This window comes from Bufo gargarizans, chromosome 2, assembly GCF_014858855.1.
Source record: "Bufo gargarizans isolate SCDJY-AF-19 chromosome 2, ASM1485885v1, whole genome shotgun sequence".
NCBI classification, from domain to species: Eukaryota; Metazoa; Chordata; class Amphibia; order Anura; family Bufonidae; genus Bufo; species Bufo gargarizans.
In genome coordinates this window covers 460,212,023-460,284,111 of record NC_058081.1, presented here as the reverse complement: position 1 = coordinate 460,284,111, position 72,089 = coordinate 460,212,023, and the positions used below count along the sequence as shown (strand labels likewise).

The window sequence follows — 72,089 nt, the reverse complement described above, 5'->3', positions numbered from 1 at the left end:
GAATTTTTTATTCCCCTAAAGTGGGGAAAATTGGCTTCTACCTCACATTTTTATTTTTTTTGCCTTCCTCTGGATCAACTTGCAGGATGACAGGCCGAACTGGATGGACAAATGTCTTTTTCCGGCCTTATGTACTATGTTACTATGTAAAGGTGATAGGGGCAGTAGTAGCAGGTTTCAGAGAATTGGGAATAACAGTAATCCCATCTCCAGGTAATATTCAACAGACTTCACTCTCTAAGATGGTTAGTCAATACAGAGAAATCCAGTATCAGACCAACCCAAGAGAAGCGATTTCTGGGGTTTATCCTGGACACCAAAACAATGACTGTGTCTCTTTCTATGGAGAGAATGAAGATTCTGCACCAGAATGTACGATTGTTGAGACAAATCAGACCGATTTCCCTTTGTCAGATGATGACGCTCAGTCTCATGACTGCTGCCAGCCAGGCAATTCCGTGGGCAAGTTGGCTCACGAGGCAGTTACAGCGGGAGTGCACACAAAAGTGAGACAGAGACAACTCTTTAGATCACATGACAATAGTCTCAAAGACGAGAGACTCCCTGAGCTGGTGGATGGCTGTGAACAATGGCAGGACATTTGCCTTTCCCGTATGGACCGAAATCACAACCGATGCTTCGGCTACAGGTTGGGGTGCTCACATGAAGGGGCAGAGGGTTAAAGGAACTTGGACCCCAGTGGAGAGACTAATGTTATCGAATCTCAGAGAGATGAGAGCGGTCTACAATGCTCTAACGCAGTTTTACTCCATAGTCCAGGATCAAACCATAAACATAAAATCAGACAACAAAACCACCGTTGCTTACCTAAATCGCCGGGGAGGTACCAGATCCTTAGCCCTCCTCAAAGAGGCGGAACGGATCTTAGGATGGGCAGAGGCCAATATCCAAAAGCTGTCAGCTGTATACATCAGAGGGAGGAGAAATGTAGTAGCCGACAGACTAAGCCGCGACTTACCCCCTCCGGGAAAATGGTCTTTGGACTAAGGAATATTTGTGCAGCTGATAAAGTGTTGGGGTCGACCCCACATAGATCTAATGGCTACTTGGAACAATGCATAGGTTCCTCTATTTTGCTCCCTATTCAAGGGGGACAACCCCTGGGCGCTGGATGTCTTCTCAGTCCAGTGGGACTTCACACTGGCCTATATATTTCCGCCCATACCTATGATCCCAAAGGTCTTGCAGAAGATCAGACAGGACCAGGTTTCAACAATCCTAATCTGTCCGTACTGGTCCAATAGGGCATGGTTTACCCCACTAGTGGTGATAAGCACTGATGTTACAGTCCAGAGCAGGCTCTACAAATTGAGCTTACCTAAGAATCAAGAAAGTCTTCAATCTTTGGTGCAGAAGAAATGGAGTACCATCTCAGTCTGATTCTATCCAGGATATTCAGAATTTCCTGCAGCAGCGGTTCGAGAAATACTTAAAGCCTGGCACGATTAAAGTCCAGATATCAGCCCTATCAGCTGCATTGAGAAGGAGACTATCACAGGAGCATCTAATTCATAGGTTTGTCAAGGCGGTAAAAAGGATTAGGCTCCATTCACACATCCGCAAATGGGTCCGCATCCGTTCCGCCATTTTGCGGAACGGGCACGGACCCATTCATTCTCTATGGGGACGGAATGGATGCGGACAGCACACAGTGTGCTGTCCGCATCTGCATTTGTGGAGCGCGGCCACCATCTTCCGGTCTGCAGCTCCGCAAAAGATAGAACATGTCCTATTCTTGTCCACAGCTGCAGACAAGAATAGGCATTTCTATAGGGGGTGCCGGCCAGGTGTGTTGCAGATCCGCAATTTGCGGGTCCGCAACACACCACGGACGTGTGAATGGAGCCTTAAGCCGCAACTCATCGACCCGATTCCAAGGTGGGACATCTGTGTGGTTCTAGATCAGCTATGCAATACTCCCTTTGAACCACTACAAGAGACAGAGAAAACCTTTTTGTCCATCAAGATCTGTTTTTTTTGTGGCAATCACGTCAGCTAAGCGGGTGAGTGAAATTCAGGCCTTGGCATGTGCGGAGCCTTACACAATTTTTCTTCAGGATAGAGTATTGCTGAGGACTTTACATTCTTTTCAACCAAAAGTTCCTTCCTTTACGAATCTAAATCAGCAGATTGAGCTGCCCATTTTATTCCCGGATCCTGCTTCGGAGGAGGAGTAAAAAATATATCAGTCACAGAATACACATAGATTAGTGTTCACATTTCGTGATCCTATGTGAGAGAGAATACCCTACAGTAACGCACCCACTCAGTGTACATAAACATACACAAACAGAAGATAAACTGAGACTAAACGGGCAAAGTAGCGACTATAAATATACTTTATTCAATAATTCATAAAAGATATGTATATGAGGGGACATGACACAATAAAAAAATAGATGGAGGACAATAAGGCAACCACAATAAGCTAGAGCATACATCAAATACATTGACATGTAAAAATATAACACATGATTGTCACAAGTATCTAAATCATATCCATTGTAATAATGCCTATCCTTGTCCGCAAACTAGAAAAAAATAGGACATGAACTATTTTTTTTGCGGGGCAACGGAACGATCATACTGATGCGGACAGCACACGAACAAAACAGAATGGACACGGAAACAAACAACGTTCGTGTGCATGTAGCATTATTCAATGAAATACTGGATCCGTCTTTCCGGTATCGTCCGGATTAACGTTATTTTATTTTTTTAATGCTAGAAAGAACTGCGCATGCGCAGAACCGGAAACTGGATCAATCGATGCGGCAATTTCCGGAACACTTGGTACATTTCAATGGAAATTAATGCTGGCAAGTGCGGTAGTGTTTCAAAATTTTGGCCGGAAAAAATCTGGTCAAATACCTACAAGGGACTGAACGGAAGACATCCTGATGCACACAACTGTTGTTTGGGTCTGCATTGGAGCAGCATTTTTTGCGGCTCAGATGCGGATCCATTCACTTCAATGGGGTCACAAAAGATGCAGACAGCACTTCCGTGGCCCTGCAAAAAAAATAATACATGTTCTATTCTTGTCCGTTTTGTGGCATTTCTATAATGTGCGGCCCGATCCACAAATGGAACGGCATCTATGTTTTGCGGATCCGCATTGTATGGACCACAAAACACGGCGCGGTCGTGTGCATGTAGCTTAAGGCTAGGTCTACACGACAATAATTTGCGTGACACATAGGACACAACTACACTGCAACATATGTCGCGCGACAATTTTTATAATGGTAGTCTATAGTGTCGTGCTGCGACTGCAACGCGACAGTCGCAGAGAAATCCATCTTGAATGAGTTTTTTGCGACTGTTGCAGCATGTCGCAGTGCGACACCATAGACTACCATTATAAAAATTGTTGTGTGACAAATGTTGTCGTGTAGACCTAGCCTAAGGGTATTGTCACATGTAGAAGATCTGATGCAGAAATAAACCAATCAGATGTATAGAACAGACTTTGTGTAACAAATCTTCCACATGTGAACATTCCCCAATGAGATGACACAAGTCTGGAGGCGGCTAATGAGATGAGACTGATTAACTGGTCAGCTGATATTTAGCATAAATAGGTCAAAGGGGCGACTTCCTGTGACAGAGACTGGTTGGAGCAGTGTTTGTGGGGTGGTTAGTCCCTGCAGGTAAAGTCCTGGTGTCTCCAGTGTAATAGGTGGTAGTCCAGGGTTCACATGACTCCTTGTATATCTGTGTAGGATATTAAGTTTGCCTAATAGTGTCCTAAGAAACCCTCTTTAAACCTGCTTAAGACATCTGTGGTTTTGGTGGCAGATCTGATGAGAAAAATGGAAGCTATCGTGCGATTTGAGAAGGAGAATGTCCTCAGCTTTTCTTCCAAGACTAATCAAGGACTGTGTAAGTTGTCGGCTCTGAGCACTGTTTTCTCCATGTTATCCAGGAGTGTGGCCTGTCCACTCCTGAATTTGGGGGTGGTATATCTCCTTAAGGAGACTTTTAGGCCATACATGTTCTTCTGGGACATAGTTGTTCATGATTCTGCTGGGAGTCATTCTAAGGGCTCATGCACCCAACTGTGTGCTGGCTGGGCTGTTCTTGGCCCATTCACTTGAAAGGGTCTGGTGTGCTGGGGCAGATTGGCCATAGACCTTATGGGGAAGTTTCCCTGGTGGGCCAATGCACAGGGGGCTGCCTGGGCCCTCCTCATGACTGGCCAGTGGAAGTTTTTAGTGTTGGACTGTGGTATCTGGCTCTGTTGGGGTGGCATAACTACAAACTGGGGCCACATCTAGTGTATATATAGTGTGTTGTGTTTTTTTTTGTGTTGATGGATCACGTTCCCTTTCAGGTCAAATGGCTGTCTGTGGAATCTACAGATCTTACCTGTGCGTTGCGGAAGTGTGCATGAGCCCTTACTGTCAGACATCACAAAGGGAGTGCGCAATAGCTTAAAATAAAAGACAGCCCTTAAAGGGTTGTCCAAGTTACATTCATTCATGACCTATCCTCAGGATAGGTCATCAATATCAGATCAGCTGTTTGAAGAGAAGGTGCGTGCCGTGCCAGCGCTGCCCCCTCTTTGTTTACCTGCTTCGCCGTTGCATCTGCAGCAGTGAACAGGTGTAATTACACCCAAGCTGTCCCATTCATTTCAATGCAACGGCAAGCAGGTAAACAATGAAGGAGGCAGCACTGGCATGGTGCCACACTTCTTCAAACAGCTTATTGGTGGGGGTGCCAGGTGTCGGACCCCAGCCTATCTGATATTGATGACCTAGCCTGAGGATAGGTCAACAATAACTATAACTTGGACAACCCCTTTAACTGCTCTTTTTGTAAAGAGACTTTCAGTCGGTATTTGTAAGACCCTGCAGAGAATAATGGAGGGATGTGTACCTCTTCTGTGTCTTGGACCCAGTTTTGGCTTACAAATACTGATGGTGTGAGGCCAGGGACATGTGTGGTGGAAAAATCTGCTACAGATTTTGGTGCATTTCTGCAGCAGAATCCTTGTGCATTAGATGCAGTTTTTGCTGTGGCAAAACCAGCGGACTTCACCCTCTCCATTGAGCAGGTCAGCTGCGGATTTCAAACCGCCGATACTGCAGCTGGTCTGCTTCTTGTGGGGTGTTTTTATGCAGTCTGGATCAGAATTCTCTTCTGTATTGTATAACTGCAGACTTGCTGCACTAAAATCTGCAGTGGATTTGTCATGTGTCACCCCAGTCTAAGGGGTTATTTAGACTATGGCACAGGAACTGACCAGCCAGAAATGGAGCTCTGCACGGTGAAGGTGCCTCAGTGGTCCTCTGCTGTCCCTCTATAGCCAACACTGTAATGGAGCTTCTCACAGCAGTAATATTGCCCCTCTTGTACTCCAAATAGTAATCTGACAGGCCATCAGTATTAAAGTACTGCAGAATCTTACTGGATGTGTCGCTGCCTTCTGGAGAAGCAGTTCAGTATTCTAGAAGCATTAGAGCCAAGTGTGAAGACTTGTTGGGAATGCCGGGATCATATCCTTCAGGCTTAATGAGTTGATGTGGCCCTGGATGACACTGCTGATCTGTACCTACTTTCTTGCAGTTGCACAGACTAAACTGTCATTAAAAGGGCCTAATGGAAAAAACCTCACTGTGCCCAAACCTCAAGCACTTAGGAAGGTTCTGGGGAACCTTAACAAACAGGTGGAACCCAAGAAATCTGCAGCAGCAAAGGTAGGTGGAGCAGATACCAAGACGGTGAGGGAGACTTGTGAATACGTATGCCGCAGATTTCAGTGGGTAACGCCCGGACTGCACCTTGCCTTGGCTATAGGCACATGTGATGTTTGTAAATCTGTGCCAAGTCTGTCTAAACTGGGCCACTTGAGGTTTCTACACTTCCTGACATGCTCCACAAGGTGGTGGGGTCTCGGTGACTGCAATTCACTATTCTAACATGGGTTTAAGGTCTTGTACTGGGTCTGTATCCCCCACACACCTAGTGGGTCACTTGGCAAATCTGCTACACTAGTGTTTTGGTATAAGTTGCAAGTGATTCCTGAGACGTTGTGAGCCTTTACTTTTAGAAGTGGAGTGATCAGGATTTCAGGTTACCACACTTGTATCATTGACGTGACAGCCCCCTGGCCTGTTTTAGACATGGGTGTACACTGCATTTGTCCAAATATATTACTGTGCGCCACTTCAGAAGCTTGTCAGTAGATCTGTACCTATGACACTGGCTGACCTGTTGTATGTGCACTTGGCAGCTGAACTCGTCTGTGTAGGTCCCATATTAATGTGCCCACATTGCTGGAAAAACGTTTAACATGTGCAACAGGGACGTTGCTGTTACACCTACAGGTTTGATAACTGCTGCATCCTCTCCGCGTTGACAGGATGAAGCAGTGGAAACATCATGCGTGGTCCTGTCCGAGAGCAGAGCCTCTAGAAGTAAAGGCAACGCAGGCACATGGACATGGTACCTTCAGCTGCCAAGTGCACACGTAACATGGCAGCCAGTTTCATAGCTACAGATGGCATTGGTGAAATTGACATTTGCTCTATGCCAGTAAGAAGATTTAAGGGGGTTGTCTCATCTCAAACAATGGGGGCATATTGCTTGAATATGCTTTCATTGTCTTGTAGATGTGGGTCCCACTATTTGGCTCTCTCCTAAACGGGGTCCTATGAAGTGGTGGCTGGAGGAGTCTAGTCTGGACACAAAGCGTTCTCCCCATAGAAGTGACCAGGAGCGCACTGCATGACCATCCACTGCTTCCATTCATGGGCACTTGGCTATTAGCAGCTCCATGTAAATGGCAGCTGTGCACTTTCAGGGCTCCAGTCTTGCTATAGGTGCCCCTTTCGGACAATGGGGGCATATCCTAGCGATGTGCTCCCATTGTCTGAGATGAGACAATCCCTTTAAAACCTCCCACTGTTCTCGGCTCTGTTCCCCTTCCTCTGTGCATACAGTACAGGGCTTAAATGGCGGTGTACTGTAGCTGCAACCAATCACTGCCTTCAGCAGTCTTGTGCCATATATCGCTGAGGACGGTGACTACTGAGAACATTAGGGGAGAAACAGGCAAGTTATAGGAGGTTTTTCATCTTATAACACTTACTGGTGTGTGGCACAGAGTAGGACAGACCCACTAGTGGCCAGAGGATCCTTTGGCAGGCCTCGGATACCAGTGGACCTAAAGGTCCACAATTAAAGCAACTCTTGGAGCCAATTACTTGCTACTAGGGTTTATTTGCGTAAGGATTCATGCACATAGTTGTGTCCCCCTTATTACAGCCTGTATACGGCAGGTCCGCAATACACGGGCACCGGCCCATGTGCACTCTGCATCACGAATGGGTCCGCAATCGCAGAAATGTGGAACAGAAGCACGAATTGGAAACACTACAGAGTGCTTCCGTGGTGTTTCTGGCTCATCACAAAAAAATAGAACTTGTTCTATTTTGTGGTGCGGACTCGCAACGGCCATGTGCATGGGGCCTAAAACTTGTTGGCCACTGATCTAGCAGGTGGACACAGAAGAACTTCCTATTGTGGACTCAACGGAACCCAGTAGGACATGGCTTGACCACTTCTCAGGCCTCTTTCAGACAAGCATGTCCTGTGAGGAATCGCACTATGTACAGTGCTGGAAGCAAAAGGGTTAATGTATCCCCCTGTCAAAGATCAGGAGTGCCAATATACAGTAGGCAAGTGTATACACTGATGCTGCAGTTGTATAACCCTAGGCTCCCCGTCTGAGCTTGCTCTCCTGTGTAGTTCTGAGATGTAGTTCACACTGGTTTCCCTGCATCCTGCAAGACCCATGCATTTCTATGGGGCAGCACAATGTGCTGCCCGGGTCCGCATTTCTGGTTCCAAAAAAATAGAATATGTCCAATTGCAGACAAGGTTAGACATATTCTATTATAGAAAAGATATTTAAGCAGGTGGCTCACTTTGATTTGCAACGACAGGTGCGCAGGTTCAAAAAACACCCCTTGGTTCTAGTGGATATAAATGGATTGGATAGAACCGGCACTCGAAACAATCGGATTGTACGTGGAAATAAATAAAAATTATTTATTAAACAATAACGCTCAATAAGCTTATTGAGCGTTATTGTTTAATAAATAATTTAATTTATTTCCACGTACAATCCGATTGTTTCGAGTGTCGGTTCTATCCAATCCATTTATATTCTATTATAGTGCCGGTGATGTGCAGTTTGCAAAATATGGAATGCGCATTGCCGGGGTCTGTGTTTTTTGCGGATCCGCAAAACACACAGATGTGTGAATGGACCTTAAGACTGGTCTCCCACTGGTGTTCAGGAGATCTGTCAGGGAACAGCCTGCCGTTCTCTGGGTCTGGCACTGCCAGATCCACTAACCATAATTGGGACCGGCAGAGATCTGGCTGATATGCCAAGCATTGGTTGGACAAACACTACTGCGCACAGCAGCTTGTCTGGCTGATTCTCTGAATATTTGCTGGGTTGTGGCTAGATCTCCACCAGTCCCATTAAAGGGGCTCTGGGTTCAGAGCAGAACCTGGATATAGCCCTTCTGAGTTGAGCATCAGCATTTTATGCTCGCCATTGCCCTGCACTTAAATGCACAGGACAAGGGCATTCGTCAGATCCAGTGATGTACCAGGTCTCTGATCTCATGTGTAGGGCAGAGCCAAAGCCTGCCCATTAATGCCAGTGACCTCTCCAGGAACACTGCTAGGCTGAAGCCTCTGCCTACCAGTGCATGTTTCTAAATGAGGCCCTTGCCCTGCTGATGGTCATCTCAGAGGGGCTGCCTGGGTGAAGGGGATATGTTCAGCTCTCAACCCCAACAACCCCTTTAATGAGGCTGGCTAACATCTATGTGATGCCAGATCCCAAGAGACCAGAAAGGACCAGAAAGGCTGTTCCCTGCCAGATCTCCCAAACACTAACCCGAAGGATACGGGGAGGCTGAAGCTGCATCACATAGGAGACCACGATCCTGAAGTGTTTCCGTGCCCGTTATAACTGGTCTTGCACAGGATTTGGAGTATTTCAGTGTGGTATTCTGCAGACTGGGGAAATTTAGGAAAGCCATATCTGAGGGGGAGAATGAATACAGATGGCAGACAGCCCACACTTGGCATGTGACATAAGACGTGCCTACATGAGCCTCTCAATGGCCCATTCTGCACTACAGGGGCAGAACAAATCCTCCTTGCTCTCGATATGGCAGCAAACTGATCTTCTGAAAATGGTGATGTCTAATTTGTCTTCTGTCCAGGCCAAAAAGATCAACTTGCCGAAGCAAAGTGAGGAGTATCCTGCCATTGAAACCTTTATCCCATATAACCCTTTAGGTACTATCATCTTTATTACACGCTATCATGTACTTAACAGCTATGGGGAAATGTTATGATTGCATTTGTGTTTTTGAGCTAAACTTTATTTTTATGTAAAATTGGGAAAAGGATGACTATAAAATTTAAATGTTCCCCCTAGGGGCTTGAACAGGCAACCTTCTGATTGCATGTCCTATACTGCAGTACAGTACTATTGCAGCTCCAGGCCCAGCTCTTCAGGTAGATCACTAACAGCACTGGGGGGGCCTTCAGAAGGATCCAGGGCATCCTAGCAACCAAACAGAACCACCAGATTTTCACAGGGCCCCCCCCATCTAACCCACAAACTGTTTGCCATTGACCACAGCTTGTCAGGTGTTAGACTGATCCTAGTCAGTTATCTCCAAACTGGTCACCAAGTGGGTGCCTGCTGTGTATCTGGGCACATGAGCCTGCTATACAACCCTTAACCCTGGGGATGTATGGGTGGATTTAAAGGGTTAATGGTTTTTGATAAACAATGCATGGTTTTCTTAACCCTTATGCCAGGTTCAGTTTTGAAGACCTAAACTAGGGGGGTGGGTAGTAAATCTATATAATGTAGTTACCCTACAGTATAAACTTACACTGGCGCTGGTAGGTAGTAAATCTAATTGGCCAAATCTGAACCCCTACTTGCAATAAACTAGATAAGGGTGTGTGACTACTTGCCTGCCTCGGTCTTCTCCTTAAGTGACAAATGATGCGTTGACACTTGCTGCACTGGTTAAGGTCACTCGCTGTATCTTGTGCTCCAGGTCTGTAGACCCAAATGTGATCTCGTTTGAAAATAAACTTTCTTTTAACAGATTTTGAAAGCTTTGGGGTCCCTGAAGAACATAAACTCAGTGATATCTGTCTTGCTGGTATTTCACTTTTCATTGCAAGGGATGATGCAATTAGATTTGATGCACTTACCGTTCCTGGCCTTTACCCGATGGAAAATCAAGAAATAAATTATGGCAAGTACATTGGGGGGGTCTAAGGGGGAGACTAGTATTTCTCATAGGAGACTAAGACTTTCATATGTGCTGGAGTTAGATATGAATCTTGGTAATGAGGCACATCTCTGGCATCCCATGCACCAGAAATGCCAGTCTACACCAGCTAGGGGCTGGTATAGACCGGAGCTACAATTTATGGCAGCTTTTGGAGGAAACTATAGTAATACAGCAGGGGCTCAGCCCATCCACTAAGCCTTCTCTCAGAAGGTTGGAAAAGTGAAGTGCCAATATGGCGTGCACCATGATCTAATGTTCACCACAGGTGGAGTAAAAGCCTTTAACTCTCCTAAATGCCTCATTCACATGGCAGTGATTCTGAGCCAAAACCAGGTGCAGCTCTAAACTGGAGCAGATCTTTCCCTTATGTCTGTGGGGGCTCCAATCCTGGCTTTGGCTGACGTGTGAATCGGGCTTAAAGGGAACCTGTCATCAACGTTATGCTGCCCATACTAACGGCAGAATAAAGTAGAGACAGAAGAATTGATTTCAGTGGTCTGTCATTTACCAACATCACAATCATGGCAGACTGGGCCTGGAAAGGAGTCCCAGCCACCTGAGAGCAGGAGATTATGGATTAGCTCATGAGTGACACCGATGAAATCAGCATTTGTCACTATTTTATGCTGCCCCAGTGAGATTCCCATTTAAGGCCTTTCACACCAGTGTCTCATCAGTGACCTTAAAGGGGTATTATCTTAATGATCACTGTTAAATCTGTTAATGATTTAAGTGATCACTTTCTCTAACTATATTTCATTAACAAATTCCCACCCCTTAGAAGAAAAAAAAATAAACCTATACTTACCTGACTGTCTTCAGTCTCCCCTGGTTACAGCCAGGAATTGCAGTGGCCGCGCGTGCGCAGACTACTTTTTCTTCTCCTGGCCACGCACTGTACTGAACACGCACGCCGAGTCCACGCATGTGCCCTGGTGACTTCTTCCTGGCCAGTATAGTAGACTAGCCAGGAAGAAGTCACCAGGGCACATGCGTGGACTCGGCGTGCGCATACAGTGCCCGGCAAGGAGAAAACATCAATGAAGATGGAGCCTGCCGAGTGCCGAAACCAGGAAGTGGACGGCTCGCTGGGAGCAGGTAAGTATCAAATGGTGTGTTGAGAAAACCCCTTTAATCTGTGCCTGACCCACAATCGCTGAACAGGTGCAGATCTTTCCATTAGATCTGCTGGTTTTGGCTTGAGATCGCTGATTGTGAAGAGGCATAGTACTACACACACTGCTGGTTAAATCTGGCTGATGCAGTAACTGCACGGTGTGTATCTCGTGTACACTCTGCTGCTTTCTTCCATGCAGAAACTGAACTGCTGTGCACTAAATGCGCGATTTTTATTTTTGGATGAGGATTTCACTTTTAAACCATATCAAATAGTTTCCGTGCTGCATGTTCAGACAGATGGTGTCATGTTAGACAAATATCTAATACATTTGACCTACTTGGTGCACCATCACTTTGGGCAACATACCTTAAATGAAGTGATAAGGGGGTTATCGGCCTGGTGTACCAGAAAAGTGGTGGTCCCTTGGGGGTTGTCATTTGTGTGGGTGGAGCTCTTGCAGGAAGGGGTGTGGCCAGGTATACTATAATTGATAGCAGAAAATGATCTAGCATAGCACTTTATTTCTGATACACAGCCAGCATACAATCCTCAGTGTGATAAAAGGTACATAGATTCTGGCAAGAAATGCCCAAATTGCAGAATAGTTTAAGCAAAACTGTAGAAATATGTAGTATGAGGAAACGGGGGCAACTCTATGCATAGTCTCAGGTAAAATGTCACTACTGGGGGGCATTCAATGTTAGACAAGAATGGAGCAGTTTCTATAGGCTGTGTGGCATAAGAATGAGCTGCAATACCAGACCCAACCCATGGGTAAGGGTGGTGCTGAAATTGTCTGGATAATCTGCTTAATTCAGTTTTTAACCAACACTTGTACCTTTTTTTTTTTCCCAGATTGCTTTGAGATGTCCATCCCTCTATATGAAGACATCAATGTTGACTTTCCTCTTCTGTGTGACTTTTAATTATTAATCTGTAAATGTTTGTCTTATTTAAATAAAATTTTAACCTACCTGGGCTTTTAATCCGCAGTTGTGTGTGTGTGTGTGTGTGTGTGTGTGGTTTTTTTTTTTTTTTTTTTTTTTTTTTTACCTTTACTGTTGTGAGCCAGGGCTGTAAATGAAGCTTTAAGTTGCAGGTCTAATGAAGCTTGGAATTGTATAGAGCAGTGAGTGGTCCCCAACCTTTTTTGCACCAAGGACCAGTTTTATGCAAGACAATTTTCGCATGGGTTCTGGGGTGGGGCTAGTTGGCACTGATTCACACACATAACAAAACACAAGGTGCATATAACGACTATATAAACTGACTAGGGTCTCTGCTGCACTGTACCATATTTTTCACCCTATAAGACGCACCTAGGTTTAAGCCATTTATCAGCCCCTTATATGAGCAGTCATCTCCCCCCCCCCCCCCCCCCCCCCCCCCAGGGCAAAAAAACAAACACTTGTCTCTCCTGGTCACATCTCGATCCTCTTCATCCTTCTGTCAGCTGTGTATCGTGGCGCACAGTGTGAGGTCAGAGCGACCTCACGCTGTGGGCAGCTGTGCATAGCTGAGCCAAGGACCAGGAATCAGTGAGTACAGATCCTTCACCGCTTCCTGGTCCTCCTGTACTAATGAAGCGCTTCCATAATGGAAGCGCTTCATTAGTACCACATTAAAGACTGCCCTGATCGCCGTGGCCTGGCAAACAATCTTCCGGGGACCGCTGGTATAGAGGATTAGAGTCCAATACAGTATATCTTCCATGTACTTTATTTGGCTATAATCTGCCTGACTGCATTTAGTGCACTGCCTGTGCCATTCATACTGTGTCCTGTGCTGATGAATGGCAGGAAAAGTCTAAAGCATATTGGTACCTCTGACTTTTCACAGGGTGTGAGTGCCCAGACTCCCCATCACTGCCATAGACTACAATGGGGTCTGCCCAGGATGCTGCTCCTTTAGTGGACAAAAGATTCTCGCATGCAGGACTTTTCTGTCTGGGCTTTTTCACAGAATCTGACAGTGGTCCAAACTCAGATGTGAATGGATATTAGATCAAAGTATAGCATCAGCTCCATGTTTAACACATAAATACAGCACCAGGACCATGTGCAGCACATCTATAAATCACCAGGTTTTCAAAGTTCAGTACAGATACCATTTGAGTAGTCGGGTCAGCCCTTGACATATAACCTTGTGACACTACAGCTTCCAGCACTGTGCTGTCTGAGTGTGAGCTGCAGGGAGTCACCCTCACTCCCACCCCCTGCAGCTGACAGAAGTTTATTTTTAACTTAATTTTTTCAATCACTGTTGGCTGAGGAGTAGGAGGGCTGTGGCCTACCTGGATTGGGAAGTGGCTTAGCTGGATCTAGAATTTTTTTAATTTTTTTTCTTCCAATACCTGTTGGCTGAGGGGTGGGGATTTTAAGGCCGTCTTTTTAGGGTGGTCTGAATGGCCACCCTACCTGCCCCTGAACTATGACCTCCACAGCACTCCGCTCCCTTAACAGTGTCATCCACCGCTGGTAAGCCATGGCTTTACTTCAATAGCGATTTATCCTGGTGACAGGTTTCCTTTAAAGCTGACCTACAGCAGTAACTAAAAAATGGCTGGGTTGTCATGGAAACCTGGAGTAAAACTGTATGTGGAGGCTAATCGTCTATTGGCTAATAAGGATCATGGGACCAAGCTTCTATTGGCTGATGCATTTTTTGGGAATATCTCAGGAAGGGTATGTCCTAAAGAAGTGAGATCTAAATCTTCCTGGACACGTAGTATACCTGTGTGACAAATTTCGTGATTGTAAAGGCAACTATGTGGATTCCTTTAGCAGACATACATACACTCAGCTTTATATATTAGATGCTTCATTTAGATTTGAAGTAGCAAAGATTTTACGAACTGCTACCTTTAAAAGTAAACTAAACTTTAAAAAAAAAATAAAAAATATCCTAAGTAAAATCTAGTTTTCAAAGAGCACCTGGATCTGAATACTTTTGTAATTGCATGTAATTGAAAATTTGGCAGACAGTTTTAGCGCCACTTATGTTTGACCGCTCACTGAAGGAAACATGCTTGTTCCACCCCCTCATCTGCCACCTGAGTTGTGATAGGTAGAGCATGGACACACCCCCTTAGTTGCAGCAGAAAAGACACTCCCCTTGAGCTGTCGGCTTGATGGAAATCTAGCGGGGCAATGAAGAGAGATCTCTGGATCCATGTAGGGGTACAGGGCTGGTTCTAGCTGTGTTAGAAGAGGTTGTCATGTACTATGATGTCTGGTTTCTCTTTTTACATTAGTTATGGGGTAACCCCTTTAAGTAATCTTATATTAACAGATTTGCCTTTTTGCTAAGAAATTGACACCCAAAGTCCTGGCTTCTACTGCGCTTTAAGTTCACTAGTATCACATCACTGCGCCCCCTTTTTCTGCCCCTTCGCTGTGACTGACAGCGCTTATGCAGAGAGTTCGGCAAAGCCAGCCGAATTGCCAGCTGTCAGTCACAGCGAAGAGGCAGGGAAAGGGGGCGTGGTTATCTTGACTTGAAGCAAGGAGGTCGCTACCCGCTTCACTTCAAGCATGTCTAGAGAAGCGAGCTGGCAGGGGATAAAATGTTTTCTGAGCTTTTGCCGCATCTGCCTTCAGTAAGAAAATGATTATCAGAAACACACTGCTTACTACTGGCAGGTACTGCTGGCAGCTTCAGATGGTTGTGGGAGGTGACCGGTTCCCTTTAAGGACCAATTCAGTTATGAAGTGACTGAGGGGCTTACATAATAGAAACAATCCATAAGTGACCCCGTTCTAGACAGCCCTCAAACTATTAAACTAACTTTCCAAACTATTAACCCTTTAGGTGTCCAAAAAAGGAAAATTAAATTCTATTACCCTGATTCTGCAGTTTACAGAAGTGCTGCATATGTGGTCATAAACTGCTGTAGGGGCACATGACAGGGCTCAAAAGGGAAGGAGCGCCATATGGTTTTTGGAAAGCAAATTTTGCTGGGATGGCTTCTGGGCAGTAGGTTGTCTGAGTCTCCAAGGAACTTATTGAGGGGTGTATTAAGTGCTCTGAGCCAACAGGCATTTCATACAATTTAGAAACACTTGGATGTAAAAGAAAATGTATTCCCCCCCCCCCCCCAAATAAAATGTTGCTTTTGCCTATTTATGACTTTCACAAGGGGTAATTGGAGAAAAACACCCCAAATTGTCCTTCAGGGGAAAATCCATATGTGGACATGAACTGCTGTTTGAACAAACTGGACAAACTGCAGGTTCAAACAAGGACAGAGGGTCTAAGGTTAAAATGTGTCCGGCGCCTCCCCCCCCCCCCCCCCCTCAAGAAGTGATCCTATTTTAGAAACCATAGTATTTACCAAGTGGTGTAGTGAGCATTTTGACCCAACAAATGTTTAGCAAAAATTAATTTGCAGCAGATGATGCAAAGTGAAGACCATTTCAATGCCCAGCATGTAAAGCCAGCTCTTGTGTGCTTTTTGGTTTTTTATAACATGTGGCCCTATCCTTTGCCTAGACATACAACAGAGCTCAGGAGTAGAGGAGCACAATGTGGATTTGAGGTCTAATGTGGTGGGTTATGCATCTTGTAATGACAATTAGAGATGAGCAAATTTCTGGTCATAAAATTCATTCACGCTTCGTTTACTGGTAAAAGGTGAATTGCGTTATGGATTCCATAACCACTGACCATAACGCAATTCTTTGACTAAATACATAACAGAATGCCTTTAGAGGCGTTCCGCTATTTATTCCGTCATAATAGAAGTCCATGGGATGCAAAACGGATCCGTTTCCGTTATGCAGGGGAGGACCAATATTAAAAAAGGTGTGAAAGCGACCCAGAAACCATACTGGGAAATTTAACCTATTGTAGATAAAATATTAGAAGGCTCTTGAAGTATATAAATAATGATGCAATATACTAGTATTGGCATGTGTTTATGTAGAATCAGTTCTGTCAAACCTAATTTGCCCAGCCTCGATGAGGAGATAAAGTCCAGATTGGACCAGGATAAAGCTAAGTATCTAGACTTTACTATACCACATTAAAGGTTGGTACAAAAAAGGAGAATTCTAGGATTAGGAGAGAATGTGTACATGTTAAACAACTGGTTCTGTTACTACAACGGCTCACAGCAATTCCAGAGTCTATCCTGGTGACCCAATTTCTGTTGGTACCTCTCACTGCTGCCTAGCTGGAGCAGGAGTTCTGTAACATGTCTCCCTGCCTACACACAGGTCATCAATATTGGATCAGTGTCATTCCAACTCCTAGCACAACACTGATCAACTATTCTGCAGTAGATCCAGCGCTGGAACTACACAACTGTGCAGTGGATGGAGATAGCTACTGCAGCGTGAACCCTTGCCAATTTGATATTTATGACCAATCCAAAGGAGAGGCCATCAGTGCAAAAATCCAGGAGAAGCCCTTTAAATCTTGGCTCACACTGTAGTGCTTGAATTTGGTAAATCTCCTGTGCTGACACCTGAAATTACTCTGTCAATGCTTTGCTCAAAGCACCTTAAGTGTTCTTACTTATTCACATGCATGGCACCATGAGAATAGACATGATCAACAGCAGCACCAGTGCAGCGGGGGATGTGAGAATATACACAGTTCAAGTATACATTGTTGTTACTCTGCATTCATTTTAACCCTCTATTTTCCCCGGCGCCTCCACAACGGCACTCCAGGAGGGTGTCCCTACCTCCCCAGGACAGGAAACAACGTAGAAGCTCAAGTTTAAAAGGCCCCCTTACCTGCTTCAGTTTTGTTGTTTCCTGTCCTTGGAATCCTGCTATGGCGGGGGTTCATTCCGCATGGCCTGGAGACAGGGGCGTAGTGTGGGGGGGGGGGGGGGGCAGAGGGGCCGTTGCCCCGGGCGCCAAATTGCAGGGGGCGCCAGGCAGCCGAAATTTCAATGAGGACTACAGGAGCCTATGGCTCCCCGTCCCCTCCGTTATGCCTCATAGGCTTCAGGCCTAGTGGCCTGAAGCCTATAAGGCAGTAGAGCGATGCAGGACTCGGTCACGATAACCTCACTGTGACCTCCTGCGTCGGGTCTCGCGAGATGACGCGGCGCAGGAAGGCTCAGTGAGGCATTCGTGACCGCCTGCGCCGGGGCGCCACAAGCGGGGATGGAGAGAGGTAAGTATTTTTGTTTTATGTTGCCTTACCTAATTGCAGAGGCTCTGGGGGCAGTATGGGGGGTGGGAGAGGACTAGAGCAGAAAGAGGCTATCCTATTCAATGGCATTGGCACAGTAATAAGAGGGTGGAGAGACGGCCATTATATTAATAACAAAGAGGGGGGGGGACATTATATTAATAATAAAGAGGGGGCCAATATATTATTATTAATGTAATGACCCCCTCTTTATTATTAATGTAATGGCCCCCCTTTGTTATTAATATAATGTCCCCCTCTTTGTTATTAATATAATGGCCCCCCCCTCTTTGTTATTAATATAATGGCCGTCTCTCCACCCTCTTATTACTGTGCCAATGCCATTGAATAGGATAGCCTCTTTCTGCTCCAGTCCTCTCCCACCCCCCATACTGCCCCCAGAGCCTCTGCAATTAGGTAAGGCAACATAAAAAAAAAAATACTTACCTCTCTCCATCCCTGCTTGTGGCGTCCCGGCGCAGGCGGTCACGAACGCCTCACTGAGCCTTCCTGCGCCGCGTCATCTCGCGAGACCCGACGCAGGAGGTCACAGTGAGGTTATTTTTGGCTTGCCCCGGGTGCTGGCAACCCACGCTACGCCACTGCCTGGTGATTTGCCCCATTCGGGAGGGCCATGCAGAGGTCGGGGATTGACTGACTGCCCTGTACCTTAGGCGTAAGTCCGTCTGAGAAGGCAGCCACGTGCCTACGTTCCTTAGCTTACTGCAGGAACGAGGGATCACACGCGCATGCGTGCGCACAGGCGGAAGTTAAACCTTGCCAGTCCTCGACGTCACTTCCGGTGGCATGTGACGCCAGAGGACTGGTGGATACAGAGCTGGAAGCGAGTAGTTCGGCGTCCTGCTTCACTGGGTGAGATGTCAGCTCCTGCAGAAGCTCCTGAGACCCGTAAGCCTGTGGATCCTGCCGCCCAGAGCCCGGTAAGCCTCCTTCCTGTGTGTTTTTGACCCTGTTTGGTGGGGGGGGGAGAGTGCACACCTCTATTCCCTCACTGGTGTGGTGCTGGTGGTAGAGTAGTCCTGTTACAAGCCCTAAAGAGGATTTAAATATTATCTTTCAGGGCAAGGACACCAGCACCAGAAGATCTGGGGAATCTTTGTCTAAGATAAGATGCGCAATGTGCAAAAAATCCCTACCCTCTAAATCCAAAAAATCACTGTGTCCTAAGTGTACGGACAAAATAGTGGCGGAGGAATCACCCTCTCTCCTAGAATCAATTTGTGATATGAATAAAGAGGAGGTGAAATCTGCAATTGATACTAGACTCCCTCCGTGTTCTCCTCAGCCCTCCACCTCGCAAAGATCTCAGGTGTCGGACCATCTGCCGGAGCCTGATTCTGAGGAGGGAGAGGTAGTATCCCTTGAGGAATCTGAATCCTCTGATGAGGAATCAGGAAGACCCCTTTGTAGCCCAGAAGAAACCGAAAGGCTGTTAAGGACCATTAGGGCCACAATGAAAATTGAAGAGACCAAAGAACCTCAGTCCGTGCAGGACAGAATGTTCCAGGGGCTGGGGGAGAAAAAAAGGAAAGTTTTTCCAGTCCATAGTAATATTAAGACATTAATTAAAAAAGAATGGAAAGATCCTGAGAAAAATAATTTAATATCAGCCTCCTTTAAAAGGAAATACCCATTTACTGAGGAGGATTCAGTTCGGTGGGACAAGACACCTAAAATTGATGCGTCTGTCGCCAGAATATCTAAAAAGACGTCTCTTCCCTTTGAGGACATGGGCGTGCTTAAAGATCCCATGGATAAGAAATGTGAGGGACTATTAAAGCGAGCATGGGAAACAAACACAGCCATGCTTAGGCCCAGTATAGCAGCTACATGCACATCAAGAGCCCTGTCAGTATGGCTAAACCAATTAGAAGCACACCTAGCAGTGGGGACTTCTAGGGAAGAGATCCTGGCCTCAATACCTACCCTAAAGCAGGCCTGTCATTTCTTGTCAGATGCATCGGCAGATCTGGTGAAGCTCTCGGCTAGATCTGCAGCCCTCTCCAATTCCACAAGAAGAGCTGTGTGGCTTAGATCTTGGTCCGGTGACACCAGCTCAAAGAGTAGGCTATGCGCCATTCCGTGTGAGGGGGATAAGCTGTTTGGGTCAGTCCTTGAGGACATTTTAGAGAAAGCGTCAGACAAAAAGAAAGGGTTTCCTTCAGAATCGAAATTCATTCAGCAGCGTCGGTCCTTTCGGAACCAAAGGAGAAATAGAACGGACCAGAAGAGGAAGGACAACATTAGTAAATGGCAATCCTCCAGAGGGAGAGGGAGGGGGTTTCTATTTAACCCCGAATCCACCTCTAAGCCCGGTCAATGACGCCAGGCACCAAGTAGGTGGCAGGCTAAGAATGTTTGCCAAGGCCTGGGAAAAGATCTCGTCCGCTCCTTGGATTATAAACACCATATCCATGGGGTACAAGCTAGAATTCGATACGGCTCCTCCGGAGCATTTCTCTATCAACAAACCATTAAGAAAACCGGGAAGTCAACATGCCTTAGAATTAGAGATATCATCTCTCCTAAAAAAGGGAGTAATTGTTCCAGTTCCAGGAGGTCAGGAGAGGCAGGGGTTTTATTTCCCCCATATTCCTTATCCAAAAACCCAACAAATCCTTCAGGCTAATAATCAATTTAAAAAAAACTAAACAAATACATGACCTACAAAAGATTTAAAATGGAGTCGATCAGATCCACAGTGAATCTCCTATCCCGCAATTGCTACATGGTAACCATAGACCTTGCGAACGCATATTACCATGTTCCCATACACAGAGCATACCAGAAATACCTCAGGATAGCCCTTCTTCTAAGAGGTCAGGAGTTTCACTTTCAATTCCAGGCCCTTCCCTTTGGGATATTGTCAACCCCAAGAATTTTCTCAAAAATCATGGCCGAGGTGACAGGGTTTCTACACCTTCAAGGTATCCTAGTAGTTCCATACTTAGACAACCTCCTGATAGCGGGCTCATCTCTTCAGGATCTCCAGGGGCATCTGCAGCTGGTGCAGGAGAAACTGACCGAGTTAGGCTGGCTAATAAATACCCCAAAATCCGACCTGGTTCCCAGTCAGCAGAAAAAAATTCTAGGAATATTGCTAGACTCATACAATCTCATGTCCTTTCTACCCCCAGAAAAACAGATAGGCATAAGTCAAAAAATCTCCAAATTCTGCGAAGCAAATAGAGTGACCATAAGGGACATCATGAGACTGTTAGGACATCTCACATCCACTATTCCCGCAGTGCGATGGGCCCAGCATCACACAAGAATGTTACAAAGTTTTCTCCTGGAATCCTGGGACGGAGAGCAAAGCTCCCTAAACAAGAGGGTAGAAATTCCATTAAAAGTAAAAATATCTCTCTTTTGGTGGAAGGTAAAGAGAAATCACCAAAAAGGAGTTTTTTGGCAACTGGCAAATCAGATCATTATAACAACTGACGCCAGCAGCTGAAGCTGGGGAGGCCATACAGGAAGTCAGGTAATTCAGGGCACCTGGAGCTCAGAGATGTCAGCAGCCTCTTCAAATGTAAGAGAACTGTCGGCAGTACAGGAGGTACTAACACATCTTCTTCCATACGTAAAAACCCATCATGTGAAAATACTGTCCGACAACGCTACCACCGTAGCCTACCTAAATCAACAAGAAGGTACCAGAAGCAAAGAACTACAAAAGTTGTCAGGGGAGATCTTCAGCTGGGCAGAAAAAAATATAAAGTCCCTGGTAGCGGTCCATCTGAAAGGCGAGGAAAACAGAATAGCAGACTATCTCAGCAGAGAGGTTCTAAAAGTGGGAGAATGGTCATTAGATCCCAACATGTTCAATTAAATAGCTCTCAAATGGGGGTTACCAAAAGTGGATCTCTTTGCAAATCAGAAGAACAGACAACTCGAGTTATTCGGTTCCCTCTCCAGGGATCACCCACTAATGGTGGACGCCCTGTCCTGTCCATGGCTGAAAGATCTCCTGTATGCATTTCCCCCGTACAATATAATTCCGAAGGTGCTAATAAAGGTAATAGAAGAGAAAGCACAACTAATATTAATTGCTCCATTGTGGCCAAAAAGGTCCTAGTTTCCCCTCCTCTACAATCTGTCGGCAGGTCAATACTGGTCTCTCCCGTCATGGCTACTACATCAGGGCCCGGTACTCCATCCAGAGGTAGCAAGTCTTCACTTAACCGCATGGAAAGTGAATGGGCCCATTTACAGCAAAGAGGCCTATCAGAATCCGTAATATCTACCCTACTATGCAGTAAAAAGCCCTCTACCTCACGGATCTACAAAAGAACATGGGAAACATTCCTAGGATTTGCAGGAGACAGAATATACCACAATCAGGAAGCTAATATTCCACTCATACTGGACTTTTTACAGGCAGGTCTTGACAAAGGTCTCAGGCCCAACACCATAAAGGTGCAGGTCTCAGCATTAAGTAGCTTCCTCGATGTGAAATTGGCAGACCTACCATTAATAAAGAGATTCATAAAAGGAGCATTCAGAAAATGCCTATTTATTCATTCGACCATTCCCCCTTGGGACCTGAATCTAGTATTAGAGGTTCTAATGGAAGCACCCTTTGAGCCTTTAGAGGAGATCTCTCTTAAACATTTATCCCTAAAGACTGCCTTTCTGCTGGCAATAACATCAGCCAAAAGGGAAGGTGAGATTCAGGCATTCTCCTGTAAAGCACCCTATCTCACAGTATTAGAGGACCGTATTATTCTTAGACACATCCCAATGTTTCTACCCAAGGTGGCTTCAAATTTCCACCACGAACAGGAGGTGTCACTCCCATCCGTCTGTGAAGATCCAACCTCTAACTTGGAGAGAAAATTCCATAACCTGGATGTCAGAAGATGTCTACTAACTTACCTGGAAGTCTCAGCGACATTCAGAAAATCGGACCATCTCCAGTATCAAAGCCAGCACACGGGATCAGCGGCAAGCAAGAGCACTATATCCAGATGGATCCGGAAAACCATCGAATTCTGGTACCTGTAGAGAAGCTTGACCCCTCCTAAAGGGATCAAAGCACACTCTACCAGAGCCGTGTTGGCCTCATGGACGGAAAACGCCTCTGCCTCAGTAGAACAAATATGTAGAGCAGCCACATGGAAAAATCCAAATACTTTCTTTAAACATTATAAATTAGATGTACTCAAAAATTATGAGTTGTCATATGGCAGAAAAGTCTTATCTGTAGTAGTCCCACCCTAGAGTTTATTTCTCTATTAATCCTCCTGGAGTTCCGTTGTGGAGGCGCCAGGGAAAAGAGACGATTACTCTTACTGGTAATTGGATTTTCCAATAGCCTCGACAACAGCACTGGATTCCCTACCCAAGTTGTATAATTAATGTGAGAGTATTATGTTATTTATGTTATGTCATTATATCAATACAGTTCTGGAACTAACTAACCGAGTCCTATATCATTAACTGAAGCAGCTAAGGGGAGGGGGCCTTTTAAACTTGAGCTTCTACGTTGTTTCCTGTCCTGGGGAGGCGGGGACACCCTCCTGGAGTGCCGTTGTGGAGGCTATTGGAAAATCCAATTACCGGTAAGAGTAATCGTCTCTTTTAGGGGCTGTACTTATTTTGGGGTCTGAATTTACAGAATACAGACCCCAGACCATACTCCTTAAATAAATACAACCCCCTATGCCAAAACCCCAAATTATTAGACCCCAAAATGAAAGCTTCTGACCAGTAGTTAGTAACTGCACTTTCATTTAATAGAGAAGGGTGTAACTAGCAAATTTCTAAATGAATAAATAATAAATAAATAAACTGTCAAGTCACGGCCACTAGGGGTCTCACTTCCACCTAATTTGCAGTCCACTCTCTGTTGTCAGGCAAGATCTGTCCCTAGTAACAAAGACTCGAAAGACTCCAAGGAAATAGGGGGAGTGGAAGCTAGCTGAGATATTAATCCTGTTAAAACAACAGTCTCCTTATCTGTCCTGTGAGCTCCAGAGCTGAAAACAAACATAGTGGGACATAAAGGAAAGGATGTCACATCATTACATTGCTGGCAGATTTCACAGAAAGGATACACCACCTGCTTCTTAGTATAATGAATCTAAATGTGAGGCTGAAACGGAATAATATGGCTAAAAAAGACTTTAGGGAAACCCAAAAAAGCCTCTGTTCTATCATGTAGTGGTCAGGCGAGGAAGAGACCGCAAGGCTGTATTCAAGTACAGCACAGCGGACAAGGAGACTGAAGCAAAAACCGGCTTTATTAAGGAGCAAAATGAAACTGCCGGAAAACCTGAATAACAGTACAGTACCACCACACCAGAGGCACAATGGGTCAATGACAGGAATGGGATGAACAGGTGAAAATAAATCATCAACAATGGTACAGGAATTTTGCATAGACACAGAATAAGCTAAACAGCAAACAGTAAGCTTACAAGCTACTCTCAACACTTATTTCCTATCTAGCCCTGATATCCAGGGGACGCTTCTACAGCATGCTGACTAAGTCCCTGACTCTATAACCTATCACAGAAAAGCACCGGTGTCATTCACAGTTCTGCAGATTCTCCTAGATCCAATAAGATGCAGCCTGGCTCCAGGTCCAGTCACTTGCTTGTCTGTTTTTCTCTCTCTGGTTACAGCAGATGCAGATCTTCACCTAGTTTGAGCTCTGGCAGGAAAGATCCGGCTTGTACTGGTCTCTGACACACGGTCCCACTCCTCTGGAACACACTGTGCAGTCTCTTTCTCTGGGTCACAGCTGAAGCACTTCAGTTAAGAGTCTATCTTGGCCTGTCTCAAACATAGCCAGCTTCTCAGGACTCCATCAGTCAAGCTCCTTGTCCTATCAGTAGCCTTTACTTGGCTCCTAACATGGCAGCCATCCTCACAGCTACCAGGGCACACACACGCCTCCAGCCAGGACTCAAACCCCGGGAACTTCTTACCTCTTGTGCATCTCAGAAAAAGTTCAGCTTCCTCTACTCAGAGCCAGAGCGACCTCTAATGGCTAAAATAAGTCATCACAGTCTATGTAACACCAGATAGTAGATTAAATCAACAATAAAAAAGTCAGTCCTGTATCCTCACACGGACAAATTGCTTGTGCTGCTGCTGGTTCCGGAGTAGTGTGGTAGGTGTATCACACTGGAAATGCAAGTAATGAGAGTTTTTGGAACCGCGCTGCTCTGGACTATAATCTCCGGTCAATAGTGGATGGTGCCGGGCTCCAACACCTTTCCTTTCCACCCAAAAAAGGTCCAATCTTCCACAGATGGTTTCCTCTATAGGGTTCAAGGAAATTGATACAATAGTGAAGCACCCTTTGGCTTGATGTTATTAAAAGGTTTTATTGTACTCACAAGAGTCGATCAACAAAAGGCATATATCAATAGATACAATCGTCTGGTTTCTGCAGAAACCAGACGATTGTATCTATTGATATATGCCAAAGGGTGCTTCACTATTGTATCAATTTCCTTGAACCCTATAGAGGAAACCATCTGTGGAAGATTGGACCTTTTTTGGGTGGAAAGGAAAGGTGTTGGAGCCTGGCACCATCCACTATTGACCGGAGATTATAGTCCAGAGCAGCGCGGTTCCAAAAACTCTCATCACCAGATAGTAGATATCTGTTCCAAGAACAGTATTCTAGGGGCTGACCCTTACACAAACAAGCCCAGTTTTTATACTTTCCTTGTCGTCCTTCTGCAGCAGCACCCATGGGGATTTCTAATCCTCCTGAAAACATAGGACAGGAGATGTCAATTAATCAATTTAATTCAGATCTTATAAACCTGCCTCACTTAGTCCCTCCTATTGTGTTTTTTTTCTGTCCTTCCTGGGAGAGGACATCCTTCTGGAGAAGGGGACATGTTGGGAAGTATTTATTTAATTTGAATCCCTGCGTTCAGGTTGGAGTGTGGTTAGGCACGTGCGTGCATCTTACGCGTGCGGCCTTGCAGGGGGGAGGGAGGGATAAAAAGTTGCCGGCGTCCGTCATTCACGCCGCTCTGCCGCCCTTTTGCCACACTCCTACTAGGTATGCTATCCTTACTTCGCTACGTATTGCCTTCAATGTAAAATGTTTCTTTTTCAGGTGTAGTGAAGTATTCATCTTTTTTCTATCTGCCAGTAGGCAGGTAGTCTGCTGCCATCTATTGGATATTTTATATCACTACATGCTGATACTACACTATAGAAAGAGTTCTTTATTGCAGTCTGTTTTGTTTATAACGTAATTTTTCAGCAATTACGGTCACAATGGAGCAGATTAAACAAATGCTCTCTGCTCTATTGTAGAATAATGTCTCATGGTTCTGAAGATAGAGGCTCAACTGCAGAAAGTCCGCTGGAAAGCGAAAGCATATATCCTGCAGATCGTGTAACACCCCCCTGCCAGATGGCAGTGGTTTTTACTTCTGCTTGAATTGCAGAGCAAATGACTTTCCTCTAGAGGATCAGCCTTTATCCAATAAAGACATGCTATTATGGATGAAGGACTTTGTACATGATGCGTTTAAACAGTTCAAGGATAATGAAATCGGAGCTTCGCAGGCATAGTTGAGATCGTGGGCTACTATTGAGAGAATGGATTCTTCTCCCAGAGAGTCCAAAATGTTTGAAGAATAAAAGGTCATAGATGAGATTAACTCCTCAGAATCAGAAGAGAGTAATCAGGAAATGAATTTATTTCCGTTACAGAAAATGTCAAGATTGTTTAAATCTCTTGAGTGTGTAGTATAGACTGAAATAGTCGGAGATGACGGTATCCCTAAGAAATCTAGAGCATTTACAGTTGACCCCCTGGTGAAAAAGCTTATGATCAACGAATGGAAGACGCCAGATAAGGGGCCGATATTTAACAAGAGATTCAAGTCCAGGAGGAAAGACAGTGGGGAGAGCCCCCCAAGGTTGACGTAGCTATTTCGAAATTGTTCAGACGCACATTGGTTCCAAGTGCAGATGGATCTAATTTTACAGACCCAATGGATAAGAGGATAGAGAAGCCCTACCCCGCAGTTATCCCGCAGCCTCAGGCCAGTCTAAAGCAGCACTAGCTTCCTATGCGGTCGCTAAGAACCTTAGATCATGGCTTCTCCAGATGGAGGAAGAGATAGATCAAGGTGTTCCTAGAGATGACATTTTATTATCCTTTAAGAAGATAGCTCTGGCTTCTGACTTTCTTTGTGATGTGAGAAATATATTTCAAGGACAGCGCCAATGTGCCAAGTTTTTGGAAGCGTCGCAGTCACCTGCAGTAAGACTCTTTTCCGCTGTCAATAATAGACATAAGAATACAGATGAAACGTGACCAGCGTCTTCCTTTGTGCAAGATTTATTTCCAACCAACACAGCAGACAGGCAACATTCGGCTTCACATAAGCCTTTCTCAAGCCATACTAAAATCCACAAATTGTGAGCATATATACCTCCCACAAGGGGTTGTGCCAACATTTTCATATATCATAATATAGTATTATCCCATATAATAAACCACTTTATACATGTTCTTCTCACCAACAATAGTGCATATGTGAGCTGCAGTATGGCTGCCACCGCCTGTCTCCTCAGCGTCCCTGACGATCCACTGCGCATGTCTCCGCTCATTGCGTCTCAGTATCTCCTACTGCGCATGTCACATCCCTTTTTTATGGTTTTCACACAACTTTATTGACAGGGACAGCGGCATAACAATCCCTGTTTTCACATTATATATGCTCTCATGTACACCGCAATGTGAGGGAGTCAAATATTCACTCCTTCCACAGCGATTTCACATCCGTGGATCTTGTCCATATGTAACATCCCAGAGTTATGTTACTAAACTTTTTTACCCCGCTACCACCTGTTAAGTGTATGTATATTGTCATCCTGTGTAATCTAACATTGCATCCTTCATTATGTACATTTTCTAGGCCTGTTTTATATATTTGCTGTAGTTTTCTATGTACACCAGCAGGTGGCAGCAATGTGTGACCAGGAACCTAGTGTCAGTTTAGTGTTTTTTAAACTGGAATAGTGCATTCCAGTTTAACTCCCCCCTCTGTGAGGAGGTGTGGAATGTTCCCACATCCTGCCTCATGGGGAGGAGAGGAAGTTCTAGTTAGTGTACCAGCTACCACTGCTTGGGAAAGGCTGTGTTGGTAGGAACTCCCATTTCTAGGGATACAAACCCAGGATCGTGCCTCGTCTGAGGCCAAAGATCTCCATTCCCAGTCTGAGCCTTTAGCTTCAGCTGGTTGACAAGCAGCAGCCACCTCCAGGAACAGCATTCCCTGTGAGCATAACTGTGAGTACTTATCCAGAGACCAGGAGAATCCACATTTCTCCTCAGCTAGTCAGGCCCACATCAAGCAGAAGATAGACAGAGCAGAAGATAGATTCCTGCCATATTCTCCAGGCATATGATAAGAAGCAGAAGAGATATTGATCCCTGCCACATATTGCCAATACCTGCTGGGACCCACAAGACTAATGCTGTAACTCATATGGATTTATGCTGCCTTCAGTAAAGACAAGTTGAATTATACTTCAAGTCTGGATCTCATTCATTCCTCAATCACTCCTACTAGCAACACTCAATTTATTGCAAGTGAGCCAGGATCCAGGAGTCCAGCCGTACCAAGGTAGGAGACACCGTTGACACTACACAGAGACATTACCCCACTCTGGCATTCCTCACCTGGTACGTGAGTTGCAACACCTTAAAGGGCTCTGCTACAGTACCTGCGCAAGCTGCAATTGGCGTCACGAACAAAAACTATTAACTATTACCTACACCTGACACAGTCAGTGCATATTATTGCGCCAGTGTGCATAACCCCAATCTGGCTTACTGCACATAAACTGGCTCCTATTCCATGTTTGTTCTAGTACATATCAGGATATCCATACACATCACCAACATCCTGCCCCTGTCAAAGTGTATTTGCTGTAGAGACATGCGCATATTGCCACCATTCCGCAGCTCACTACAAAACTAAAACATAACCCAATATTAGCATATATATACATTTATCATTTAGTGATTACGTTACTTAATACAATACACCATAGTACCATGTTCTAATGTTATAAAAATACATTAACATCCCCCCAGAAAATCCCATATACCCAGGACAAAACCATACAAGGATAACAGGGGCATCATAGGTGACTCACGTTGTATTCTACATTCAAACCCCTCGGCTGTAATGTCTGCAGCGTGTGAATCCATCGGAGTTCCTTCTTTGGGCTTCCCTATCCCCACCCCTACGTAATGGGGGCACGGAATTAATGACCCTAAACCTCAACTGGTTTACAGAGTGTCCTTTCTCTATAAAATGTTTCGGTATCGGTAACTCCATAATCTCCTTTCTAATCGTACTTTTATGCTGGTTGATTCCCTCCCTCACCTCCATAGTCGTTTCTCCTATATACATCAAGCTGCATGGACATGTTATTGTATATACCACATAGTCTGACCTACATGTATATCTTTCTTTAATCCTATACACCTCGCCACTCTGTGGGTGAGTACATGTATCACCCTTCACTAGATTTCCACAGTTACAACATCCCAAACAAGGGAAATTTCCTTTTCATGGTGTCATTCAGTGAATGGGGGACTGCTGAAAGGGGTTAATAACTAACTACAGTGAAGGGCCTAGCCGTCTGGGCAACCCCACAGATCATCTTAAGCTATGGTCAGCCTAATTTAAAATGAAGCAAACCCCCCAACTATAAGCTAATCACAGAAGTTGGAACCCATCAACCCCCCTTGTACTTGTTCTGCTACTTGCAGGCTGCGCGGGCATGAGTTCTGAACTTAGGACCGAAGTAACTGAAGTTCTGAACTCATGCCCGTGCAACCTGCAAGTAGCGGAACAAGTACAAGGTGGGTTGGGGGATGATCTGCGGGATTGCCCAGATGGCTAGGAATAGCCTAATAAAATAAAAATCCCACCGTTGCCGGAACTGCCTGCCTGATCTGGAAATCTGTATGCAAACGGATATCTTTTTTTTTCCGGATCAGTTAGACTTAGGCTACATGCGCATGACTGTATGTGTTTTGCGGTCCACAAATTGTGGATCCGGAAAAAAAAACGAATGACGTTCCGTATGGCATCCGTTTTATTTTACGGATCTGTTTTTTTTTCGGATCCATTGTGATAATGCCTATCCTTGTCCGCAAACTAGAAAAAAATAGGACATGCACTATTTTGTTTACGGGGCAAAGGAACGGACATACTGATGCGGACAGCACACGGTGTGCTGTCCGCGTTTTTTGCGGACCCATTGAAATGAATGGGTCCGCATACTATCCGCACAAAAGACAGAACGGACACTGAAACAAGCAACGTTCGTGTGCATGTAGCCTTATTCAATAAAATACCAGGTCCATTTTTCCGGTATCGTCCGGAATAACGGATCCGGTATTTAATTTTTTCAAAGCTAGAAAGAACTGCGCATGCGCAGACCCGGAAACCGGTTCCAGCGATGCGTCAATTTCCGGAACACTTGGTACATTTCAATGGAAATTAATTCCGGCAAGTGCAGTAGTGTTCCGGAATTTTGGCCGGAATAAAATACGCGACAAGCTGCGGTATTTTATCTGGTCAAATGCCTACAAGGAACGGAAGACATCCTGATGCATTCTGAATGGATTGCTTTCCATTCAGAATGCATTGGGACAAAACAGAAGCTTTTTTTCCAGTATTGAGACCCTTTACCGTATTTCAGTACCGGAAAAGAATAACGCTAGTGTGAAAGTCCCCCTAGAGAGGATTTTCCACAGCAGAACTGCGTGGGCAAAATCTGCAGTATTTACAGCAGCAACAAAATGTATAAGATTTTCCCAAATATAATATGCACATAAGGCCTCATATGACCGTAGTTTTGGTCTGCATCCGATCCGCTTTTTTTGAGGATCGGATGCAGGCCCATTCATTTCAAGGGGGCAACAAAAGATGCGGACAGCACACGATATGTCCATATGTCCGTTCTGTAGCCTTGCAAAAAAGACAGAACATGCCCTATTCTTGTCTGTTTTGTGGACAAGGATAGCAGTGATGGCCAGTTCACCGTGTTCACCCGCAAACACATGCAGGCTGTCATCTTAACTCACAAGTCCGGCGATGCACAGGTAAGTCCTTACCCGTGCCTGTGCACGAGCCGGTCTGAAACAAATGCGGTCACCGGGAGCAGGCAGTTCCGAGAACAGCCGCCGGGGGCCTTCATCGGGCTGTTCTCGGAACTGCCTGCTCCCGGTGACCGCATTTGTTTCAGACCGGCTCCCGATACAGGCACAGGTAAGGACTTACCTGTGCATCGCCGGACTTGTGAGTTAAGATGGCAGCCCGCATGTGTTCGCAGGCGAACGCGGTGAACTGGCCATCACTGAAGGATAGTATATTTCTACAGAAGTAAAAAAATAAATGCTGGCATGCACACGAGCAGGATATGTGTTTTGCGGATCCACGACTTGCGGACCACAAAACGGATACAGCCTCATGTACATGACTGTGCAAGCACAGATGCTGGCTGTGTGAAAGCTCACATTTTCTTTCCACCTCCTGTAGAAATTTTCTATTATTATCCGCAAAATATGTATATCTTTTTTGCGGGTCTGTGGAATAAACATACAACAAAACCTCTGTAAAGGAAAACGGGCTTAGTTGCCCATAGCAACCAATCAAATTCCACATTTTTCAAAAGGAGCTTTAAAAAATGAAAGGTGGAATCTGACTGGTTGCTAGGGGCAACTAAGCCAGTTTTATGTTACACCAGTTTTGATAAATCTCCCCCACGAGGTGTGCGCCTTGTCATAAATAAGGTTACAAAACGGATTTATCAAAACTGGTGTAAAGTAAAACTGTCTCAGGCCGGGTTTACATCACCATTATGGATTCCGTTATTGTTTTCCGTTATAACATGGTTATAACGGAAAATAGCGGAATTCATAACACGGAAGTCAAAACGGAAGCCTTTAACCCCTTAGTGACCACCCATACGCCTTTTTACGGCGGTCACTAAGGGGCCTTAGGCTGGACCACCGTAAAAAAGGTCCCTGTGCAGCGAGAACCCGGCTCTAACAGCCCGGAGCGGCAGGAGTCCCCCACTCATCTGTCTTACTTGGCATAAAAACATCCAAGTCACAAAATATTGTTGCAAGTGCGTTTAAATAGTCGCACAAATGCCCTTTGTGACTATTGTTGGCCAGACGACCCTGAAATATATGACACCCATGGACTCCCCCAGTAAGGCCTCATGCACACAACTGTTGTTTGGGTCTGCATTGGAGCAGCATTTTTTTGCGGCTCAGATGCGGATCCATACACTTCAATGGGGTCACAAAAGATGCAGACGGCACTTCCGTGGCTCTGCAAAAAAAATAATACATGTTCTATTCTTGTCCGTTTTGTTGCATTTCTATAATGGGCGGCCCCATCCACAAATGGAACGGCATCCATGTTTTGCGGATCCGCATTGTATGGACCACAAAACACGGCGCGGTCGTGTGCATGTAGCTTAAGGCTACACAACAATAATTTGCGCGACACATAGGGCACAACTACACTGCACATGTCGCGCGACAATTTTTATAATGGTAGTCTATAGTGTCGCACTGCGACTGCAACGCGACAGTCGCAGAGAAATCCATCTTGAATGAGTTTTTTGCGACTGTTGTGTCGCAGTCGCAGCATGTCGCAGTGCGACACCATAGACTACCATTATAAAAATTGTTGTGCGACATATGTCGGCGTGTAGACCTAGCCTAAGGGTATTGTCACATGTAGAAGATCTGATGCAGAAATAAGGCTACTTTCACACTAGCGTTCGTCGGTCCGCTCGTGAGCTCCGTTTGAAGGGGCTCACGAGCGGACCCGAACGCTTCCGTCCAGCCCTGATGCAGTCTGAATGGATGCGGATCCGCTCAGACTGCATCAGTCTGGCGGCGTTCAGCCTCCGCTCCGCTCGCCTCCGCACGGACAGGCGGACAGCTGAACGCTGCTTGCAGCGTTCGGGTGTCCGCCTGGCCGTGCGGAGGCGTGCGGATCTGTCCAGACTTACAATGTAAGTCAATGGGGACGGATCCGTTTGAAGATGCCACAATATGGCTCAATCTTCAAGCGGATCCGTCCCCCATTGACTTTCAATGTAAAAGTCTGGACGGATCCGCTCAGGCTAATTTCACACTTAGCTTTTTTTTTTGCAAATATAATGCAGACGGATCCGTTCTGAACGAAGCCTCCGTCTGCATTATTATGATCGGATCCGTTCAGAACGGATCCGATCGAACGCTAGTGTGAAAGTAGCCTAAACCAATCAGATGTATAGAACAGACTTTGTGTAACAAATCTTCCACATGTGAACATTCCCCAATGAGATGACACAAGTCTGGAGGCGGCTAATGAGATGAGACTGATTAACTGGTCAGCTGAGATTTAGCATAAATAGGTCAAAGGGGCGGCTTCCTGTGACAGAGACTGGTTGGAGCAGTGTTTGTGGGGTGGTTAGTCCCTGCAGGTAAAGTCCTGGTGTCTCCAGTGTAATAGTGGGTAGTCCAGGTTTCATGTGACTCCTTGTATAGCTGTGTAGGATATTAAGTGTGCCTAATCGTGTCCTAAGAAACCTGCTTAAGACATCTGTGGTTTTGGTGGCGGATCTGATGAGAAAAATGGAAGCTATCGTGCGATTTGAGAAGGAGAATGTCCTCAGCCTTTCTTCCAAGACTAATCAAGGACTGTGTAAGTTGTCTGCTCTGAGCACTGTTTTAACCATGTTATCCAGGAGTGACCTGTCCACTCCTGAATTTGGGGGTGATATATCTCCTTGAGGATACTTTTAGACCATACATGTTATTCTGGGACATAGTTGTTCATGATTCTGCTGGGAGTCATTTTAAGGTCTCATACACCCAACTGTGTGCTGGCTGGGCTGTTCTTGGACCATTCACTTGAAAGGGGAAGTTTCCCTGGTGGGCCAATGTACAGGGGGCTGCCTGGGCCCTCCTCATGGATGGCCAGTGAAAGTTTTTAGTGTTGGACTTGGGTATCTGTTGGGGTGGCATAATGTTCCACAATATAGTATCTGGGGGAACACTTAGTACTTTTTTCCAGGGCCACTTTAAGTTCCCAGTCTGCACTTGCTGGTGTGGAACAGAAGCACTACTGAGTGCTTCCGTGGGGTTCTTCCTCTGTACCTCTGCACTGCAAGAAAGTAGTGCATGCACATGTATAGATATTAGGATCATGTTCCCTTTTAAGTTGAATTGGTCTGGATCTGTCTGTGGAATCTACACAGATTTTACCTGTGCATTGGGGACTGCAAATTGAGGTCCCCCAATGCATGCAACGGCTGTGTGCATGAGCCCTTATGGTAAGACATTACAAATGGAGTGAGCAATAGCTAAAAAAAAACACCCTTTAACTGCTCTTTATGTAAGGAGACTTTCAGTCGGTATTTGTAAGACCCTGCAGAGAATAATGGAGGGATGTGTACCTCTTCTGTGTCTTGGCCCCAGTTTTGGCTTACAAATACTGATGGTGTGAGGCCAGGGACATGTGTGGTGGAAAAATCTGCTACAGATTGTGGTGCATTTCTGCAGCAGAATCCTTGTGCATTAGATGCAGCTTTTGCTGTGGCAAAACCAGCGGACTTCACCCTCTCCATTGAGCAGGTCAGCTGCGGATTTCAAACCGCCAATACTGCAGCTGGTCTGCTTCTTGTGGGGCTTTTTTATGCAGTTTGTGGATCTGAATTCTCTTCTGTATTGTATTACTGCAGACTTGCCGCACTAAAATCTGCCGCTGATGCGTCATGTGTCACCCCAGTCTAAGGGGTTATTTAGACTATGGCACAGGAACTGACCAGCCAGAAATGGAGCTCTGCACGGTGAAGGTGCCTCAGTGGTCCTCTGCTGTCCCTCTATAGCCAACACTGTAATGGAGCTTCTCACAGCAGTAATATTGCCCCTCTTGTACCCCAAATAGTAATCTGACAGGCCATCAGTATTAAAGTACTGCAGAATCTTACTGAGTGTCGATGCCTTCTGGAGAAGCAGTTCAGTATTCTAGAAGCATTAGAGCCAAGTGTGAAGACTTGTTGGGAATGCCGGGATCATATCCTTCAGGCTGAATGAGTTGATGTGGCCCTGGATGACACTGCTGATCTGTACCTACTTTCTTGCAGTTGCACAGACTAAACGGTCATTAAAAGGGCCTAATGGAAAAAACCTCACTGTGCCCAAACCTCAAGCACTTAGGAAGGTTCTGGGGAACCTTAACAAACAGGTGGAACCCAAGAAATCTGCAGCAGCAAAGGTAAGTGGAGCAGATACCAAGACGGTGAGGGAGACTTGTGAATACGTATGCCGCAGATTTCAGTGGGTAATGCCCAGACTGCACCTTGCTCTGGCTATAGGCACATGTGATGTTTGTAAATCTGGGCCAAGTCTGTCTAAACTGGGCCACTTGAGGTTTCTACACTTCCTGACATGATCCACAAGGGGGTGGGATCTCGGTGACTGCAATTGACTATTCTAACATGGGTATAAGGTCTTGTACTGGGTCTGTATCCCCCACACACCTAGTGGGCCACTTGGCAAATCTGCTACACCAGCTTTTTGGCATAAGATGCAAGTGATTCCTGAGACGTTGTGAGCCTCTTTTAGAAGTGGAGTGATAAGGTCAGGATTTCAGGTTGCCACACTTGTATCATTGACGTGACAACCCCCTGGCCTATTTTAGACATGGGTGTACATCACACTGCATTTGTCCAAATATATTACTGTGCGCCACTTCAGAAGCTTGTCAGTAGATTTGTACCTATGACACTGGCTGACCTGTTGTATGTGCACTTGCAGCTGAACACGTCTGTGTAGGTCCCATATTAATGTGCCCACATTGCTGGAAAAACATTTAACATGTGCAACAGGGACGTTGCTGTTACACCTGCAGGTTTGACAACTGCTGCATCCTCTCCACGTTGACAGGACCAAGCAGTGGAAACCTCATGCGTGGTCCTGTCGAGAGCAGAGCCTCTAGAAGTAAAGGCACCGCCCCTGTTGCTCCTAGTTGGCTCATTTGCATATAGTAAAAGATCACTCTTGCCCTAGGCAAGATAAAAATTGCCTCCCCCCCCCCCCCACCCCCCTTATCAGATCTGCCCATATCATGACATCACATATATTCCACCTGTTTCTCAGCTTTTAAATTGAGTTATATGTTGCAATAAAGCCCCCTATTAAGAATGGTGGAGAATAACTAAAGAAACAAGCCTGGGGTGAAAAACAATAAGGTTCCCCCCCCATGACACCAGATGACTTTTACAGAAGAAACTGTATTGTGGGGCACGGTGTATGCTATGTGTATAACATAAACATATTTCATATGAAAACTTAGTTACTTGGCTTGACCCTTGGGGATCTCTGCCAACACTTTGGCCGGGGGCTCGGTGGAGCTGATGTGTCTTATCCTAATGAGAGAGATTTCATAATAAGGATTTGGAGAATGAGCAGAAGGATAGCAGAGCAGGGAGAGGCTGGTGCTGCTACTACCCATACCATGGGGGAGTAATAAAGCCCACCATAATGAGGGGCGCTGCCGGCCACTTAACCAACTTTTTTTTTTTTTTTTTACGCCGCATAGTTCTGGTGCCCCCTGCTAAATTGCACCCTAGGCAGCTGCCTAGGTCGCCGTGCAGGTGGCGCTGGCCCTGCTCTTCAGCAATGCAGGCACATAGACATGGGACCAACAGATGCTTTCAGCTGCCAAGTGCACACGTAACATGGCAGCCAGTTTCATAGATACAGATGGCATTGGTGAAATATAAATATTGCTCTATGCCAGTAAGAAGATTTAAAGGGGTTGTCTCATCTCAAACAATGGGGGCATATTGCTTGAATATGCTTTCATTGTCTTGTAGATGTGGGTCCCACTGTCGGATCTGTACCTATCTCCTAAACGGAGTCCTATGAAGTGGTGGCTGGAGGAGTCCAGTCTGGACACAAAGCGTTCTCCCCATAGAAGTGACCAGGAGCGCACTGCATGACCATCCACTGCTTCCATTCATGGGCACTTGGCTATTAGCGGCTCCATATAAATGGCAGCTGTGCACTTTCAGGGCTCCAGTCTCGCTATAGGTGCCCCGATCTGACACTGGACATATCCTAGCGATGTGCTCCCATTGTCTGAGATGAGACAATCCCTTTAAAACCTCCCACTGTTCTCGGCTCTGGTCCCCTTCCACTGTGCATACAGTACAGGGCTTAAATGGCGGTGTACTGTAGCTGCAACCAATCACTGCCTTCAGCAGTCTTGTGCCATATATCGCTGAGGACGGTGACTGCTGAGGACATTAGGGGAGAAACAGGAAAGTTATAGGAGGTTTTCATCTTATAACACTTACTGGTGTGTGGCACAGAGTAGGACTGAACCACTAGTGGCCAGAGGATCCTTTGGCCGGCCTTGGATACCAGTGGACCTAAAGGTCCAAAATAAAAGCAACTTTTGGAGCCAAGTACTTGCTACTAGGGTTTATTTGCGTAAGGATTCATGCACACAGTTGTGTCCCCTTATTACAGCCTGCATACGGCTGGTCCGCAATACACGGGCACCGGCCCATGTGCACTCCACCTCACGGATGTGGACCTATTCACTTGAATGGGTCCGCTATCGCAGAAATGTGGAACAAGCACAAATTGGAACCCCATGGAAACACTACAGAGTGCTTCCGTGGTGTTTCTGGCCGTGGCTCCACACCACAAAAAAGAACTTGTTCTATTTTTGTGGTGCAGACTCGCAATGGCCGTGTGCATGAGGCCTTCAGCGCTACCATATAGTCCTTAGGGCCCCCCCCCCCCCGCAACAAACTATAGGCAGGACACATGGAGATGAGCGCTTCCATTGTGTAAGCGCCCATTTCAAATCATCTGTATCGCTGTCCTCAGGACAGCGATACAGATGGCTGTGCAGCAGGGGAGGGAAAGGTGTGTCCCTTCCCCTTCCTCGGATAGGCTGCAGGCACTAGTGCCTGCAGCCTATCGGAGGCCAGCGCAGTCGCTCGATGCCTGAGCCGTACTGTGCGGGACACAGGCCGGAAGAGGCCTGCATCGCTGACATGGAAGTCTAAGTGTTTTAAAAAATTTTTTTTTTTGTTAGTGTGGTCTGCAAAATACAGAACGCACTTGGACGGTGTCCATGTTTTTTAGATCTGCAAAACACAGATGTGTGAATGGACCTTAAGACTGGTTTCCCACTGGTGTTCAGATCATCTGTCAGGGAACAGCCTGCTGGTCTCTGGGTCTGGCACTGCCAGATCCACTAACTATAATTGGGACCGGCAGAGATCTGGCTGATATGCCAAGCATTGGCTGGACAAACACTGCTGCGCACAGCAGCTTGTCTGGCTGATTCTCTGAATATTTGCTGGGTTGTGGCCAGATCTCCACCAGTCCCTTTAAAGGGGCTCTGGGTTCAGAGCAGAACCTGGACATATCCCCTTCACCCAGGCAGCCCCTCTGAGTTGAGTGTCAGCATTTTATGCTCGCCATTGCCCTGCACCTAAATGCACAGGACAAGGGCCTTCATCAGATCTAGTGATGTACCAGGTCTCAGATCTCTAATGTCTAGGGCAGTGCCAAAGCCTGCCCATTAATGCCAGTAACCTCACCAGGAACACTGCTAGGCTGAAGCCTCTGCCTACCAGTGCATGTTTCTAAACGAGGCCCTTGCCCTGCTGATGGTCATCTCAGATGGGCTTCCTGGGTGAAGGGGATATGCTCAGCTCTGAACCCCAACAACCCCTTTAATGGGGCTGGCTAACATCTATGTAGCTTAGTGATGCCAGATGCCAAGAGACCAGAAAGGCTGTTCCCTGCCAGATCTCCCAAACACTAACCTGAAAAATAACGGGGAGGCTGAAGCTGCATCACATAGGAGACCACGATCCTGAAGTGTTTCCGTACCTGTTATAACTGGTCTTGCACAGGATTTGGAGTATTTCAGTGTGGTGTTCTGCAGACTGGGGAAATTTAGGAAAGCCATATCTGAGGGGGAGAATGAATACAGATGGCAGACAGCCCACACTTGGCATGTGACATAAAACGTGCATCCATGAGCCTCTCAATGGCCCATTCTGCACTACAGGGGCTCCCGATATGGCAGCAAACTGATCTTCTGAAAATGGTGGTCTAATTTGTCTTCTGTCCAGGCCAAAAAGATCAACTTGCCGAAGCAAAGAAGTGAGGAGTATCCTGCCATTGAAACCTTTATCCCATATAACCCTTTAGGTACTAGTATCTTTATTACACGCTATCATGTGCTTAACAGCTATGGGGAAATTTTAGGATTGCATTTGTATTTTTGAGCTAAACTTTATTTTTTATGTAAAATTGGGAAAAGGGTGACTATAAAATGTAAATGTTCCTCCTAGGGGCTTGAACATGCAACCTTCTGACTGCATGTCCTATACTGCAGTACAGTACTATCGCAGCTCCAGGCCCAGCTCTTCAGGTAGATCACTAACAGCACTGGGGGGCCTTCAGAAGGATCCAGGGCATCCTAGTAACCACACAGAACCACCAGATTTTCACAGGGCGCCCCCCCCCCCCCCCAATCTAACCCACTGTTTGCCATTGACCACAGGCTGTCGGGTGTTAGACTGATCCCAGTCAGTTATCTCCAAACTCGTCACCAGGTGGGTGCCTGCTGTACAACTGGGCACATGAGCCCAATATATATATTACCCTTATGCAAGGTTCAGTTTTGAAGACCTAAACTAGGGGGATGGGTAGTAAATCTAATTGGCCAAATCTGAACCCCCTACTTGCAATAAACTGGATAAGGGTGTGTGACTACTTGCCTGCCTTGGTCTTCCCCTTAAGTGACAAATGATGCGTTGACACTTACTGCACTGGTTAAGGTCACTTGCTGTATCTTGTGCTCCAGGTCTGTAGACCCAAATGTGATCTCGTTTGAAAATAAACTTTCTTTTAACAGATTTTGAAAGCTTTGGGGTCCCTGAAGAACACAAACTCGGTGATATCTGTCTTGCTGGTATTTCACTTTTCATTGCAAGGGATGATGCAATTAGATTTGATGCACTTACCGTTCCTGGCCTTTACCCGATGGAAAATCAAGAGATAAATTATGGCAAGTACATTGGGGGGGTCTAAGGGGGAGACTAGTATTTCTCATAGGAGACTAAGACTTTCATATGTGCTGGAGTTGGATATGAATCTTAATAACGAGGCACATCTCTGGCATCCCATGCACCAGAAATGCCAGTCTACACCAGCTAGGGGCTGGTATAGACCGGAGCTACAACTAATGGCAGCTTTTGGAGGAAACTATAGTAATACAGCAGGGGCTCAGCCCATCCACTAAACCTTCTCTCAGAAGGTTGGAAAAGTGAAGTGCCAATATGGCGTGCACCATGATCTAATGTTCACCACAGGTGGAGTAAAAGCCTTTAACTCGCCTAAATGCATCATTCACATGGCAGTGATTCTGAGCCAAAACCAGGTGCAGCTCTAAACTGGAGCAGATCTTTCCCTTATGTCTTTGGGGGCTCCAATCCTGGTTTTGGCTCAATCGCTGACGTGTGAATCGGGCTTAAAGGGAACCTGTCATCAACGTTATGCTGCCCATACTAACGGCAGAATAAAGTAGAGACAGAAGAGTTGATTTCAGTGGCTGGTCATTTACCAACATCACAATCATGGCAGACTGGGCCTGGAAAAGAGTCACCTGAGAAGATTCATGAATCTCTGCCCACCTGCTGACAGTCTTCTACTTAGTTTTCTCTCTAGGAAAGAACTGCCAATCAGCAGATGGGCAAGAGTGCAGGAGATTATGGATTAGCTTGTGAGTGACGCCAGCATTTCTGTCACTATTTTATGCTGTCCTCGGTGAGATCAGCGTGTAGTTGATAGGTTCCCATTTAAGGTCTCTTTCACACCAGTGTCTGATCAGTGACCTTAATCTGTGCCTGACCCACAATCACTGAACAGGTGCTGATCTTTCAATTAGATCTGTTTGCTTAACTGCTGGTTTTGGCTTGATATCGCTGATTGTGAAGAGGCATAATACTACACACTGCTGATTAAATCTGGTTGATGCTGTAACTGCACGGTGTGTAACTCGTGTACACTCTGCTGCTTTCTTCCATGCAGAAACTGAACTGCTGTGCACTAAATGGGATGAGTTTCACCTTTTTAAACCATATCCAATCTGCACCAAAAACTGCAAGTAACACATGCCACTCTGCCTTGGGAAAACCAGTCTGAGCAGATCTTCATGTGTGTAAGCAGAAGAGCTTGAGGTTTAGGACTGGAAATGTAAAGGTTCTATTTTACTACTTGGCCTGTAGAGGAGTGGAAGGTAGTCTCAGATTAGCAAGTCTTCCCCATATAGACCAGGCAGTCTAAATGTGCACCAAGTCTATCAGTGGCTCATGCTGCATGTTCAGACAGATGGTGTCATGTTAGACAAGTATCTAATATATTTGACCTACTTGGTGCACCATCACTTTGGAAACATGCCTTAAATGAAGTGATAAAGGGGTTATCGGCCTGGTGTACCAGAAAAGTGGTGGTCCCTTGGGGGTTGTGCCATTTGTGTGGGTGGAGCTCTTGCAGGAAGGGGTGTGGCCAGATGTACTATAATTTATAGCAGAAGCTGATCTAGCATAGCACTTAATTTCTGATACACAGGCTAGGCTGTGTGGAATAAGAATGAGCTGCAATACCAGACCCAACCCATGGGTAAGGGTGGTGCTGAATTTGTCTGGATAATCTGCTTGATTCAGTTTTTAACCAACACTTGTACCATTTCTTCCAGATTGCTTTGAGATGTCCATCCCTCTATATGAAGACATCAATGTTGACTTTCCTCTTCGTGACTTTTAATTATTAATCTGTAAATGTTTGTCCTAGTTAAATAAAATTTTAACCTACCTGGGCTTTTAATCCGCAGTTGTTGTGGATTGTGTTTTAAACTTTACCTTTACTGTTGTGAGCCAGGACTGTACTTGCAAGTCTAATAAAGCTTGGACTTGTATAGAGCAGTGGTCCCCCAACCTTTTTTGCACCAAGGACAAGTTTCATGCAAGACAATTTTTTCGTGGGTTCTGGGGTGGGGCTTAGGGGGTTCAAGTTGCCGCAGATTCACGCGCATAACACAAGGTGCATATAACGACTATATAAACTAACTAGGGTCTCTGCTGTACTGTATTTTTCACCCTATAAGAGGCACCTAGGTTTTAGAGTAGAACAATAAGAAAACATTTCATTACACCTCAGGTCAGACCCCAATGCCTCAGATCAACAAACTTTAGCCATCCTATCAGCCCCTTATGTGAGTCGTCAGCCCCCAGGGCTAAAAACAACAACAAACTTGCCTCTCCTGGTCACATCTCGATCCTCTTCATCCTGCTGTCAGTTGTGTATTGCAGCACAGTGTGAGGTCAGAGCAAGCTCATGCTGTGCGCAGCCCTGCATAGCTGAGACTAGGACCAGGAAGCGGTGAGTACAGATCCTTCACCGCTTCCTGTACTAATGAAGCACTTCCATAATGGAAGCGCTTCATTAGTACCACGTTAGACTGCCCTGATTGCCGCAGCCCAACGGATGGGGACTGCTGGTCTAGAGTCCAATACAGTATCTTCATGTACTTCATCATTTAGATATAATATCCTGCATGCATTCAGTGCACTGCCTGTGCCATTCATACTGTGTCCTGTGCTGATGAATGGCAGGAAGTCTAAGGCATATTGGTACCTTTGACTTTTCCCAGGGTGTGGGTGCCCAGAGGGCTGAGTGCTGCTTCTGGCACCCATGCTACAGACTCCCCATCACTGCCATAGACTACAATGGGGTCTGCCCAGGATGCTGCTCCTTTAGTGGACAAAAGATTCTTGCATGCAGGAATTTTCTGTCTGGGCTTTTTCACAGAATCTGACAGTGGTCCAAACTTGGATGTGAATGGATATTAGATCAAAGTATAGCATCAGCTCCATGTTTAACACAAATATAGCACCAGGACCATGTGCAGTACATCTATAAATCACCAGATTTTAAAAGTTCAGTATAGATGCCATTTAAGTAGTCGGGTCAGCCCTTGACTCATCTCTTTACCAACACATTGGCACCCTGCATACTAACACAAACTGATCTTAGTGTTACATACTCTGTACCCTCTTCATACAGAGCTACATGCTCTGTACCTTATGTATATAGTGGCATATACTGGTAACTCTGTATACTGTTAATAGTGTGCCTATATATATATATATATATACTCAACTTTATAGATAAAAATAAAAAAATAGAAACTATGAGAAAATTGAAATTTTGCCCACCTTACTTCCCAAAAAAGGTAATAAAAGTGATCAAAAAAGTCGCATGTACGCCAAAATAGTACCAATCAAACCGTCATCTCATCCCGCAAAAATCATACCCTACCCAAGATAATCGCCCAAAAACTGAAAAAAACTATGGCTCTAAGACTATGGAAACACTAAAACAAACATGATGTGTTTTTTTTTTTGTTTCAAAAATGAAATTGTGTAAAACTTACATAAAGAAAGTATACATATTAGGTATCGCTGCGTCCGTATCGACCGGCTCTATAATAATATCACATGACCGAACCCCTCAGGTGACCACCGTAAAAAATAAAAACTGTGTAAAAAAAGGCATTTTTTTGTCATCTTAGGTCACAAAAAGTGTAATAGCAAGCGATCAAAAAGTCATATGCACCCCAAAATAGTGCCAATCAAACCGTCATGAGATCCTACTTAAGATAATCGCCCAAAAACTGAAAAAACTATGGCTCTTAGACTATGGAGACACTAAAACTTTTTGGGGTTTTAAAAATCAAGTCATTGTATAAAACTTACATAAATGAAAAAAATTGCATACATATTAGGTATCACCGCGTCCGTGACAACCTGCTCTATAAAATTACCACATGATCTAACCTGTCAGATGAATGTTGCAAATAACAAACAAAAAAAAGTGCCAAAAAAGCTATTTCTTGTTACCTTGCTGCACAAAAAGTGTAATATAGAGCAACCAAAAATCATATGTACCCTAAACTAGTACCAACAAAACTGCCACCCTAACCCATAGTTTCTAAAATGGGGTCACTTTTTTGGAGTTTCTACTCTAGGTGTGCATCAGGGGGGCTTCAAATGGGACATGGTGTAAAAAAAAAAATAGTCCAGCAAAATCTGCCTTCCAAAAACCGTATGGCATTCCTTTCTTCTGCGCCCTGCCGTGTGCCCATACAGCAGTTTACGACCACATATGGGGTGTTTCTACAGAATCGGGGCCATAAATAATGAGTTTTGTTTGGCTGTTAACCCTTGCTTTGTAATGGGAAAAATGGAAAAAAAAAATATTAAAATGGAAAATCTGCCAAAAAAGTGAAATTTTGAAATTGTATCTCTATTTTCCATTAAATCTTGTGAAACACCTAAAGGGTTAACAAAGTTTGTAAAATCAGTTTTGAATACCTTGAGGGGTGTATTTTATCAGATGGGGTCACTTTTTTGGAGTTTCTACTCTAGGGGTGCATTCAAATGGGACATGGTGTAAATAAACCAGTCCAGCAAAATCTGCCTTCCAAAAACCATACGCCGCACCTTTCCCTCTACGCCCTACTGTTTGCCCGTACAGTAGTTTATGGCCACATATGGGGTGTTTCTGTAAACTGCAGAGTCAGGGCAATAAAGATACAGACTTGTTTGGCTGTTAACCCTTGCTTTGTTAGTGAAAAAAAATGGGTTAAAATTGAAAATTAGGCAAAAAAAATGAAATTCTCAAATTTCATCCCCATTTGCCAATAACTCTTGTGCAACACCTAAAGGGTTAACGAAGTTTGTAAAAACAGTTTTGAATATCTTGAGGGGTGTAGTTTATAGAATGGGGTCATTTTTGGGCGGTTTCTATTATGTAAGCCTCGCAAAGTGACTTCAGACCTGTAGTGGTCCCTAAAAATTAGTTTTTTGTAAATTTCTGAAAAATTTCAAGATTTGCTTCTAAACTTCTAAGCCTTGTAACATCCCCAAAAAATAAAATATCATTCCCAAAATAATTCAAACATGAAGTAGACATATGGGGAATGTAAAGTCATCACAATTTTTGGGGTGTATTACTATGTATTACAGAAGTAGAGAAACTGAAACTTTTCCAAATTGTTGGTAAATTAGGTTTTGTTTTTTTTTTACTTCATTTTACCAGTGTCATGAAGTACAATATGTGACGAAAAAACAATCTCAGAATGGCCTGGATAAGTCAAAGTGTTTTACAGTTATGAGCACTTAAAGTGAAACTGGTCAGATTTGCAAAAAATGGTCCTTAAGGGGTTAAAGGGAACCTGTCATCTCTACTATGCTACTCTCACTGAGCGTTTCTAAATATTAATTATGTTACCCTAAACAAATAAATTGCACTTTTAATTTCATTTGTAGACGAATTCAAAAAGTATTATGCATTTTTGTTCTTCCTGCCTTTTATGCAAATAACATAGGAGTCATATCTTACTGGTGTGACCCGAGAAGAGTCCTATTTTCAAGCTGTGACTCATCTCAGGTTAATTTACATATCTATAAAAAAAAAAAAATTTTACACAATAAAAGCACACAGAGCTATGGGGACTGGGTATTGCGGATGTGCTAGGGGCCATCTAGCAACCCATGTCATCCGCTCTATACACAAAATCCAGGTGACAGGTTCCCTTTAAAGCTGACTTACAGCAGTGAAGAAAAAATGGCTGGGTTGTTATGGAAACCTGGAGTAAAACTGTGTATATGGAGGCTAACGGCCTGCAAGCTTCTATTGGCTAATAAGGGTCATGTGACCAAGCTTCTATTGGCTAATGCATTTTTGGGGAATATCTCAGGAACGGTACGTCCTAGAGAGCTGATACCTGGTCTAAAACCTTCCTGGACACCTGATGTACCTGTGTGCCAAATTTTGTCATTGTAAATGGATTCCTTTAGCGGACATACATATATACACATACACTCAGCTTTATATATTCGATGCTTCATTTAGATTTGAAGTAGCAAATATTTTACAAACTGCTACCTTTAAAGGGAAACTAAACTTTAATTTTTTTTTTATATCCTAAGTAAAATCTAGTTTTCGAATAGCACCTGGATCTGAATACTTTTGTAATTGCATGTAATAAAAAATTTGGCAGACAGTTATTAGCGCCACCTGTGTCTTTGACTTCTCACTGAAGGAAACCTGCTCGGTTCCACCCCCTCAACTGCCACCTGAGTTGTGATAGGTAGAGCATGGACACACCCCCTTAGTTGCAGCAGAAAAGACACTCCCCTTGAGCTGTCAGCTTGATGGAAATCTAGCAGGGCAATGAAGGGAGATCTCTGGATCCATGTAGGGTACAGGGCTGGTTCTAGCTGTGTTAGAAGAGGTTGTCATGTACTATGAGGTCCAGTTTCTCTTTTATATTAGTTATGGGGTAACCCCTTTAAGTAATCTTTCTTATATTAACAGAATTGCCTTTTTGCTAAGAAATTGACACCCAAAGTCCTGGCTTCTACTACGTTTTAAGTTCACTAGTAGCACATCACATCACCGCGCCCCCTTCCCTGCCCCTTCGCTGTGACTAACAGCGCTTATGCAGAGAGTTCGGCAAAGCCAGCCGAATTGCCAGCTGTCAGTCACAGCGAAGAGGCAGGGAAGGGGGCGTGGTTATCTTGACTTGAAGCAAGGAGGCCTTGTAAAGCCAGCTCTTGAGTGCTTTTTGGTTTTTATAACATGTGGCCCTATCCTTTACCTAGACATACAACAGTGGATACAATGTGGATTTGAGGTCTAATGTGGTTGGTTATGCATCTTGTAATGACAATTAGAGATGAGCAAATTTCTGGTTATAAAATTTGTTACCAGTAAACGCTTAGTTTACTGGTAAAAGGTGAATTGCGTTATGGATTCCATTACCACGGACCATAACGCAATTCTATGACGGAATACATAACGGAATGCCTTTAGAGGCATAATAGAAGTCCATGGGATGCAAAACGGATCCATCCCGTTTCCGTTATGCAGGGGAGGACCAATATTAAAAAATGTGTGAAAGCGACCCAGAAACCATACTGGTAACTTTAATCTATTGTAGGTAAAATATTAGAAGGCTCTTGAAGTATATAAATAATGATGCAATATACCAGTATTGGCATGTGTTTATGTAGAATCAGTTCTGTCAAACCTAATTTGCCCAGCCTCGATGAGGAGATAAAGTCCAGATTGGACCAGGATAAAGCTAAGTATCTAGACTTTACTATACCACATTAAAGGTTGGTACAAAAAAGGAGAATTCTTGGATTAGGAGAGAATGTGTACATGTTAAACAACTGGTTCTGTTACTACAACGGCACACAGCTATTCCAGAGTCTATCCGGGTGACCCAATTTCTGTTGGTACCTCTCACTGCTGCCTAGCTGGAGCAGGAGTTCTGTAACATGTCTCCCTGCCTACACACAGGTCATCAATATTGGATCAGTGTCATTCCAACTCCTAGCACAACACTGATCAACGATTCTGCAGTAGATCCAGCGCTGGAACTACACAACTCAACTGTGCAGTGGATGGAGAAAGCTACTGCAGCGTGAACCCTTGCCAATTTGATATTTATGACCAATCCAAAGGAGAGGCCATCAGTACAAAAATCCAGGAGAAGCTCTTTAAATCTTGGCTCACACTGTAGTGCTTGAATTTGGTAAATCTCCTGTGCTGACTCCTCTGCCAATGCTTTGCTCAAAGCACCTTAAGTGTTCTTACTTATTCACATGCATGGCACCATGAGAATAGACATGATCAACAGCAGCACCAAAATAGTGCAGCGGGGGATGTGAGAATATACACAGTATACAGGGAGTGCAGAATTATTAGGCAAGTTGTATTTTTGAGGATTAATTTTATTATTGAACAACAACCATGTTCTCAATGAACCCAAAAAACTCATTAATATCAAAGCTGAATATTTTTGGAAGTAGTTTTTAGTTTGTTTTTAGTTTTAGCTATTTTAGGGGGATATCTGTGTGTGCAGGTGACTATTACTGTGCATAATTATTAGGCAACTTAACAATTATTTATTTTTACCAGTGAAATCAATATAACATCTCAACATTCACAAATATACATTTCTGACATTCCAAAACAAAAACAAATCAGTGACCAATATAGCCACCTTTCTTTGCAAGGACACTCAAAAGCCTGCCACCCATGGATTCTGTCAGTGTTTTGATCTGTTCACCATCAACATTGCGTGCAGCAGCAACCACAGCCTCCCAGACACTGTTCAGAGAGGTGTACTGTTTTCCCTCCTTGTAAATCTCACATTTGATGATGGACCACAGGTTCTCAATGGGGTTCAGATCAGGTGAACAAGGAGGCCATGTCATTAGATTTTCTTCTTTTATACCCTTTCTTGCCAGCCACGCTGTGGAGTACTTGGACGCGTGTGATGGAGCATTGTCCTGCATGAAAATCATGTTTTTCTTGAAGGATGCAGACTTCTTCCTGTACCACTGCTTGAAGAAGGTGTCTTCCAGAAACTGGCAGTAGGACTGGGAGTTGAGCTTGACTCTATCCTCAACCCGAAAAGGCCCCACAAGCTCATCTTTGATGATACCAGCCCAAACCAGTACTCCACCTCCACCTTGCTGGCGTCTGAGTCGGACTGGAGCTCTCTGCCCTTTACCAATCCAGCCACGGGCCCATCCATCTGGCCCATCAAGACTCACTCTCATTTCATCAGTCCATAAAACCTTAGAAAAATCAGTCTTGAGATATTTCTTGGCCCAGTCTTGACGTTTCAGCTTGTGTGTCTTGTTCAGTGGTGGTCGTCTTTCAGCCTTTCTTACCTTGGCCATGTCTCTGAGTATTGCACACCTTGTGCTTTTGGGCACTCCAGTGATGTTGCAGCTCTGAAATATGGCCAAACTGGTGGCAAGTGGCATCTTGGCAGCTGCACGCTTGACTTTTCTCAGTTCATGGGCAGTTATTTTGCGCCTTGGTTTTTCCACACGCTTCTGGCGACCCTGTTGACTATTTTGAATGAAACGCTTGATTGTTCGATGATCACGCTTCAGAAGCTTTGCAATTTTAAGAGTGCTGCATCCCTCTGCAAGATATCTCACTATTTTTGACTTTTCTGAGCCTGTCAAGTCCTTCTTTTGACCCATTTTGCCAAAGGAAAGGAAGTTGCCTAATAATTATGCACACCTGATATAGGGTGTTGATGTCATTAGACCACACCCCTTCTCATTACAGAGATGCACATCACCTAATATGCTTAATTGGTAGTAGGCTTTCGAGCCTATACAGCTTGGAGTAAGACAACATGCATAAAGAGGATGATGTGGTCAAAATACTCATTTGCCTAATAATTCTGCACTCCCTGTACATTGTTGTTACTCTGCATTCAGTTTAACCCTCTATTTTAGGGGCTGTACTTATTTTGGGGTCTGAATTTACGGAATACAGACCCCAGACCATACTCAATGTGCCCTCAATTTTGTCGAATCGATCCGGTACCCCCCTTGCTTCATATGTCAACTTGTACATCTGAAGGTCCTTATTTATAAGGTGTAACCACTGGTCCACGGTAGGACATTTAGGCGGTTTCCAGTTCAGAAGTATGTTCTTCCTCCCATAGAACATTAATAGTCGCAACAGAGCTCTGCTATACTTAGACGGAGTCGCTTCCGAAACTAGCCCCAACACACATACCATAGGATCACAAATCCCTGGGAGCCCCAACTTTATGTTGATAAAGCTGCACACCCCCTTCCAATATACTTGCATTACCGGGCATAGCTAAACCATATGGAAGAAGGATCCCCTAGCCTCCCCACACCTGCCACACACCGGATCCGATATTTGCCGCATATGATAAAGACGCAGCGGGGTCAAATATACCCTATGCATCCATTTAACTTGAATGAGCTGATCACGAGCGCTTATAACAGACGTCTTCCACCCCAAACGCCACTCCTCCAGATGAGAGTCTTCCAACTCAGGGATATCTGCCGACCATCTGACGAAGGATCGCCGAATAGGAGACTCTTGCGTCTTTGCAATTTCTACATAAAAGGAAGAAATTGGTTTATACGGATGCACCCTCCTGGCTACTGATTCCAGAGGGCAGCAATCCAAGTTCAAAGAAAAGGATTTAAATTGCCTTTCACAAGCGTGTCTCAACTGGAGGTAGCGGTAGAAGCTCGTCCGGGGCAGAAGGAAGTCAGAGCACAGGCTCTCAAAGGAGCAAAAAAAAACCCTCATGATACAGTTGTGTCAGATACATAAGACCTTTTCGAGGCCAGAACTCAAAGTCAGAAAGGTGCAAGAGTTCAGGAAGACGTGTATTACGCCACAGGGGGGTGTATGGGGACCATGTCTCCCCCGTATAATTTTCCATATGTGTCTCCACAAATCTTACCCACGCCTCAATAACCCGTCACCATAGCTTCTGTATACTTTCTAGGGCCCAGAGCACCACCTCCCCTATACACCAGGTTCGTCAGAGCATCGTAGGACCCTACCAGTGCCGCTTCGAGCACTACCGCCGGGTTATTGGCATCCACCCTTATCCACCAAGATGCATACAGTTGTGTTCAAAATTATTCAACCCCCAATGCTGTAAAGGGTTTTAGGGAATTTAGTGTACATTTGTAATTGTGTTCAGAATGAAATCTAACAAGGACTTTTTAAAGAGCCAAATGCAACTAAAATGACATCAATTGTTTTTGTAATACAGCATTAAATGTTTTTTTTTGTGATTTCTTCATTGACACAATTATTCAACCCCTTAAAGACTATCACTTTTAAGAACAGAGGTTCATTCAAGTGTTTTCGATCAGGTATTGAAAACACCTGTGGATGTCAAGGAGCAGCAATCAAGCATAATAAGCACCAATTAGGTAGATTTAAAAGGACTGTGATACTCAGCTCCTTCTAGACATTTACTGGTGTGTTTACAAACATGGTGAAGTCAAGAAAATGGTCCAGGAAGACAAGAGAAGAGGTGATTTCTCTTCACAGGAAGGGCAATGCCTATAAGAAGATTGCAAAGATGTTAAACATACCAAGAGACACCATAGGAAGCATAATTCGCAAATTCAAGGCAAAGGGCACTGTTGAAACGCTACCTGGTCCTGGCAGAAAGAAGATGCTGACTTCGACTGCTGTGCGCTACCCGAAGCGCAAAGTGGAGAAAAGTCCCCGTGTGACTGCTGAGGAACTGAAAAAAGATTTGTCAGATGTGGGTACTGAAGTTTCAGCTCAGACAATAAGGCGCACACTGCGTAATGAAGGCCTCCATGCCAGAACTCCCACACGCACCCCCTTGCTGTCTCCAAAGAATAAGAAGAGTTGACTGCAGTATGCCAAAAGTCATGTGGACAAACCACAAAAGTTTTGGGATAGTGTTCTGTGGACTGATGAAACAAAATTAGAACTGTTTGGGCCCATGAATCAACGCTATGTTTGGAGGAGGAAGAACAAGGCCTATGAAGAAAAGAACACCTTGCCTACTGTGAAGCATGGCGGGGGGTCAATCATGCTTTGGGGCTGTTTTGCTTCTACAGGTACAGGGAAGCTTCAGCGTGTGCAAGGTACCATGAATTCTCTTCAGTACCAGGAGATATTGGATGAAAATGTGATGCAGTCCGTCACAAACTTGAGGCTTGGGAGACGTTGGATCTTTCAACAGGACAATGATCCCAAGCATACATCCAAGTCCACTAGAGCATGGTTGCAGATTAAAGGCTGGAACATTTTGAAGTGGCCATCGCAGTCACCAGACTTAAATCCGATTGAGAACCTCTGGTGAGACTTAAAGAAAGCAGTTGCAGAGCCTAAGAATGAGACTGAACTGGAGGCTTTTGCCCATCAAGAATGGGTGAAGAAACCCGTAGATCACTGCAAGACAATTGTGTCAAGCTATGCTTCACGTTTAAAAGCTGTTATAACTGGAAAAGGATGTTGTACTAAGTACAAAGATTGAATGTCACTTGGGGGTTGAATAAAACTGATAATGATGTGAGCACAGAAAATACATTCGTGTTTTTTTTTATTATAAATGTTATGTTATATTTGTTAGACTTACAAGTGCCTCTTTGATTTAATTGTAAACAAGATGACTGAAATGATCAAAATCAATGTCAAACTGGCCAAAACACTCAATTTCAGTGGGGGTTGAATAATTTTGAACACAACTGTACATCAAGCGGGTTGCTACATAATAAATGTACATGTCCGGTAGTTGCAATCCCCCTTGCGAATACAAAGCTTTCAGTGTCTTTCTTGCTAATCTTGGGGTTTGGTGATGCCATAGGAAGCGGGACATACCTCTGTCTAAGGCGTCGAAGTGCGACTTAGGGATCCTCACAGGTGCTGCTCTGTACACATACAGTAATTTGGGTAACAATACCATCTTAATGATATTAATTCTGCCTACAAGGGTCAAGGGGAGATTTTCCCAGGCTTCCAACTTGCGCGTGACATATTCCATAGTGGGTCTCAGGTTCAAATGACAAAACTGCCTTGGGTCCCTATGAATGCAAATCCCTAAGTAAAGGAAACTATCCACCACTCTCAGGAGAGGCACCGGGGAGATATCTATGTCCTCTTCTACATCTATCGTACATAGACTGGACTTAGCCCAGTTTACCCGCAATCCCGAGTACCTACCATACCCATTTACCACATCTATCAGGGCTTCTAAGGATGGATCCGCGTCAGCCAAGTACACCAACAGGTCATCCGCGTACAACGACACTTTCTACTGTACCCCGGCTATCGACCACCCCTCTATCAGGGAGCTGTTATTGATCAGCTGGGTAAGGGGTTCCATTATAAGGGCAAATAATAATGGGGAGAGAGGACACCCCTGTCTGGTGCCCCTATACAACTTAAAGGAACGGGAAATAGATCCATCCACTCTGATACGTGCCGTAGGCGCCTGATACAACAATTGGACCCACTTGATAAAAGAATGGGGGAATTGAAGGCGGTACATCTTTTCCCAAATGAAGTGCCACTCTACAGAGTCAAAGGCCTTCTCATTATCAAGAGACGCCAGAACCCTTGAGCCAGCGTTATCATGCCTAACCTGCAAGTTTGTGAATAACCTCCTGAGGTTTATATCAGTTGTCTTTCCGGGCATAAAGCCCGATTGGTCCGGGTCAATGATGGATAAGACAACCCCACTAAGTCGCTTGGCTAGAACTTTGGCTAAGATTTTAGCTTCCGTATTCAGAAGGGATATTGGCCTGTACGACGCACACTGGCCCGGAGGCTTCCCAGCCTTGTGAATCACTACGATGGTAGCCTCTCCAAAGGATGAAGGCAACCCACTGGATTCATAGGCATAGTTAAAAAGTTGAAGCCAACGTGCAGATTGCAGATCGATATCCAATCTGTACCATTCTACCGGGAAGCCGTCCGGACCGGGTGACTTCCCCACTGACATATCCTCAATCGCAGCCTTGATCTCCCCTTCATCTATAGGTCCCTCTAAATACGTCCTATCTGCCCTAGCCAAAGGTGTGAGGGGGATAGATTGAAGGAATGAACGGATCTCCTCTGGGGACGAACTAGTTTTAGAACTCTTACAAATCAGTATAGAATTGAACAAACTGTTCACAGATATTCCCCGGCTGAAATACCTTCAAGCCATCCCCACAAGTAATATGAGGAACTACCGTCTGTGGCACCTCTGTTCTAGCCAGAAACGCCAGGGCACTCCCGTTTTTATCTCAGTCTGAAAACACCAGGCGTCTTTGGAACAGAAGTTTCTTTTGGGTGTACTCTGTTAAGTGCAAACTAAGCTTCCTCTGTGCCTCGTCCCATACTCTACGATTCTCTTCACTAGGATCCTTGGTGTAAGCATACTCTTTCTCTACCACCTCCTCTTCCAGCTTAACTCTAGTGGCGCCTAACTCCTTTCTATGCGACGCAATCGCGTGAATCAAGGTGCCGTGCAATACCACTTTAAAAGGCTCCCACTCCACTAACGGATCAGTTGAGCCCTCATTATGTTCCCAGTAATCTGTGATGCCTTGTTGTGCAGCCCAAGCTACTGGTAAAACCTCCAACCATTTGCTATTAAGCCTCCATATTCTTTCGGCAGGAGCAAGAGGCTGCCTTAGGATTACCATTAAGGGGGCATGGTAAGAGATGCCTCTCGGCAAATATTCTGCTACCGGCAGAGAGGATAGCAAGTCTCTACTGAGAAACACTAAGTCAATCCGGGAGAGTGCAGCATAAGAGGCAGAGTAACAGGAATACTGATGATCCCCAGCATGCAGATACCTCCAACCCTCCGTTAGAGCAAACACCTCTGCCCAGGAACTCAACGCATCATTATGGGTTCCACTGGGGCGAAGCCGATCCAGGAACCGGTCGAGGACCGCATTGTAATCTCCAAACACAATCAGAGGCACGGGGGGCATTGTCGCTACTCATTTCATAATCTCATCCAATATCTCCCTCTGAAAGGGGGGGGGGGGCACATAAACTCCTACTATAAGATAGTCAATGCCTCTGATTGCAGCGTGAAGAATCACAAAACGCCCCATCATATCAGTCTGGACCGAGTAAGACCGTAATGGAAGGGACTTCGGCACTAGAATTGACAGGCCTCTTGCCCTGGAGTTATACACAGCGTGATATGTCGCCCCCACCCAGGGCCTCCTCAGCGCCAGAAGTTTCTGCAGATGTGTCTCCTGCAATATCAGCACATCAGGGTTATGGTTCTTTAGAAAATTAAAGACAAGGGACCGTTTAAGTTTGTCATTAAGTCCCCTGACATTCCAGGAAACAAACCGACAGACCGTCGTCATGGCGGAAGGGCAATGCTATAACTCAAGAGGACACCGAACCACCCAAGCCATACACTCACACATTCATACCGAACCTTCAGAAATAAGGTGTAAACATCCCAACATGCCTTGATCAGCAGGCAATACCCCCCACCCTGCCCAGATGACCCCAACATATCCGAGCCTAGATACCCAAACCCCAGTAGTACTACTAGTAGGTAGAAAGACGGGGAGACCCGTACTAAACCCTGCAGCCCTAGGTAAACCACTAAACTGAACCTAGTTATCAGAACAATCTTATCACATCACACTCAGCTCCACTCTATACCACGACCATCTTAACCGCCTCCGGACCGCCTAACGCAGATGTGCGGTCCGGAGGCGGCAGCCCTGCGCACGACGACGCATATACGCGTCATCTCGCGAGGGCCGGGATTTCCTGTGAACGCGCGCACACAGGCGCGCGCGCTCACAGGAACGGAAGGTAAGCGAGTGGATCTCCAGCCTGCCAGCGGCGATCGCTCGCTGGCAGGCTGGAGATCCGAATTTTTTAACCCCTAACAGGTATATTAGACGCTGTTTTCATAACAGCGTCTAATATACCTCCTACCTGGTCCTCTGGTGGTCCCTTTTGTTAGGATCGACCACCAGAGGACTCAGGTAGCTCAGTACAGTCGCACCAAACACCACACGGTAGGACATTTAGGCGGTTTCCAGTTCAGAAGTATGTTCTTCCTCCCATAGAACATTAATAGTCGCAACAGAGCTCTGCTATACTTAGACGGAGTCGCTTCCGAAACTAGCCCCAACACACATACCATAGGATCACAAATCCCTGGGAGCCCCAACTTTATGTTGATAAAGCTGCACACCCCCTTCCAATATACTTGCATTACCGGGCATAGCTAAACCATATGGAAGAAGGATCCCCTAGCCTCCCCACACCTGCCACACACCGGATCCGATATTTGCCGCATATGATAAAGACGCAGCGGGGTCAAATATACCCTATGCATCCATTTAACTTGAATGAGCTGATCACGAGCGCTTATAACAGACGTCTTCCACCCCAAACGCCACTCCTCCAGATGAGAGTCTTCCAACTCAGGGATATCTGCCGACCATCTGACGAAGGATCGCCGAATAGGAGACTCTTGCGTCTTTGCAATTTCTACATAAAAGGAAGAAATTGGTTTATACGGATGCACCCTCCTGGCTACTGATTCCAGAGGGCAGCAATCCAAGTTCAAAGAAAAGGATTTAAATTGCCTTTCACAAGCGTGTCTCAACTGGAGGTAGCGGTAGAAGCTCGTCCGGGGCAGAAGGAAGTCAGAGCACAGGCTCTCAAAGGAGCAAAAAAAAACCCTCATGATACAGTTGTGTCAGATACATAAGACCTTTTCGAGGCCAGAACTCAAAGTCAGAAAGGTGCAAGAGTTCAGGAAGACGTGTATTACGCCACAGGGGGGTGTATGGGGACCATGTCTCCCCCGTATAATTTTCCATATGTGTCTCCACAAATCTTACCCACGCCTCAATAACCCGTCACCATAGCTTCTGTATACTTTCTAGGGCCCAGAGCACCACCTCCCCTATACACCAGGTTCGTCAGAGCATCGTAGGACCCTACCAGTGCCGCTTCGAGCACTACCGCCGGGTTATTGGCATCCACCCTTATCCACCAAGATGCATACAGTTGTGTTCAAAATTATTCAACCCCCAATGCTGTAAAGGGTTTTAGGGAATTTAGTGTACATTTGTAATTGTGTTCAGAATGAAATCTAACAAGGACTTTTTAAAGAGCCAAATGCAACTAAAATGACATCAATTGTTTTTGTAATACAGCATTAAATGTTTTTTTTTGTGATTTCTTCATTGACACAATTATTCAACCCCTTAAAGACTATCACTTTTAAGAACAGAGGTTCATTCAAGTGTTTTCGATCAGGTATTGAAAACACCTGTGGATGTCAAGGAGCAGCAATCAAGCATAATAAGCACCAATTAGGTAGATTTAAAAGGACTGTGATACTCAGCTCCTTCTAGACATTTACTGGTGTGTTTACAAACATGGTGAAGTCAAGAAAATGGTCCAGGAAGACAAGAGAAGAGGTGATTTCTCTTCACAGGAAGGGCAATGCCTATAAGAAGATTGCAAAGATGTTAAACATACCAAGAGACACCATAGGAAGCATAATTCGCAAATTCAAGGCAAAGGGCACTGTTGAAACGCTACCTGGTCGTGGCAGAAAGAAGATGCTGACTTCGACTGCTGTGCGCTACCCGAAGCGCAAAGTGGAGAAAAGTCCCCGTGTGACTGCTGAGGAACTGAAAAAAGATTTGTCAGATGTGGGTACTGAAGTTTCAGCTCAGACAATAAGGCGCACACTGCGTAATGAAGGCCTCCATGCCAGAACTCCCACACGCACCCCCTTGCTGTCTCCAAAGAATAAGAAGAGTTGACTGCAGTATGCCAAAAGTCATGTGGACAAACCACAAAAGTTTTGGGATAGTGTTCTGTGGACTGATGAAACAAAATTAGAACTGTTTGGGCCCATGAATCAACGCTATGTTTGGAGGAGGAAGAACAAGGCCTATGAAGAAAAGAACACCTTGCCTACTGTGAAGCATGGCGGGGGGTCAATCATGCTTTGGGGCTGTTTTGCTTCTACAGGTACAGGGAAGCTTCAGCGTGTGCAAGGTACCATGAATTCTCTTCAGTACCAGGAGATATTGGATGAAAATGTGATGCAGTCCGTCACAAACTTGAGGCTTGGGAGACGTTGGATCTTTCAACAGGACAATGATCCCAAGCATACATCCAAGTCCACTAGAGCATGGTTGCAGATTAAAGGCTGGAACATTTTGAAGTGGCCATCGCAGTCACCAGACTTAAATCCGATTGAGAACCTCTGGTGAGACTTAAAGAAAGCAGTTGCAGAGCCTAAGAATGAGACTGAACTGGAGGCTTTTGCCCATCAAGAATGGGTGAAGAAACCCGTAGATCACTGCAAGACAATTGTGTCAAGCTATGCTTCACGTTTAAAAGCTGTTATAACTGGAAAAGGATGTTGTACTAAGTACAAAGATTGAATGTCACTTGGGGGTTGAATAAAACTGATAATGATGTGAGCACAGAAAATACATTCGTGTTTTTTTTTATTATAAATGTTATGTTATATTTGTTAGACTTACAAGTGCCTCTTTGATTTAATTGTAAACAAGATGACTGAAATGATCAAAATCAATGTCAAACTGGCCAAAACACTCAATTTCAGTGGGGGTTGAATAATTTTGAACACAACTGTACATCAAGCGGGTTGCTACATAATAAATGTACATGTCCGGTAGTTGCAATCCCCCTTGCGAATACAAAGCTTTCAGTGTCTTTCTTGCTAATCTTGGGGTTTGGTGATGCCATAGGAAGCGGGACATACCTCTGTCTAAGGCGTCGAAGTGCGACTTAGGGATCCTCACAGGTGCTGCTCTGTACACATACAGTAATTTGGGTAACAATACCATCTTAATGATATTAATTCTGCCTACAAGGGTCAAGGGGAGATTTTCCCAGGCTTCCAACTTGCGCGTGACATATTCCATAGTGGGTCTCAGGTTCAAATGACAAAACTGCCTTGGGTCCCTATGAATGCAAATCCCTAAGTAAAGGAAACTATCCACCACTCTCAGGAGAGGCACCGGGGAGATATCTATGTCCTCTTCTACATCTATCGTACATAGACTGGACTTAGCCCAGTTTACCCGCAATCCCGAGTACCTACCATACCCATTTACCACATCTATCAGGGCTTCTAAGGATGGATCCGCGTCAGCCAAGTACACCAACAGGTCATCCGCGTACAACGACACTTTCTACTGTACCCCGGCTATCGACCACCCCTCTATCAGGGAGCTGTTATTGATCAGCTGGGTAAGGGGTTCCATTATAAGGGCAAATAATAATGGGGAGAGAGGACACCCCTGTCTGGTGCCCCTATACAACTTAAAGGAACGGGAAATAGATCCATCCACTCTGATACGTGCCGTAGGCGCCTGATACAACAATTGGACCCACTTGATAAAAGAATGGGGGAATTGAAGGCGGTACATCTTTTCCCAAATGAAGTGCCACTCTACAGAGTCAAAGGCCTTCTCATTATCAAGAGACGCCAGAACCCTTGAGCCAGCGTTATCATGCCTAACCTGCAAGTTTGTGAATAACCTCCTGAGGTTTATATCAGTTGTCTTTCCGGGCATAAAGCCCGATTGGTCCGGGTCAATGATGGATAAGACAACCCCACTAAGTCGCTTGGCTAGAACTTTGGCTAAGATTTTAGCTTCCGTATTCAGAAGGGATATTGGCCTGTACGACGCACACTGGCCCGGAGGCTTCCCAGCCTTGTGAATCACTACGATGGTAGCCTCTCCAAAGGATGAAGGCAACCCACTGGATTCATAGGCATAGTTAAAAAGTTGAAGCCAACGTGCAGATTGCAGATCGATATCCAATCTGTACCATTCTACCGGGAAGCCGTCCGGACCGGGTGACTTCCCCACTGACATATCCTCAATCGCAGCCTTGATCTCCCCTTCATCTATAGGTCCCTCTAAATACGTCCTATCTGCCCTAGCCAAAGGTGTGAGGGGGATAGATTGAAGGAATGAACGGATCTCCTCTGGGGACGAACTAGTTTTAGAACTCTTACAAATCAGTATAGAATTGAACAAACTGTTCACAGATATTCCCCGGCTGAAATACCTTCAAGCCATCCCCACAAGTAATATGAGGAACTACCGTCTGTGGCACCTCTGTTCTAGCCAGAAACGCCAGGGCACTCCCGTTTTTATCTCAGTCTGAAAACACCAGGCGTCTTTGGAACAGAAGTTTCTTTTGGGTGTACTCTGTTAAGTGCAAACTAAGCTTCCTCTGTGCCTCGTCCCATACTCTACGATTCTCTTCACTAGGATCCTTGGTGTAAGCATACTCTTTCTCTACCACCTCCTCTTCCAGCTTAACTCTAGTGGCGCCTAACTCCTTTCTATGCGACGCAATCGCGTGAATCAAGGTGCCGTGCAATACCACTTTAAAAGGCTCCCACTCCACTAACGGATCAGTTGAGCCCTCATTATGTTCCCAGTAATCTGTGATGCCTTGTTGTGCAGCCCAAGCTACTGGTAAAACCTCCAACCATTTGCTATTAAGCCTCCATATTCTTTCGGCAGGAGCAAGAGGCTGCCTTAGGATTACCATTAAGGGGGCATGGTAAGAGATGCCTCTCGGCAAATATTCTGCTACCGGCAGAGAGGATAGCAAGTCTCTACTGAGAAACACTAAGTCAATCCGGGAGAGTGCAGCATAAGAGGCAGAGTAACAGGAATACTGATGATCCCCAGCATGCAGATACCTCCAACCCTCCGTTAGAGCAAACACCTCTGCCCAGGAACTCAACGCATCATTATGGGTTCCACTGGGGCGAAGCCGATCCAGGAACCGGTCGAGGACCGCATTGTAATCTCCAAACACAATCAGAGGCACGGGGGGCATTGTCGCTACTCATTTCATAATCTCATCCAATATCTCCCTCTGAAAGGGGGGGGGGGGGCACATAAACTCCTACTATAAGATAGTCAATGCCTCTGATTGCAGCGTGAAGAATCACAAAACGCCCCATCATATCAGTCTGGACCGAGTAAGACCGTAATGGAAGGGACTTCGGCACTAGAATTGACAGGCCTCTTGCCCTGGAGTTATACACAGCGTGATATGTCGCCCCCACCCAGGGCCTCCTCAGCGCCAGAAGTTTCTGCAGATGTGTCTCCTGCAATATCAGCACATCAGGGTTATGGTTCTTTAGAAAATTAAAGACAAGGGACCGTTTAAGTTTGTCATTAAGTCCCCTGACATTCCAGGAAACAAACCGACAGACCGTCGTCATGGCGGAAGGGCAATGCTATAACTCAAGAGGACACCGAACCACCCAAGCCATACACTCACACATTCATACCGAACCTTCAGAAATAAGGTGTAAACATCCCAACATGCCTTGATCAGCAGGCAATACCCCCCACCCTGCCCAGATGACCCCAACATATCCGAGCCTAGATACCCAAACCCCAGTAGTACTACTAGTAGGTAGAAAGACGGGGAGACCCGTACTAAACCCTGCAGCCCTAGGTAAACCACTAAACTGAACCTAGTTATCAGAACAATCTTATCACATCACACTCAGCTCCACTCTATACCACGACCATCTTAACCGCCTCCGGACCGCCTAACGCAGATGTGCGGTCCGGAGGCGGCAGCCCTGCGCACGACGACGCATATACGCGTCATCTCGCGAGGGCCGGGATTTCCTGTGAACGCGCGCACACAGGCGCGCGCGCTCACAGGAACGGAAGGTAAGCGAGTGGATCTCCAGCCTGCCAGCGGCGATCGCTCGCTGGCAGGCTGGAGATCCGAATTTTTTAACCCCTAACAGGTATATTAGACGCTGTTTTCATAACAGCGTCTAATATACCTCCTACCTGGTCCTCTGGTGGTCCCTTTTGTTAGGATCGACCACCAGAGGACTCAGGTAGCTCAGTACAGTCGCACCAAACACCACACTACACTACACCCCCCCCCGTCACTTATTAACCCCTTATAAACCCCTGATCACCCATGATCACCCCATATAAACTCCCTGATCACCCCCCTGTCATTGATCACCGCCCTGTCATTGATCACCCCCCTGTCAGGCTCCGTTCAGACGTCCGTATGATTTTTACGGATCCACGGATACATGGATCGGATCCGCAAAACGCATACGGACGTCTGAATGGAGCCTTACAGGGGGGTGATCAATGACAGGCGGGTGATCACCCATATACACTCCCTGATCACCCCCTGTCATTGATCACCCCCCTGTCATTGATCACCCCCCTGTAAGGCTCCATTCAGACGTCCGCATGATTTTTACGGATCCATGGATACATGGATCGGATCCGCAAAACACATGCGGACGTCTGAATGGAGCCTTACAGGGGGTGATCAATGACAGGCGGGTGATCACCCATATACACTCCCTGATCACCCCCCTGTAAGGCTCCATTCAGACGTCCGCATGTGTTTTGTGGATCCGATCCATGTATCCATGGATCCGTAAAAATCATGCGGACGTCTGAATGGAGCCATACAGGGGGGTGATCAATGACAGGCGGGTGATCACCCATATACACTCCCTGATCACCCCCTGTCATTGATCACCCCCCTGTCATTGATCACCCCCCTGTAAGGCTCCATTCAGACGTCCGCATGATTTTTACGGATCCATGGATACATGGATCGGATCCGCAAAACACATGCGGACGTCTGAATGGAGCCTTACAGGGGGTGATCAATGACAGGCGGGTGATCACCCATATACACTCCCTGATCACCCCCCTGTCATTGATCACCCCCCTGTAAGGCTCCATTCAGACGTCCGCAGGTGTTTTGTGGTTCCGATCCATGTATCCATGGATCCGTAAAAATCATGCGGACGTCTGAATGGAGCCTTACAGGGGGGGTGATCAGTGACAGGGGGGTGATCACCCTGATCACCCCCTGTCATTGATAACTCCCCTGTAAGGCTCCATTCAGACGTCCGCATGTGTTTTGTGGATCCGATCCATGTATCCATGGATCCGTAAAAATCATGCGGACGTCTGAATGGAGCCTTACAGGGGGGGGTGATCAGTGACAGGGGGGTGATCACCCTGATCACCCCCTGTCATTGATAACCCCCCTGTAAGGCTCCATTCAGACGTCCGCATGTGTTTTGTGGATCCGATCCATGTATCCATGGATCCGTAAAAATCATGCGGACGTCTGAATGGAGCCTTACAGGGGGGGGTGATCAGTGACAGGGGGTGATCACCCTGATCACCCCCTGTCATTGATAACCCCCCTGTAAGGCTCCATTCAGACGTCCGCATGTGTTTTGCGGATCCGATCCATGTATCCATGGATCCGTAAAAATCATGCGGACGTCTGAATGGAGCCTTACAGGGGGGTGATCAGTGACAGGGGGGTGATCACCCTGATCACCCCCTGTCATTGATAACTCCCCTGTAAGGCTCCATTCAGACGTCCGCATGTGTTTTGTGGATCCGATCCATGTATCCATGGATCCGTAAAAATCATGCGGACGTCTGAATGGAGCCTTACAGGGGGGGTGATCAGTGACAGGGGGGTGATCACCCTGATCACCCCCTGTCATTGATAACCCCCCTGTAAGGCTCCATTCAGACGTCCGCATGTGTTTTGCGGATCCGATCCATGTATCCATGGATCCGTAAAAATCATGCGGACGTCTGAATGGAGCCTTACAGGGGGGGTGATCACCCTGATCACCCCCTGTCATTGATAACCCCCCTGTAAGGCTCCATTCAGACGTCCGCATGTGTTTTGCGGATCCGATCCATGGATCCGTAAAAATTATACGGACGTCTGAATGGAGCCTTACCAGGGGGGTGATCAATGACAGGGGGGTGATCAGGGAGTCTATATGGGTGATCACCCCCCTGTCATTGATCACCCCCCTGTCATTGATCACCGCCCTGTAAGGCTCCATTCAGACATTTTTTTTGGCACAAGTTAGCGGAAATTTTTTGTTTGTTTTTGTTTTTGTTTTTTCTTACAAAGTCTCATATTCCACTAACTTGTGTCAAAAAATAAAATCTCACATGAACTCACCATACCCCTCACGGAATCCAAATGCGTAAACATTTTTAGACATTTATATTCCAGACTTCTTCTCACGCTTTAGGGCCCCTAAAAAGCCAGGGCAGTATAAATACCCCACATGTGACCCCATTTCGGAAAGAAGACACCCCAAGTTATTCCGTGAGGGGCATATTGAGTCCATGAAAGATTGAAATTTTTGTCCTAAGTTAGCGGAAAGTGAGACTTTGTGAGAAAAAAACAAAAAAAAATCAATATCCGCTAACTTATGCAAAAAAAAAAAAATTTCTAGGAACTCGCCATGCCCCTCATTGAATACCTTGGGGTGTCTTCTTTCCAAAGTGGGGTTACATGTGGGGTATTTATACTGCCCTGGCTTTTTAGGGGCCCGAAAGTGTGAGAAGAAGTCTGGGATCCAAATGTCTAAAAATGCCCTCCTAAAAGGAATTTGGGCCCCTTTGCGCATCTAGGCTGCAAAAAAGTGTCACACATCTGGTATCGCCGTAGGAGAAGCTGGGGAATGTGTTTTGGGGTGTCATTTTACATATACCCATGCTGGGTGAGAAAAATATCTTGGTCAAATGCCAACTTTGTATAAAAAAATGGGAAAAGTTATCTTTTGCCAAGATATTTCTCTCACCCAGCATGGGTATATGTAAAATGACACCCCAAAACACATTCCCCAACTTCTCCTGAGTACGGCGATACCAGATGTGTGACACTTTTTTGCAGCCTAGGTGGGCAAAGGGGCACATATTCCAAAGAGTACCTTTCGGATTTCGCAGGCCATTTTTTACACATTTTGATTGCAAGGTACTTCTTACACATTTGGGCCCCTAAATTGCCAGGGCAGTATAACTACGCCACAAGTGACCCCATTTTGGAAAGAAGACACCCCAAGGTATTCCGTGAGGGGCACGGAGAGTTCCTAGAATTTTTTATTTTTTGTCACAAGTTAGCGGAAAATGATGATTTTTCCTTACAAAGTCTCATATTCCACTAACTTGCGACAAAAAATAAAAAATTCTAGGAACTCGCCATGCCCCTCACGGAATACCTTGGGGTGTCTTCTTTCCAAAATGGGGTCACTTGTGGGGTAGTTATACTGCCCTGGCAATTTAGGGGCCCAAATGTGTAAGAAGTACCTTGCAATCAAATGTGTAAAAAATGGCCTGCGAAATCCGAAAGGTGCACTTTGGAATATGTGCCCCTTTGCCCACCTTGGCTGCAAAAAAGTGTCACACATGTGGTATCGCCGTACTCAGGAGAAGTTGGGGAATGTGTTTTGGGGTGTCATTTTACATATACCCATGCTGGGTGAGAAAAATATCTTGGTCAAATGCCAACTTTGTATAAAAAAATGGGAAAAGAATACCTTAGGGTGTCTACTTTCCGAAATGGGGTCATTTGTGGGGGTTTTCTACTGTTTGGGCATTGTAGAACCTCAGGAATCATGACAGGTGCTCAGAAAGTCAGAGCTGCTTCAAAAAGCGGAAATTCACATTTTTGTACCATAGTTTGTAAACGCTATAACTTTTACCCAAACCATTTTTTTTTTTGCCCAAACATTTTCTTTTTATCAAAGACATGTAGAACTATAAATTTAGCGAAAAATTTATATATGGATGTCGTTTTTTTTGCAAAATTTTACAGCTGAAAGTGAAAAATGTCATTTTTTTGCAAAAAAATCGTTACATTTCGATTAATAACAAAAAAAGTAAAAATGTCAGCAGCAATAAAATACCACCAAATGAAAGCTCCATTAGTGAGAAGAAAAGGAGGTAAAATTCGTTTGGGTGGTAAGTTGCATGACCGAGCGATAAACGGTGAAAGGAGTGTAGTGCCGAAGTGTAAAAAGTGCTCTGGTCATGAAGGGGGTCTCAGCTAGCGGGGCTGAAGTGGTTAAGCATAGGCCGAGACCCCCAACCCGCAAGTCTCAATATACTCAGCCCCTCCGGTCAAGCCAGTCAGATGCTTCTTCTGGGGTAGAGAAAAATTTCACAGAATCTCCGTCTTGCACTCTGAGCCGCGCTGGGTACATCATAGCGTAGACAAATCCTTTCTCTCGCAGCCGGGCCCTCACTGCCGTGAACTGTCTTCATTGTTTCTGGACCTCTGTAGAAAAGTCCGGGTAGAAGGAGATCCGGGCATTATCAAAATTAATGTCCTTCAGGCGGCGGGCCGCCGCCAGCACTGCATCGCAGTCCCTATAGTTTAGGACTTTGAAAATGAAAGGGCGTGGCGGGGCCCCAGGAGGCAAAGGACGAGTGGGGATCCTGTGGGCCCATTCCACTGCAAAATTCACCGAAAGACTGATGGGATCAAGAGCTTGCCTGACAAGGCGCTCCACAAATTCTTCAGGGGATTGGCCCTCCGCCTTCTCAGGTAGCCCCATAATGCGGATATTATTCTTTCTGTTGCGGTTCTTGGCATCCTCCACTTTCGCCATCAGATTCTTGACTTGATTTTGGAGAGTGTGCACTGCAGAATCTTCACGCTGAGCCCTGTCTTCCACCTCCCCCAGCCTCCTCTCCACTTCAGTCGTCCTTTCTCGTATCTTGTCAATGTCATGTCTGAGGCGGGTAAGGTCTGCCTGGACATGATCAATTTTGACCGTAAGCGCCGTCTGGCAATTAGTGATGGCCGCTGAAGGGTTAAACATAATTAGCTGTGTAATCTGTATGAAGGACAAGAGGTTGGGTGACATCATATTGAAGGGTGACTATGTATACATTTACCTCCTGTCTTTATAAGGAAAGTTTCTAGTCAGCATTATTATAATGAGAGCACAGCTATTCTTGTATGTATGCCTGAATGTATATAAGACCCTGTACAACAAGCAATAAATAGAACTGTTTCTGACATCATACTGCATCTGTCATTGACACGTTCTCCGGGCGCCTGTCTTCGGGGACAAAGGAAGGAATCAAGGTGCATGGAGAAGGATAATACTCTTTCAGCCGCCATGACCGCAGAGAGATCCACCGCCGCTCGTTCAGAGGAGGCCCCGTCCTCCCGATTCTCCGTCTGACTCGTGTTATTTAACATTAGTTTAGGCGGAATAGAAGGCCCAGGGGTACCCGTTTTGCGGCCCATAAAGCGTTGACAAGTTCACTTATAATAGAGGTAACAGCCCTCCAGCAGTCACCCTTTCTCTGGGAACAATAGAGCACCAGCCACGTCACTTGCGGCCTATAGCTGGAAGGTGCCCTGTCCCCAGGTCAGAGGACGATACCTCGGTGATGCCCTAAACAGTTTAAGGAACAATAAATGCTTAATATACATATATATATCATAATATAGTATTATCCCATATAATAAACCACTTTATACATGTTCTTCTCACCAACAATAGTGCATATGTGAGCTGCAGTATGGCCGCCACCGCCTGTCTCCTCAGCGTCCCTGACGATCCACTGCGCATGCCTCCGCTCATTGCGTCTCAGTATCTCCTACTGCGCATGTCACATCCCTTCTTTTTTGTTTTCACACAACTTTATTGACAGGGACAGCGGCATAACAATCCCTGTTTTCACATTATATATGCTCTCGTGTACACCGCAATGTGAGGGAGTCAAATATTCACTCCTTCCACAGCGATTTCACATCCGTGGATCTTGTCCATATACTGGCTCCTATTCCATGTTTGTTCTAGTACATATCAGGATATCCATACACATCACCAACATCCTGCCCCTGTCAAAATGTATTTGCTGTAGAGACATGCGCATATTGCCACCATTCCGCAGCTCACAAAAAAACTAAAACATAACCCAATATTAGCATATATATATAGACTTATCATTTAGTGATTAAGTTACTTAAAAAAAAATACACCATAGTACCATAATGTTATAAAAATACATTAACATCCCCCCATAAAATCCCATATACCCAGGACAAAACCATACAAGGATAACAGGGACATCATAGGTGACTCACGTTGTATTCTACATTCAAACCCCTTAGCTGTAATGTCTGCAGCGTGTGAATCCATCTGAGTTCCTTCTTTCGTAGAAGGGCTTCCCTATCCCCACCCCTACGTAATGGGGGCACGGAATTAATGACCCTAAACCTCAACTGGTTTACAGAGTGTCCTTTCTCTATAAAATGTTTCGGTATCGGTAACTCCATAATCTCCTTTCTAATCGTACTTTTATGCTGGTTGATTCGCTCCCTCGCCTCCATAGTCGTTTCTCCTATATACATCAAGCTGCATGGACATGTTATTGTATATACCACATAGTCTGACCTACATGTATATCTTTCTTTAATCCTATACACCTCGCCACTCTGTGGGTGAGTACATGTATCACCCTTCACTAGATTTCCACAGTTACAACATCCCAAACAAGGGAAATTTCCTTTTCATGTCTGGCCATCTTTTTTCATAAATCCAATATCTGATTTTACCAGCCTATCAGGGGCTTTGCTAGGGTCTGAAGACATCCGAGGCACGAGCCCACATGTAGCCACGCCCCCACCCCATAAAGCCACGCCCTCATCAGCATCGGGGGGCCTTCACAGTAGTTATTAACCCTTTTCAGAAGTCACCTCTTCAGTGAATGGGGGACTGCTGAAAGGGGTTAATAACTACAGTGAAGGGCCTAGCCGTCTGGGCAACCCCACAGATCATCTTAAGCTATGGTCAGCCTAATTTAAAATTAAGCAAACCCCCCAACTATAAGCTAATCACAGAAGTTGGAACCCATCAACCCCACTTGTACTTGTTCTGCTACTTGCAGGCTGCGCGGGCATGAGTTCTGAACTTCGCACCGAAGTAACTGAAGTTCTGAACTCATGCCCGTGCAACCTGCAAGTAGCGGAACAAACACAAGGTGGGTTAGGGGATGATCTGCGGGATAGCCCAAATGGCTAGGAATATTGCATTAGAGTGTGCACCCTGAAGCACAAACTCACACACGCCACACGCGTGCGCGTATATGTACGTATATATTATATACACACACACACACATATATATATATATACACACAAATACACTATGCATACATACATACAGACCTGCACTATCAATGCAATGAAGGGAGAATAAATACTTTTTAAACTTACCCATATTTTTCACCCTATAAGACGCTCCGGCCCATAAGACGCAGGTTTTAGAGGGGGACAATAAGAAAAAACATTTTTTCATTACACCCGAGGTCAGACTACCAATCAGACCCCCAATCTTAATCAGACCTTAGCTGACAGCCCTAATAAGACCCCCAATGTTACTAAGACCCCAATCAGACCTCAGATAACAGCCCCAGTGCCTATCATCCCCCAGTGCCTCTTGTCAACTCCCCAGTGCCCCTCTTCACCCCCCAGGAGCCTCTATCCAGCACCCAGTGCCTCATATCAGCCCCCAGTGCCCCTCTTCAGCATCTAGCAGCCTATCTCCAGCCCCCAGTGCCTCATTACGGACCCCAGTGCCTCATATCAGCCCCCAGTGCCTCTCTTTAGCCCCCAGTGTTCCTCATATCGCCCCCAGTGCCCCTCTTCAGCCCCCAGTGCCCCTCTTCAGCCCCCCAGCAGCCTCTCTCCAGCCCCCCAGTGCCTCATATCAGCCCCCAGTGCTTCATATTAGCCCCCCAGTGCCTCTCTTCAGCCCCCCAGCAGCCTCTCTCCAGCCCCCCCAGTGCCTCATATCAGCCCCCCCCAGTGCCTCTCTTCAGGCCCCAGTGCCTCATATCAGCCCCCAGTGCTTCATATTAGCCCCCCAGTGCCTCTCTTCAGCCACCCAGCAGCCTCTCTTCAGTCCCCCCTTGCCTCATATCAGCCCCCAGCAGCCTTTTTTTAAGCCCCCAAATAAAAATTAAAAAAAAAACACTTACCCTTTCTGCTCCAGATGCTGCCGCTCTTCACCACTCGGTAATCCTCTTGTATAGTCTGCTTTGTGGGCGTGCATAGTGTGAGGTCACAGCGCAGCCTCACACTGTGCGCAGCCTTCACAGTGGAGCATCAAGGACCAGGAAGAAAAAGGTGAGTATAGCGCTTCCCGGCCATGACAGAACCTCAAAGCCTATGCCCACCACCAGCATAAATATTCGGGGCACTGGACAAAACATTCGGGGCTCCAGCCCCGAATGTTTTGACCTAACGACCCCCTGCAGCCTATCCTTCAGATTTGTATTCCTTCTATACGACATCAATGGCTGTTGTCTGAATTCCATCACCCCAGGGCAGCCCCTCTCTAACATGGCCCAATCTGGTCGTAAAATCTGTGCTACACTTGGACTCAAACCTCCAAATGTAGACACAAATGGCATACGTGTCCCCTTATCTTGTTTCATTCTCTTATTCTTTTTCATCACACCTCCTCCCTCATCACATGCTAACATCTGTGTGCCCAATCTACGCAGAAGGGCACCTGGGTATCCCCTTTGTATAAATCTGGCACACATCTCATCAATCTGCACTTTAGCTTAATCTGACCCGAGGTCAGACTACCAATCAGACCCCCAATCTTAATCAGACCTTAGCTGACAGCCCTAATAAGACCCCCAATGTTACTAAGACCCCAATCAGACCTCAGATAACAGCCCCAGTGCCTCATATCAGCCCCCAGTGCCTCTTGTCAACTCCTCAGTGCCCCTCTTCACCCCCCAGGAGCCTCTATCCAGCCCCCAGTGCCTCATATCAGCCACCAGTGCCCCTCTTCAGCCCCCAGCAGCCTATCTCCAGCCCCCAGTGCCTCATTACGGACCCCAGTGCCTCATATCAGCCCCCAGTGCCTCTCTTTAGCCCCCAGTGTTCCTCATATCGCCCCCAGTGCCCCTCTTCAGCCCCCAGTGCCCCTCTTCAGCCCCCCAGCAGCCTCTCTCCAGCCCCCCAGTGCCTCATATCAGCCCCCTCAGTGCCTCATATCAGCCCCCAGTGCTTCATATTAGCCCCCCAGTGCCTCTCTTCAGCCCCCCAGCAGCCTCTCTCCAGCCCCCCCAGTGCCTCATATCAGCCCCCTCAGTGCCTCTCTTCAGGCCCCAGTGCCTCATATCAGCCCCCAGTGCTTCATATTAGCCCCCCAGTGCCTCTCTTCAGCCACCCAGCAGCCTCTCTTCAGTCCCCCCTTGCCTCATATCAGCCCCCAGCAGCCTTTTTTTAAGCCCCCAAATAAAAGTTTAAAAAAAACACTTACCCTTTCTGCTCCAGATGCTGCCGCTCTTCACCACTCGGTAATCCTCTTGTATAGTCTGCTTTGTGGGCGTGCATAGTGTGAGGTCACAGCGCAGCCTCACACTGTGCGCAGAGGCGTACATAGGAATCACTGGGCCCCATAGCAAAAATCTGAATTGGGCCCCTTAACCCCGCCCACTACCCACCATGGCCCCTCCCACTTCCTGACTTTGCTCCTCCCATGCCACACCCCCATTAAATAAATTTATACATGACCTACAGAAACTGTTAGGGGTTTCCTGGGGGTGACCTGTCACATGGGATATCTGCTGCAGCCTGCAGGTCTCCTTATTTGGGGTGCCATGTTAGGCTACTTTCACACTTGCGTTCGGGTCTCCGCTTGTGAGTTCCGTTTGAAGGCTCTCACAAGCGGCACCGAACGGATCCGTCCAGCCCTAATGCATTCTGAGTGGATGCGGATCCGCTCAGAATGCATCAGTATGGCTCCGTCTGTCCTCCGCTCAGCAGGCGGACACTTGAACGCTGCTTGCAGCGTTCGGGTGTCCGCCTGGCCGTGCAGAGGCAAACGGATCTGTCCAGACTTACAATGTAAGTCAATGGGGACGGATCCGTTTGAAGTTGACACAGTATGGCTCAATTTTCAAACGGATCCGTCCCCCATTGACTTTCAATGTAAAGTCAAAACGGATCCGTTTGCACTATCATGAACAAAAAAAATAATGTTTTTTTTTTTTTTGTTCATGTTAATGCAAACGGATCCGTTCTGAACGGATCTAAGCGTTTGCATTATAGGTGCGGATCCGTCTGTGCAGACACCAGACGGATCCGCTCTGAACGCAAGTGTGAAAGTAGCCTTAAAGGGAATCTGTCACTAGCAATTTACCCCCAATTTTTTTTTCATGAATCCATGTTTAACAGAGTACCTGTTTTCCATCTGTCTTGTTCTTTTGATTGTGAGTCTTGTCATGTCTTCAAAAAATCGATTCTTATGATATGTAAATGAAGCTGTAAGGAGCCCAGAGGGGCGTTATTCTTTCTCCACGGTGCCCAGGAACGCCCCTCTGAAATGCCGTGCCCGGCTAAGTTTGAAAACTAATAACGCCTCCAAGTTCATCTAAATCGCCTCCCAGAGGCGCGGCTAAGTGCTCAACACCCCCCCTCCTCAGTGCCGCGCTCTGCGGCAAACACGCCGATCCTCCTCTCGCCGGCATCCCAAATCCCGCGCAGGCGCAGTGCCGTCAGTCATCTTATCATAGCGCAGGCAATCGCCGGCACTGCGCCTGCGCGGGATTTGGGATGCCAGCGAGAGGAGGATCGGATTTGGGAGGCGATTTAGATGAACTTGGAGGCGTTATTAGTTTTCAAATTTAGCCGGGCACGGCACTTCAGAGGGGCGTTCCTGGGCACAGTGGAGAAAGAATAACGCCCCTCTGGGCTCCTTACAGCGTCATTTACATATCATAAGAATCGATTTTTTGAAGAAATGACAAGACTCACAATCCAAAGAACAAGACAGATGGAAAAAAGGTACTCATGGATCCATGTTTAATAAAGTACCTTTTTTCCATCTGTGTTCTTCTTTTCCATGTCAGTCTTGTCCTTTCTTCTATAAATCGATTCTTAGGACATGCAAATGACGCTGTAAGGACTGGAGCCCAGAGGGGCGTTTTTCTTTCTCCACGGTGCCCAGGAACGGTGCCCAGGAACGGTGCCCAGGAACGGTGCCCCTCTGATTAGTGCCGTGCCCGCCTAAATA

The 72,089-nt window shown here is 45.7% G+C and overlaps 1 protein-coding gene across 1 annotated transcript; it reads left to right on the top strand.

Moving 5' to 3' along the window:
* The first annotated feature begins 33,117 nt into the window (after nt 1-33,117).
* Nucleotides 33,118-41,732, top strand: LOC122926445 (securin-like). The gene is made up of 5 exons (XM_044277821.1): nt 33,118-33,383; nt 34,828-34,958; nt 38,848-38,926; nt 39,636-39,788; nt 41,478-41,732. Exons 1-5 carry the CDS (start codon nt 33,305-33,307, stop codon nt 41,543-41,545), a joined length of 510 nt encoding a protein of 169 aa, XP_044133756.1. The 5' UTR covers nt 33,118-33,304; the 3' UTR covers nt 41,546-41,732.
* The last annotated feature ends 30,357 nt before the right edge of the window (nt 41,733-72,089 follow it).

Coding starts and splice junctions, on each gene's coding strand:
- LOC122926445 (XM_044277821.1), top strand. CDS start 33,305: ATGAGAAAAATGGAAGCTATCGTGCGATTTGAGAAGGAGAATGTCCTC. Junction 33,384..34,827: donor CAAGACTAATCAAGGACTGT/GTAAGTTGTCTG, acceptor ACTTTCTTGCAG/TTGCACAGACTAAACGGTCA. Junction 38,927..39,635: donor TATCCCATATAACCCTTTAG/GTACTAGTATCT, acceptor TTCTTTTAACAG/ATTTTGAAAGCTTTGGGGTC.